The sequence below is a fragment of the Cornus florida genome, unplaced genomic scaffold, assembly GCF_030987335.1.
Source record: "Cornus florida cultivar Cherokee Brave unplaced genomic scaffold, ASM3098733v1 CherokeeBrave_3.0.0_Hap2_Chr04, whole genome shotgun sequence".
Taxonomy (NCBI): Eukaryota; Viridiplantae; Streptophyta; class Magnoliopsida; order Cornales; family Cornaceae; genus Cornus; species Cornus florida.
The window spans coordinates 11311164-11383252 of NW_026775574.1; the positions used below are offsets into that span (position 1 = coordinate 11311164).

At 35.2% G+C, this 72089-nt stretch overlaps 1 protein-coding gene and 1 pseudogene across 1 annotated transcript; both read left to right on the forward strand.

The window, feature by feature from the left end:
- Positions 1 to 9513: 9513 nt before the first annotated feature.
- Positions 9514 to 9612, forward strand: LOC132305824 (small nucleolar RNA R71; annotated as a pseudogene).
- Positions 9613 to 24803: 15191 nt separating this feature from the next.
- On the forward strand, positions 24804 to 28377 carry LOC132304710 (uncharacterized). Its single transcript, XM_059802442.1, has 5 exons — positions 24804 to 25051; positions 25127 to 25433; positions 25863 to 26357; positions 27869 to 27967; positions 28126 to 28377. The coding sequence occupies exons 1-5, from the start codon at positions 24804 to 24806 to the stop codon at positions 28375 to 28377; spliced, it is 1401 nt and encodes a 466-aa protein (XP_059658425.1).
- Positions 28378 to 72089: the final 43712 nt, after the last annotated feature.

Genomic DNA, 72089 nt, shown 5'->3' on the forward strand with positions numbered 1-72089 from the left:
TTCTAACAGGGTAAGGATTTGTAGGGGTGCACCTTACATCTCTTATTTATTTTTTTGCCGATGATTCTATTTTATTTTGTTAGGCTTCTGCCATAGAGATTGGTTCTCTAAAGTGAATTCTTCATGCTTATAAGGTGGCATCAAGACAAAAGGTGAATTTTGAAAAATCCATCATTTTCTTCTCCAAGAATGCTTCTATACATTTAAGGCGTGCCTTGAGTCAAATGTTGGGATTGTCAGAAGAAGGGTTTCAGATAAAATGTTTGGGGATTTCAGTGATAAGTGGTCGATCCAAATATGATATGTTCAAGTTTTTTGCTTCAACGATTGAATGATCGTTTAATATCTTGGTGGCAACATACCCTTTCGGATGGACGGAAAGAAGTCTTTGACGGTGGCCGTTCCTATATGCCAAAATAATGTAGTGAATGTGCGGTACAAGAAAAGCCTTTTGGGTCAAGTTTAAATTTATAAAAATCACTACTACCACTACTACTAATGTAGCAAGGGTGAATAGGGATCATCCCAAGGGATTAGAGGGCTACTAGTAATGGAAACAATGCTTAGGGTTAGTAGGTTAAGTGATCAAAGGTAGATTGTTTGGTTAATTATACTAAAATTAAGATTAAATAAGCTCAATATAAAACAAGTAATTAAAGGATAGAGAAAACAACAGAGAGAGGTCTTAGGACTTAGAGATCACCACAAACCATCACCTTTCTATACACTCAATTCATAATTAATGAGGGGGAAAACATATGTTGCAACAATAGTGAGTGTGTGTGGTTGTTTCAATAAGCATGGATGACTAATTAAGCATATATTGTCTAAACAACATAATGAATAGCACAATATATCAAACTAAGCCATTAATCCTTCTTTAAGCTCACAATCCAAACACATCACATAATTAGAGAAATATATTACTTGCATTCATAAGTATGGAACATCAAACAACAAGCATGGATTGTCCTCCCATTTAACAACTAAGGTAACTACACTACATTTAAGCTAATGACTTGAAAATTAAACTAATTAAACTAAGGGAGAGGCATAATTCATCAAGAAATGAGTATGAACCATCAAATAAACCACAAGAGCATTCTATTAAGCACTGTGTCTTGACAATCTCTAGATTTATAGCATCAACACACATAAACATGCATCAACAACACAAGAGATAGAGATAAACATGTGAACATCTATTCTAGCATACATAGACATATGGATAGAAATAAATGATCAATTGGAAGAATTAAACCATACAAATCATTGAATAAACAAGATCTATGTATATAAAGATGTTAAAACATGTATTACAACACAAATCCCCTCAAAAGTACATAAATCAAGGTAAAGAAAGCTTGCTTAGGGCTAACTCTAGCCCCAAGAGGATGTCTAGCCACTCATGGATGGTGCCTTAAGGGCTATCTCCATGGTAGAAATGCTCTTCTTCTTAAAGTAGATGGAAGACCTCCCAAGAATGTGTCTCTAGCCTCCTCTTATATTTTTTTCCTCTCTAAGAAAAATCAAATATTATATCTATCAACTCCTAAAAGCATATGTGTAAAAGTGGCTCATAATCCTTATATAGGTAGCTCAAATGTCACACCCAATGGTCTAGGCTCGTACACAAGGGCTCCTCCAATGATTGCACAATGAGACAACTTTTAATGAGCTGGAAATTGATTTAATTCGCACTTGAGAGTGTTCGATCGATCGAACCTATGCTGAGATCGATCGAACTTGGCTGAGATCTATCAAACTTTGGCTAGATCGATCCTCCCATGGCAGCACCTTTTTGGATAAGGACAGATCTGAGATATTTTGGGGAAAGAGACAAAAGTAGTAGGTGGGGTAGTACAACATGATAAGATGGAATCTTTTCGATCGATCTGAGAATTGTTGGATCGATCGGACTTTGTGGGATCTTTGGATAAGGACAAAAGAGCTTGGATCCATCTTGGAGAGTCTAGATCGATGAACTTTCGATCGATCGAAGTATTCTTGAGATCGATCGAATATGCTAATTTCCACACTTTGCTTCATTCTGCTTCCACTTTACTCCTTTCTTCCATCCAGCTTGAGTTAGCTTCTTTTAAGCTCTTATTTGGTTGAATTAGCTTATTTTGGGGATAAACACCTAAAAAGGACAATGACACGAAATTAGTCTAAAACAGGATAGTAAGATAGATAAAGGTCCTAGAATACCTAAGTTTAAAGGGTTTAAAAGCGCACTTTTCAGCGTTCATCACACCCCTAAACTTAAATATTACTAGTCTCTAGCAATGAACTACAAAGTAAAGGAATAAAATGAATAACTATGCAAGTATGAACTAGAAAGTAATAAATGGATAACGCCACTTTCGTAAGGAACACGATTGTATTTAGCATATGCAACAAGCCTTTTAAACCCCTAGGTTACCCCTAGTGGACGAGTGAAGTCTCGTGATGGTTTTCAAAAATGATACCCACAATCATTAAGCTCATTCTCACCAAAGAGGTACTAATATTGCAAACAAGTATTAGGAGAAAACTACCTCAAGTATGTTACTATCTTAGCCAACTAAAGAAATGATCACATCCTTACCCTCAAACTAGCATACAAATCTAGTACTGATTATCAAGACAAAGAGTGGACCTTTTATTAAAGTTTTATTGATCTAGGTGTGCTTATTCTTTTCACTTGATTTTTATTTATTATTTTTTATGTGACTACCCTAAGGATCAAAGATGGAAGCATAGTGTAATGTGTTGATCTAATAAGCTTTTTAGTGATCCATGAGGTTGAACGTTAGGTCAATGACTCCCAAACCGGACGACTTTAGGGCATTAGGCATTCAAGCACCCCTAAGGACTTACAAGCTCAAATCAACTAGGCTACAAATCAAAACAACCTCCATTTAATCATTTCCCACTTCTCACCTTTTGGGAGAAGTTCTCACTTTTTTTTATTGCTTTTGCAACCTTTTTTTTTTTTTTTTTTTTTTTTTTTAGCAAGTTCAATTATTAACCTAGAGTTTCGGCCCTCCACCTTTAGGCATGAGAAGTTCAGTGCTTGATGAGGTTAGAATCCCGGCTACTCAATGAAAAGGGTTTGTTATCCACTTTTATCAAGATGAAAGCTTTCAATGCTCTACTAGCCCAATTAGAATATAACCAATTCAATAATCAACAAAGCATATACCCCACAAATGAATTCTAGTATGCATCTGTGATAGTGTAGAATTATAGAGTGAATCTCAAAACAATTACAAAATTAGGATGATGTGGACCACAAATGCAAGCATGATATCAATTTTTCAAAAAATTTACTCCTAAATGGCATCCACAAGGCATACAAGGAGTATTGGACTCTTACGTCAAGCAATTTTTAAATTTTAAGCAGTACAGTCCTCAAAAGATCAGAATCATAGTTAGTTATGGACCAATCATAAACAATTCCTCAAATACATAAGTCATGTTTAAAATTTTGAATTGAAAGCAAATACTGCAATTAACATCATTACCCCCAAACTTAAATGGCACAATGTCCTCAATGTGCAAAGAGAACAAAGGAAAGAGTATACCAGTGTAGTTATGGCGAATAATGATCGGGACACAAGTATCCAAACTGGGTGGTATAACCCCCCCTCCCCCAAACTTAGAATTAACTGTGGTCCTGAAAAGATGGCACTTGGATAAAACTCATTAGATAACAAAAGGGATAATAATAGTGCGCAGTGGACATACAAGTGTAAATGGGATAAGAATTGAAATAAAGAAAGAGGAAAAAGGGTGGTCCTGAAAATTTGGGCAGTACTCTCTCTCACTGAAGTCATTGGGATGCACCTGATGGAGTTAATCACAGACAGATATATTAATACTAAAATATGACATCCAAAATATAGCATATATAGAAGGATAAAAATAATGTACATCACAATGTCTAGGCCAACAGACTGGCTGCAAAAATATCACAACAGTAGCAATGTATCACAGATATATGAAATGAAGGTATAGAGATAGAGAGATCAGGAATATCATGCTGAGGAGGTAGGACGGGCAGGGCGAGCTCCGCGGATATCTCGGGATAAATCTCACAGCGTAGTCATGACATCTATACGCAGGGAAGAAATATTAACTCCGATAGAGACAGTGTCTGTGCGGATGGAGACTACGGCATCCTCTAAAGCTTGGTGTCTGTGTTGGAGCCTCAGGTAACACTGGATTAGGAAAATGATGTGCATTCTGAGCCTGCTCCGGGAAATATAATGGTGACCCCGCTGGAGAGTGATGCTGTAGATCCTCTGTAGGAAATTGCTTCAAGTCTATATTTAGATGTATGGTAGCCGGATCGATTACTGGGTCATCTGTTGCTGCTGGTACGTCTGCCTCTGCTGCTGTTATCTCCTCAGCCTCCTCAGCTATTATCATAGCGTCCTCCAGAAGACTCTTGATAAGAGTATTGTAGCTTTTATTCCAATCCTTTTTGCCAAAGTGGCAAGCTCCTGTCTCTGGGCGCTCATCTGAACGGAATGGATAGCGCTGATCTCGCAAAATCTGAGTAATAAGGTGGCCAAAAGAAAGGTACTTAGCCCACTTAGGCTTGGCCTTGCTGATGTAGTCAGTGTATAGCTTCATCATGACGCTCCAATATAAACCGGAATAAAAATCTAGTACCCTGTGTAGAAAGCATACAGGGTAGTCAAATAGTCGCCTCGCCTTTGAATCTTGTGGCTGGCCATAAACACATTTCGGTATAAGACCGAATCGAAGAACCACAGATTATCGGGCAAATAGGTCTGAGTAGCAAATGTCTCGCCCTTATTATAATGGCCTGTAAGTGCCACAGCCATGTCTGCATAAGAAGGCCTCCTCTCTAGAATGGGATAATCGAGCTCAAGATCAGGAGGGCAAACATGTGGGCATCGACAAGATCTGGGCAGAGCCTCCACTATAATACTGATAGGATGGCCATCAACGGTAGTGCGCAGCTCCGCCAGATTACTTGGGGCAGGCTGGAGGTTCTGGAAGAACATCCGAATAAGCCTCGGGTAAACTGGGTATGTGACAGGGACTAGAATGGCTGAAATGCCCATGTGGTCGATGTCCTCGTAGGCTGCCTGGGTCAGAATGTACCGGGAGAAGAAAGAGATGTCGAAAACTGACTCATGCGCCACTGTAAGGTGTGAGTATCTCGGAAGAGGTCTATCTAAGGCCTAGCCTGGCTGTGCATGAAGCGGAGATGGAGAAGGCGATGGTGTATGCTCAGCCTCATCATGGGATAATGAAGATGATGCAGAAGCAGAAGAGTGTAGTCTGTTGTCTGATAAGGACTGGGCTGGAGCTGGTGATTCAGGCTACTCCTGAATATGAGGGGGCTCTCCTAGCTCCTCTATCCTCTGCCTTACTCGGCGTGTATAAAGTTTACGGGCAACAGTCTTTACCCTAACCATGGCCTGCAAAACAGAAAGAAAAACACTTGCAATATAAGTTAGTACCAGTATAAAGAAGTGAAGCACAGTATAGAGAAATATTTATGTCAAATAAGATAGACAACACAGAACATGAATCTACGCAAGTGATGATGGAGCTAAATAAATAGTGACATTAAGTGAAGCATGCTAAACAATATAAGTATGGAATGTATCCAATGTGGAAAACACATGCATTGGGTATGTATGAGATAGCATGGAATCACAAAAGAGAGTGTGTGAAGTGTGGGATGCAAATCTGTGAAGTTCGATCGATCATAAAAATATGAGATCGATCTCTATAAGATCGATTTGAGATATGTTCGATTGATTTTTGAATGATCAATCGAAGAAAACTTTGATCGATTGAACTGCTACGGGAAATTTGAAAAGTCACAGATCTGTGACGTATATGGCACGGGGGCACCTAAGTAAGCTTATGGGGCCCTCTCACACAACAACAACACAATATGGTTCACTTGTCAACTCAAAATCACATTCGGAAACAAATATATACACAAATCTATATACATATATGTATATATGTATATACATACTTTTAATTTCAAAAATGGAAGGAATTCAAGCGTGGCAACTCAGATCTAGCAAGGAAACATCAAAAATATGTAGATTGAAACTCAAAACCCAAAATTATAACTCAACTTACCAAAATGGACGAGAAAAGTGGTGGTTGAGAGAGAGACAAGTAGATATGAGATGAGGGAGAGAGATTTGAGGCTCGGGAATGCCGCCGGAGGTCTCACAAAGAGGTGGGAGAGGTTGGGATTTGCAACGGTGAGGGAGATGAGGGGCTTAGATTGATCTTGAAACTGATCTAATTACCCTAGGGTTTTATTTTTAAAAACTGTTCCCGACAAGTTCGATCGATCAGGAAAAGTTTCTGATCGATCGAAGATAGATCGATCAGAAAAATGTTGAGATCGATCTTCCCTCACTAAACGACAAATTTTATTTTATTTTATTTTATTTTTTATTATTTTATTATTTTTATTTTTATTTTTGGAAATTAAAAATTAAAATTAAAATTAAAAGTATTTTTGAATTTTTGGAAATAAAACAAAAGAAAATTATTTTTTGGATTTTTAAAAATTTTAAAATGAAAATAAAATAAAATAAAACAAGTAATTGAAAATAAAAGTGAAAAATAAAATGAAAATCTTTTTGGAATTTTTTAAGACAAAATAAAATAAACCAAAAATATTTTTGTATTTTTGAAAAATTTGAAAACTCTTTTTTTTTGTTTTTTTTTTTTTTTTTTTTCCTTTTTAATTTTGAATATGAATTTAAAATGCAGTCAAAACAAAAGTCAACGAAGGATACACATCGATTAAGCTGAGATCGATCGAGAAAATGGTTCGATTAATCAAACAGGTGAAAACCTACAGATAAGTTCGAACGATGCACAGAGAGGCCTTTTTTTCATGGATCTCAAAAATTTTCTAAGTATGAAGTGAAGATCGATCCAAGGATAATTTCGATTGATCTTGGGGTACTTAGATTGATCGAAATAAATTTTTGAATGATACATAGAGGGCTGATTTATGCAGGAAATTTCAGATCGATGGAACAAAGCAATGATTGGATGCAGGGATGGGTGTTCAATTGATCGAACTTTTTTTGAGATTGATCGAACAGGGACAAAATGCCTATTTTTAGAATAAAAGTGCATGCATACTCAATCAAAATCCTAGCTATGTGTATGAATTCCAAAACATATCTAGACGACGTAAGAAATGAAAGATAAAATAGAAATGAGGGAGGAATAAGGTTGTAAACCCTACGAAACATTTACTAGTCTTTAACGTCTCCAGCAAGACATTGGGTTCTTTTAGCCCGGATCAAATATCTTGTAATGCATCCCCTCCTTAATGGGGTAATAGGTATTTTGAATTCCACCCAACAAACGGTTCCCTAAAGAACTTGTTGGATTAGGTTCAAAGGAGATTGTTGGTCCTTTGTCAATGTGATCTTTGGGCTTCCATGCCCTCTTAAAGCAAGATTTTGAAATATTATTCTTTAGTTTCAAGGTTAAAGATGAACTTTTTGAAGTTTTGGTTTCAAGCAAAGACTCCATTCTTTCACATTCATTGTCTAGACATTTTTCTACAACATTTACTTCTTCATGCTTGTCAAATGAATTTGGGGTCAGATTGAAGATATTCAACTTCACTTTCATATGCCCAAATAAGATTTTTATTACCCCCATCCTACAATTGATGTTGGCATTTGAAGTTGCCAAAAAAGGACGACCAAGGATAACGAGAATTTGGCTCTTAGGATTTGGAACCGGTTCCGTGTCAATGACAACGAAATCGACCGGGAAGAAGAATTTATCAATTTTAATTAAGACATCCTCAATAATACACCTAGGCTTTTTGATGGATCGGTCGGCAAATTGCAAAACCACCGACGTCGGTTTCAAGTCTCCTAAGCCTAGTTTGACATATACCGAGTATGGAAGAAGTTAACACTTGTTCTTAAGTCTAGAAGAGCCTGATTAATGACATGGTCACCAATGATGCAAGAAGTAGTAGGTGAACCGGGGTCCTTGAACTTTGGGAGGGTGTTATGTTGCAAGATTGAGCTCACTTGCTCGGTCAAGACCACTTTCCTAGGTGGTTGGCTCTTGTTCTTCCTCTTTTGGGTGCAAAGATCTTTTAAGAACTTGGCATAAGCCGGAATTTGCTTAATTACATCCAAAAGTGGAAGATTAATCTTCACTTGCCTAAACATTTCAATGATTTCATTGGTCTTGGTCTTTTGTTTTTCAAGATAAATAGATCATTTCAAGGCATCCGGAAATGGAGCTTTTGGTTCAAAAGTTTTTTCAAAATTTTTTTTTTGAAGAATCTTCAACACAAGAATTTTTAAGATCCTTTTTGAAAGCTTTGTTCACTTTATCTTTCAAATCAATTTTTGAATTCACTTTTCAAATCACTTTTTAACACTTTCTCTTTTGAATGATCATGCATATGCAATGAATGAGGAATATGATATGAAACGGGACGAGTGTCAACTTTTGGTTTCACCAGTTCACTCTCTTCATTGGACACACCTACTTGGTTGTCCACAATCTTTCCACTTCTCAAGGTTATCACTGCATTGACATGCTTAATTATGGGACCTTTCGATGAGGAATGAGTCTCCACAACACATTGTTGCTTTGGTGAGGTATTTAACGGCATTTTCCCTTTCTCTCTAGCATTTAAGGTACTAGTTATTTGCCCGACTTGGGTTTCTAGCTTAGTAATGGATTGAGAATGGGAATGAAGCAATTGAGTGTTCGCCTCTAGAGTGCCTAGAGCGGTTAAAACTTTTTCTTCAATGGCGGGACTCCTAAAGTTTCCTTGAGAATATGATGATTGGTTAGGGAAATGAGAATTAGAGAATTGGTTTCCATATGATTGAAATGATGATGATCTAAAACCTTGGGAACCTTGGCCTTGCATTGGTGGCGGAACATACTTCCGTTTGAAAACCACCTTAGGGAGGGTTTGAGCATTCCCCTTGGCTTTTCTAAGAAAATTTTGGATGGTTCCTCCAACTTGAATTATAATGAGTGCCATAAGGATTATTCCCTTGATTAACAAATGTAGCATTGACTTGCTCATAGGGCTCACTTTGCACATGTCCATGGGGACAATTGGAAGTAGAATGCAAGACACTTGAACAAGTCATACAAAATTCATTAGATGCACGATGATGAATATGAGTAGGGGAGGAAGATACTTGATTCGCCGAATTTTGGTTGATCAAAAATTGATCAAACCTTTGAGATAAGGATTTCATCTCGGCGGCTTTGTCATTGGAGTTGTCAACTTGATATAAGCCGACATTCTTCCTTCCACCTAGGTTTCTACCATTTTTAGAAGATAAGGACCTATGCATGGAATTTTTACTCATACTTTCATATAATTGCCACACATCATTTTCATGCTTATCAAGATAAGAAGTACCACCCATAGATGCATCAACTATACCCTTGTGATTATCCGGTAAACTTTCAAAGAAATATTGAACTAATTGCCACTTGGGTATGTCATGATGAAGGCACTTCCTAAGCAAATCATTAAATCTTTCCCATACCTCATGAAACATTTCCCCATCCCCTTGAGAAAATTCTCTAATTGAAGTTCTCATGGCATTAGTCTTAGAATCCGGATAGTACTTTTTCAAGAACTCTTGTTGCATTTCTGCCCAAGAGGTTATCGAAAAAGGCCTAAGATTGTTGAACCAATATTTTGCCTTGTCTTTAAAGGTGAAAGGAAAAAGTTTAAGTCTTAAAACCTCTTCTGGCATGTCCATATATTTCACGGTGGAACACATTTCAAGAAACTCATCCAAATGCTTATAAGGTTCTTCACTAAGAAGTCCATGATAGTTTGGAAGCATTTGAATAGTTTGCGGTTTAATTTCATAGTGATGTGCTCTAAATGGAGGCAATTGAATGCAAGTGGATGCATTGTATTCATTAGGCACATAATGGTCTCTTAATGCAATGGGAGGATTTACAACCGGTGGTGCTACTTGAACACCTTGATTAGCTTGAACCATAGGAGGTATTGGAACAAATATTGATTGAGGCATTCCCAATGGAATTTGGCCTTGTTGTTGTGGTGGAATAAATGGTCTAGGCATGCCTAATGGTACTTGGATGTTTTCATGATGCACATTAGGGTGGAGGATGCCTTGTTGGTCTATGTGACCAAGGTCCTCCATATGGTCGTCATTCAAATTCTCAATTGGTGAAATGGAGTGATAAGAACTACCTCTTCCCCTAGGATTACGAACAACCGATTCAAGATGAAAATTAAGAAGGACAAGAATAGGATTTAACGACCTACGACCATGCATACACTAGCAAAACAAATAACAAGAAATAAGCAAGTAACAAGCACTTCACCCCCACAACAAATCAATTAACAAATCTCCACATACAATGATCCCATGCTTGAACAATATGCAAAGAAAAGTAAATAGCCTCCACACGGGCTGACGATTTAACTAGAGATTGAGTTAGAAAGATCTCACAAAGGGTCCTTAAGTAACTTCAATTTAACTTTCAACTTTCTAGCCTTGCTTTACTTTGTAATTTTTTTTAGATTTTTAGTCCTTTTTGTGCTTAGCTTAGCACTTTGCTTTGAATTCACCTTTGCTCAACTTCCTTCACTCAATTCACCTAGCCAAGTAAGAACAAACACAATAAGTAACCAAAAATAAAAATAAAGTAAAGACACGATCAAAAGAGTACTAATTCCTAAATGTTACTCAAACACAGTGTTGCCAATTCAATCCCTGGCAACGGTGCCAAAATTTGATGGTGGCCGTTCCTATACGCTAAAATAATGTAGTGAATGTACAGTTCAAGAAAAGCCTTTTGGGTCAAGTTTAAATTTATAAAAATCACTACTACCACTACTTCTAACGTAGCAAGGGTGAATAGGGATCGTCCCAAGGGATTAGAGGGCTACTAGTAATGGAAACAATGCTTAGGGTTAGTAGGTCGAGTGATCAAAGGTAGATTGTTTGGTTGATTTTACTACAATTAAGATTAAACAAGCTCAATATAAAACAAGTAATTAAAGGATAGAGAAAACAAGAGAGAGAGGTCTTGGGACTTAGAGATCACCACTAAGCATCATCTTTCTATACACTCAATTCACAATTAATGAGGAGAAAAACATATGTTGCAACAATAGTGAGTGTGTGTAGTTCTTTCAATAAGCATGGATGACTAATTAAGTAAATATTGTCTAAATAACACAATGAATAACACAATATATCAAACTAAGCCATTAATCATTCTTTAAGCTCACAATCCAAACACATCACATAATTAGATAAATATATTACTTGCATTCATAAGTATGGAACATCAAATAACAAGCATGGATTGTCCTCCCATTTAACAATTAAGGTAACTACACTATATTTAAGCTAATGACATGAAAATTAAACTAATTAAACTAAGGGAGAGGCACAATTCATCAAGAAATGAGTATGAACCATCAAATAAACCACAAGAGCATTCTATTAAGCACTGTGCCTTGACAATCTCTAGATCTATAGCATCAACATACATAGATATGCATCAACAACACAAGAGATAGAGATAAACACATGAACATCTATTCTAGAATACATAGACATATGGATAGAAATAAATGATCAATTGGAAGAATTAAACCACACAAATCACTGAATAAACAAGATCTATGTATATAAAGATGTCAAAACATGTATTACAACACAAATCCCCTCAAAAATACATAAATCAAGGTAAAGAAAGCATGCTTAGGGCTAACTCTAGCCCCAAGAAGATGTCTAGCCACTCATGGATGGTGCCTCAAGGGCTATCTCCATGGTAGAAATGCTTTTCTTCTTGAAGTAGATGGAAGACCTCCCAAGAATGTGTCTCTAGCCTCCTCTTCTCTTTTCTTCATCTCTAAGAAAAATCAAATATTGTATCTATCAAATCCTAAAAGCATATGTGTAAAAGTGGCTCATAATCCTTATATAGGTAGCTCAAATGTCACACCCAATGGTCTAGGCTTGTACACAAGGGCTCCTCCAATGATTGCACAATGAGACAACTTTTAATGAGTTGGAAATTGATTTAATTCGCACTTGAGAGGGTTCGATCGATCGAACCTATGCTGAGATCGATCTAACTTGGCTGAGATCTATCAAACTTTGGCTGGATCGATCCTCCCATGGCGGTGCCTTTTTAGATAAGGACAGATCTGAGATATTATGGGGAAAAAGACAAAAGTGGTAGGTGGGGTGGTACAACAGGATAAGATGAAATTTTTTCAATCGATCTGAGAATTATTGGATCGATCAAACTTTATGGGATCTTTGGATAAGGACAAAAGAGCTTAGATCCATCTTAGGGAGTCTAGATCGATGAACTTTCGATCGATCGAAGTATTCTTGAGATCGATCAAACATGCTGATTTCCACAGTTTGCTTCATTCTGCTTTCACTTTACTCCTTTCTTCCATCCAGCTTGAGTTAGCTTCTTTTAAGCTCTTATTTTGCTAAATTAGCTTATTTTGAGGATAAACACCTAAAAAGGACAAGAACACGAAATTAGTCTAAAACAGGAAAGTAAGATAGATAAAGGTCCTAGAATACCTAAGCTTAAGGGGTTTAAATGCGCACTTTTCAGCACTTATCAGTCTTGATAAAGGTTGTGCCGAATGGTCTACCCATATATATTATGTCTGGTTTTCGGTTACCCTGGTCATTGTGTCTTAATTTAATGAAGCAGGTGTGGGCATTCTGGTGGAGGAAATTTTTGTGGCTCAAATCAATTCATTGGGCTTCATGGGATCTATTGTGCCAGAGTAAGAAAGATAGTGGGTTGGGTTTTCATGATCTCAAGGTATCTAACTTGGCTTTGCTGGCTAAACATGCTAGGAATTTCCAAGTTTATGGTGTGGCTTATCAGTTGTTCAAAGCGAAATATTTTCCATTCGGTTCTTTTCTAGATGCGCATCTGGAATCAAATAGTGCAGTATTTGGTCATCCCAGGACTTACTGAGGCGCTGGGTGGTGGAGGATGGTGTATCTATTCATATTTGGAAGGATAAATGGATTCTTGGTCTTTCCTTGCCTTTAGGACCACGGGAGTTTGACTCTCGCTTTGCTTGGGTCACTAATTTAATAGATGGTAGTAAAAAAGAGTGGCGTATGGATGTGTTGTGGCAACTGTTTACTACATCTAAAATCCATCGTATCTCCAAAATTTCTTTAAGTCATGGGCCAAGGATGGATTTTCTAATTTGGGAAGGTGATCCCTTAGGTAAGTTCAGTGTTAAGTCAGCATATACCTTAGCTGTATCTCTCTATCATTCTAAGAATATGCGAGACTTGAGGGGGGAGGGTTGTCAAACGGCTATTGGTCAGTTTTGGAGCAAGTTGTGGTGGTTTCCTTTGCCTTTCAAAATTAAACATTTTATTTGGAAATGCTGTTATAGTGCAATCCCCACGGGATATGCTCTTGTTTGTTGCGGATGTTTAAAAGGATCCGATTTGCCAGCATTGTGGGTTGGAAATTAAGGATGTTACTCACCTTTTTTCCGTTGTTCTCACTTAATGTAGGTATAGAAATTATCCCCTCTTCTTCGCTGGGATTTTCTCCCAAATCCACCTTAATCTTTTATCGAGTGGTGGGATAGAATTTTTGGTGCATCAGCGCCTTCACAGGAAAATAAACTTTTTATGGTGGGTTTGGCTTCATTTTGTGTGTGGATGATTTGAAAGGCTAGGAATAAAAAGGTGTTTGAGAAGGAAGTGTGGGATCATTTATTGGTGGTTAATCTAGCTACGAGTTGATTTTGGGAATTTGTGAATGTGCAGAAGAAATGCTAGCAACTTCTTCACCACTCGCAGCGGACAGAATCCCTTTCTAGTTGGACTCGTCCCTTGCATGGAGTTATTAAATGCAATGTTGATGCTAGCTTTTCAAAGTAATCTTAGTTGGGAGGTGGAGGTGCAGTGTTTCGGAACTCTTTTGACTCCGTTCTTCAAGCGGTGGTTTTTAAGCCTTTATCCTCCTCGTTGGTCCTAGTGGCAGAAACATTTTGCTTTAACCGTGCTGTTTATTGGGCTCGAGTTTTTAATTTTCCGGTTGTTTGCTTTGAATTGGATGCTAAATTGGTGGTGGATGCCATAGAAGGGGTTAGATATGGCGATGTTGTGAATGCTTTTATGATTTCTGAAATCCGTAATGAGCTTCGCGCTTTCTCTGGGTTTTTGATTTCGCATGTTCGACAGACAGGTGATTTGGCGCATGCTATTGCCAGGCTCTCGCGGAATGATATGGACACGGACTTGGTGCTTTGGTCGCTGCCTCCGCCTATCTTTAGCCCTCTGGAGTTGGATGTGGCTGCTAGTGTTAGTGTTTGTTAGCTGTGTTGTCTTTGGCTTTTTGTGTGGTTGTTGCCAGGAAATAAAAAATCTACCATATAGTCGAAACAATAAAAATGATGAGCAGCAATAAAAGAAAACATGATTAAAACGGATCATCAAACTTTCAGTATTTTACTATTCAACTCATTTATTATTGAGAATGATGATAAATGAAAGAGGGGGCTAAACAAGACTCACTAGATTGAATCCATTTAAGTGAGTCTCATATATGGGTTTCATTAATGTTCACAAGTGGTAATTGATTGGGCCCCAACTAATTGCACTTTGGCTCCTATGTATCATTACTCCAAAGTTAATATTTTATGTTTTTGTTTTTATTTTTTTTTATTGGCAAGTTCACACACATTATTTACACGTTCAGTTTGTTCTTCGGAGATTCGAACTTTCACCATCCATTTTCAAAATTAGAGGAGATATCATTACGCCACAAGACCCTTAGTCTCCAAAATTAATTGTTAAGGTGGTACATTTGAATACATTATATATCTAGTTTTTAAATTAATAATGATATAAAAATTAGGTTTTTGTTGCTATTTCCATTAATCGAGTTTAACAACTAGACTTCGTAAGTAAAGGATAAATATCTCTCTCTTCTTTAAGTATTTTACTCAGTAGCTGGTCGGATCAGTGGTACAAAACTTCGATCCACATTCATATCATGTTATTTTTCTCATATCATGTTATTTTTAAATTAGTCTGTTAATTTAACAACAGCTTATTCAGTAGGAGGATAATCATTTTTCATATCGGGTAATACTGTACAATTCTATTTTGTAAACCCCTTTGAATTACTATTGTTGAATTAATGAAACCACCTGTCAGACCCAATGGAATGATTGTGATTCAGTTAATTGTTCAAACAAATTTTTTTATTTTATTAATAATATATGTTATATTTTTTTAATATGTTTAAATAAGTAATTTAACAAACGATAGAAAATGTCCTATATATTGAAGAAACCTCATAGGCAAGTATAATTTGCCTCTTACTTTTTATATATTTGGAGTTCTTTTAGGACTTTGATACAAGATATGGCCCTCGTAAGATGTAAATATTATTCAATTTGAGTTAATTTTAATTCTTACATATTAAGAAAAAAAACCAAACAAACAAACAAATATTTACTATTCCCAAACTAGGTTTGCTGCATTATCATAGTAATTTCCAAAGACAAAGATCACCCTTTTGGCATGGTCAAAACAAGAATAAAGAAAAGCGTCACATAGAGGGAGAAAAAATGATAGAAAATGGAAATCAAACTTACACATAAACATAGATATAATATCATCAATTTAGTAATTGTTTCCAAAAAGAACAGTTGGACCATGAGGGAAAGGAACAATATGGGAAAACAGCCTTCTCCAAATTCTTATGATTCATTGCTTAATTATATTTCATTCATCAGGCTACATAATACCATATATATATATATTCCATTCAAAATCATGGCAAAACTTTTTGGTCTTCCTGCTGTCCGATTACTGGCTCAGCTACGAGCTCCGCAGATGGTGGGGCTGGACACGCACGAATACACCAACCCCCAAAGCATGAACATTTGCACCCCTCCATATTGGCACAATTACTTTGACAGTCACCGTTATTTTGGCAACGCGGTTGATCTAGATGCTGGGCTGCAATTTTTTTATTTTTGGCTTTTTGGGTTAGTAAAATGAATATATTAAATCTTCAAAACATAACAAACATATTCTAGCAAAGAATTCAAGGCCAACAAAAAACATTTTTGAGAATTTAAAATAAATAAATAAACTGTACAAAATATTAGGAACATGTTCTATAAAAGAGTCTAAAACAAACCTGAGACAACAGAAACAAAATATTAAAAAATTGTACAAACATCTGTCTTATCAATTTTGTGGACTTTGCTAGAAGTAATAAAATATTAAATGATGAGACTTACCAGATGATACGACCACAAGCATCATCACGAAAGCCAACTTGAAGAGAGCTTTATCCATGTCTTCTAGGGTTTAAATGGGTGCTGAGGAGCTAGGTTGATGATGACTAAGTTGATTGCTTGAACTTAGAGGGTTACTACAGCTCATATTTATAGGTGATCAAGACGGCCTAAGAAATCAGTCAAAATTCATCAAAATCATTTTTTTTTTCCGCCCCTTTTTGGGAAGTCAAATATTTTTCATGCACTCAAATTGTTAGGATTTGTGCAATTACATGAATTGTGTGCAAAATCTATGGTCATGATCATATACTTTATGATCCAGTTCAATTCATACTTTACAATTAAAATAATTGGACCACACATTAATTTTAATTAAATTAGACATCTGACACCATCAAATTATTCCTTCACTAGTAGAATCGGATTAATTATTAGTGTTGCGTCTTTAATATACCTACATCCAAACGGGCTACTAATCCCTTCTTTTTTTCACCCGTCAACTTGACATTCATTCATTGGCTTCCATAAAGGTCAGACAATTATTAGGCACTCTAGTGATTTTTTAATCTTTACAGTTAAGACAGGTCAACCCACCCTAAATGACAACGTCAGAGAAGGTAAAATGAGTGAAATAGTTTTGCATTTATTTAGCCAAATGTCACAAACCATATATATATTTTAGGAAATTTACAGATAAGTTACTTTTTATTTTGTTGGACCACTAAATTCTACGGATGAATATATATTTTATTTTTTATTTTTTATTTTTTTTTAGGACTCACACACATTATCTCCATTGAGGTTTGAATTCCTGACCTCCTTTTAAAAAGTAAAAGTCTTGTACCGTTAGATTACAAGCCTGTTGATATTTCTTTTTCAAATTATCGTCTTCTCTTCATAAGTTTAAATATTTTTTATATTATCAAGTTGGAAGATTTTACTTATTAAAAAAAAAAAAAGTTGATAAACTTTAGAAAACTTAGAAGATAGCATTTATTTTATTTAAATTTTTAAATGAGATACCTAATTTAAAAAAAAAAAAAAATTATTGAGTATTGGTATGTAATCCATGTTTTGGATATGGGCATTCATAATGCATTTATACTCGCACACCTTCTTTCATTGTAATTTTAATTAATATTTAAATCTTTCTTATGCTTAGTTTGATGTTTTGAAATGGAATGGAATGAAACTTCATTCCAACCATTCTTTGTTTTGTATGCCACTTAAAATAGGAATGATCATTCCATTAAAAAGAAAATCTATTTCACACAACTAAACATATGTTATAACAATTCCATTTCCAAGTAAATTTTTTTACAAAATAAATTTCCTAAAAAACATTATGTTCTAAGTTCAAAAACCACTGTCGCCGTTGCCGCCACCACCATTGTTTTCCATCACAATCATTGCCACTTTTCACCACTGTCACCTCCATTGTCTCCCACCACCGTCATTGCCCTTGCCGCCATTATTGTTGCCTTTAAACACAGCACCGCCACCGCCTCCACCACCTTAAGAATAATAAGAATCATAATAATAATAATAATAATAGTAAAATAACAAAAATAAATTGCTTAGTTGTAATATATGTGAATCACTTTTAGCCCTTGCAAATTAACAATAAGAAGAATAATAATAATAGCAATAAGAATAATAATAATAACTAATAATAATAATAATAACAATAATAGACAAAAAATAAATTGCTAAATTAGTTGCTTGACGAATCCATGTACCTATAAATAATTTTTGCAAGCTCATAAATTATTGATAAATAAATAATAATAATAATAACAATAATAGCTAGTAATAATAATAATAATAATAATATTATACTATTATTATTTAAAATAATAACAAAAAAAATTGGTTGATTAGTTGCGTGATGGATTTATATACCTTACAAACAGTTCATGGAAGCTCATAAATTATAAAAAAAGTAAATAGTTTAAATAAAAATAATAATAATAATAATAATAGTGGTAGTGGTAGTACTAAAAATAATAACAATTTGAAATAATAATAATAAAAATAAGAGAAATGATAGGTCCTCCGACCGTAATTGTCGACTATTCTTCATAATATAACGTGATTGAATCCCGTTAGAACTCTTAAAAAAATTCCCGTAAACATCTCTTTTTTTTCGACTCATTCCCAACCACGTTATATTTGCTGGAATAGTCAGCAATTGAAATTGGAAAATCTATCACTTCTCTAAAAATCAATTTTATAGTTCAGAGTTTGATTTGTAATATGAGATAGTTCAGGGGGTTATTTTTCAATTTCTTGATACTACTTTTTTGCACTTTCGTTGGGGTATAATAGTCATTCAAAAGGGTAATTTGGGCATTACTTGAAAATACACCATCGCGTAAGTGAACAAACGTTGAAAAATGTGGTCCGGTGATCAGAAGAGTCCTTTTTGCAATGTTGATATAGATAATGATTCGATTTGCAACTTCAGATAATTCGATATTTTTCTCTTTTGGTGATAGTTTAGAAATTTTTTTACATTTTTATCGACATTATATCTAATTTTAAATTAGTAATGATATAAAAACAGGGTTTTTGTTGCAATTAATGGTAATCGAGTTTAACAACTACGCTTTGTAAGTAAAGGATAAATATAGACTCTCTCTCTCATATTTAAGTATTTTACTCAATAGCTGGTCGGATAAGTGGTACAAAACTTCGATCCACATTCATATCGTGTTATTATTAACCGAGTCTGTTAATTTAATCAACAACTTATTCAGCAGGAGGATAACCATTTTAATTTCATATCGGATAAACTGTACAAATTTATTTTGTTTGAATTACTATCGTTGAATTAATGAAAACCACCTGTGAGACCCAATGGAATTATTGTGATTCAGTTCATTGTTCAAACAACATTTATTTATATGTTATATTTTTTAAATATATTTAAGTAAGTGTAATTTAACAAACGAGAACAAATGTTAGTGTATATTAACGAAACTCATAGGCCAGAATAATTTGCCCCTTAGTTTTTATTGATTTGGAGTTCTTTTTGGACTTTGATTCAAGATTTGGCCGTAAGTTGTAAATATTATTCAATTTGAGTTAATTTTAATTCTTACATAGAAAAAAAAAAAGAAGCAAACATTTACTATTCCCAAAATAGGCTTGCTGCATTATCATAGTAATTTCCGAACACAAAGATCACCACCCTTTTGGCATAGAGTCAAACCAAGAATAAAGAAAAGCATCACATAGAGGGGGAAAAAATCATTGAAAATGGAAATCAAACTTGCACATAAATATAGATATAACATGGGAAAACAGCCTTCTCCAAATTCTCATGATTCATTGCTTAATTATATTTCATTCATCAGGCTACATAATACCATATATATATATATATATATATATATATATAATATATTCCATTCAGAATCATGGAAATTCTTTTTGGTCTTCCTGCTGTCCGATTACTGGTTCAGCTACGAGCTCCGCTGATGGTGGGGCTGGACACGCACGAATACACCAACCCCCAAAGCATGAACATTTGCACCCTTCCATATTGGCACAATTACTTTGACAGTCACCGTCATTTTGGCAACGCGGTTGATCTAGATGCTGGGCTGCAATTTTTTTATTTTTATCTTTTTGGGCAAGTAAAATCAATATATTAACTCTTCAAAATATAACAAACATATTCTAGCAAAGAATTCAAAGCCAACAAAAACCATTTTTGAGAATTTAAAAAAAAAAAAAAAAAAAAAACTGTACAAAATATGTTTATTTGATCATTTCTGAAAATTCAATAAATAAATAAATAAAATAAAATAAAAAATAAAAAAAAACCATTTTCATATAACTATAATATGTTTAGAGGACTACATTCTGCAGATATTAACCATACCACCATTCAAAAGTGACCATAGAAGTAAGAAATTAATATCAATTGATGAGGCTTACCAAATGAAATGACCACAAGCGTCATCAGGAAAGCCAACTTGAAGAGAGTTTTATCCATGTCTTCTGGGTTTTAGGTGGGTGATGATGGCTATGTTGATTTCTTGTACTTCAACGAGAGCTCATATTTATAGGTGACCAAAAGGTCTAAGAAATCCGTCAAATTTTCAAAATCTATGTGCTTTTTTTTTTTGGTATGTAAAATCAAAGTGTCTTTTATAACTATTACGATTTATCTTCATGCTTTGATTACTACAAAATCTATGTGCTTTTTTTTTTTTTTGGTATGTAAAATCAAAGTGTCATTTATTACTATTACGATTATCTTCATGATTTGATTACTAAGAATTGTTAGGATTTGAGTGCTTATTAAATGATTTGTGTGAAATAGGATAAATTATTAAATGGTTATTGACCTATTTTGTCGTCAAATTTAAACTTTTGAAGACATCCCACCCCGCTTGGTGTAGTGGTAGACCCCACATTACTCTCCATCGTAGTCTCAAATCAATTGTCCCCAAGTGTTGTATTCCTCTTTATAAAAAATTGCATTGGAGAAATTATTAAATGACTCTGACCACACACTTTGTGGATTAGTTCAGTTAATACTCCACAATTAATAAAAGTGGACCAAAAAGAGTCTAGTAATATATTAAAAAGAAGGGATAATTACACTGACCTCCCCTGAAATTTCGTTATCATAAACTCGTATCTCCTCTTGTTTGTCAAATAACACTGACTTCCCTCAAAATTTATATACTGATAACACGGACCTTCCCTGCCGTTAAACAACTAACAATTTATACTTATTTCCATCCGAAAAAATCAACACAAAGACAATTTTACCCTTCAATACCTGAAATGACATTTTTAACCTCAATAATCATTGTAAATTTATAATATTATCCTTGACTAATAAACTCAAAAGGACAATGGTGCCCTCGTATCAACAAACCCATAACACCCAATGGGTCTAAACTGTAGCCACGGAATTTACCAGTGAGACCAACGGCGGCTATTTTACTGGCGAGAAATGAGAACAAGAAAAGATGGGTCTGCAGTTGGCGAGCAAGGATGAAAAGAGAGACAACAGTGAATTCTATAGCTTCTGTGGTTGTTAGCCATGTACATATATGTCATCCTATATTTCTCTGTTGATACATACATACATACATATATATATATATATGTATGTATGTCTCTCTCTCTCTCTCTCTCTCTCTTTCTCTTTCTTTCCTCTGTTTTAATTCCCTCTCTGTCTCTGTGATGCGAGTTCTATATTAAGCTTGCTTGGTTTGAACTCAAGCTCATGAAGTGGTACACTTGGCCTTGTTTTTCTACTACAGCAGTGCATAACAAAGCACTAACTAACAAACGTTCATAAAAATATAATAATTCACTCAATGAAAGCAAGGAAGGAATACATTGAGATCAGCGAGCTGCCCCCTCTCTATATATATACACATTATATATGTGTGTTTCTATATATGAATATGTTTATTGATATATATTATAGGTGTATATGCATATGAAGAGATCAGAAAGAAATTTAGAATAAGGGAGGTGGTGGTAGATTGTGTCACGCGCACGGAGGGAAACACCAGCTAGCAATCTATACCATGATTTGATATCTATTTATTATGTTCTGTATTTGCAATTTGCTTATATGGTTTAGGTATGTGTTATATATATATATATATAGATGGGTATTTTGGTCTTTGAAATTTTGAAATAAAATAAAATATATATAATAAGGACAAAAATGTAATTACACAATAATAATTAACACCATCCAATCTAAAGTTCTGATAGGGGAGGTTCGTATAATTTGACAAACAAGAGGGGAGGTCTCTGTATATTGACGAGACCCCAGAGGAGGTTAGTGTAATTTACTCTAAAAAGAAATCAGAAAATTAATTTTGATTGAAGTGGACCGGACATAGTGGAGGGGCATCTAATAACTCTCCATTAATGTAACTCCATTAATAGAATAAGATCTTTTATTATTATTATTATTATTATAGTAGTAAATGTTTATAAATTTTATATATATATATATATTAAAAGAATCCTTTTAAGCTATGGGACCCATAAAAATGTTTTAACCATTATAAAGGCCATAAGGCCATTACACAGACTCATTGTTTCTCTCTCTCGGCAGTTTCTATTCTCTCTCTCTGTAACATTTGTTTTTCTTTTTCTTTTCACCATTCAAAACTTGATCCCTCATTTATCTTTGAGAATTTGGTAAAACCTTGTGAAGCAAAGTTGAAGAGCTCGTTGAAACCATCAATTTGAAAGGAGCCAATCACCATTTGGCCAAGCCTAGGGATTTCGAATTTAGGACTCAAATTGGGGCTTTTTCTCTCATTTGAGGTAGGGGATTTATAAGGCATAAATTCTTTAATTTTTGTGAATTACTTCTCAACTATTTTTGAATATCATATTTAATTTGTGGCAATTTTATAAAATACAAGTTTTTAATGTTGTAAGTGATATGTATGTGTTGGATTTTGTTGATTTTATGTGAAGAAGCATGTCTAAGTAATTGATTCTATGTTTTATATGCTTAATGTGCCGAATACTTGTTATTAGAAAGCATGATATGATTTTTATTAGAATTTATTTATTTATGTTTTTTTTTTTTTTTTGTTAGGCATGCTATGTGATTAAGGTTTGAATATAATACATGAGAATGTATAATTGACACGGCATCAAAAGACATGATTTTTCCTCATTTCACGGCATTGTAATACATGGAGCATTCTTGCATCCATCGGGAAGAGAAAAGGGAAAAAAATGTTTTCAAAACAAAGGAAATAATTTTTTTGGGGATAGTATTTCTAAAAGTGTTTGCGAAAACCAGACGCCTAGGAGGCGCCTAGTGGTCCGTGATGTTAGTGTAGTCTAAAAGGGAGTGTGGTTGAGCTAACTGGGCTGGATGCGATGCCTTGGAGGTGCCTTGTGGTCATGGATAGTTAGTCAATCCCCTTTTCATGACGCCTTGGAGGTGCCTTGGGACGGATTACACTAACGATTTGGTTGTTGAAACGGAATTATTTCAGAAATGGGGAGTGGCATTTGCATAACATTGCACTTTATGGCATTGTAGTAATTTGTGATCGGTTGACATTTGCAATATACTTGTTGTTGTGGTTAAGAATATGTGTTTTCCTATGGTATGATCCCGTTCATTTTTACTTCTTCCTTATGTGGATTCATGGGGTCATAAGAAGTGTGTCTTAGACACTTCCTACTAAGCTTATGCTCACCCCATTATTTTTAACATTTTTCAGGACACGGAAAAGAAGTGGCAGACGATGATCTACCACAGATTTAAATGAGCTTGGAGACCCATTTTATTTTGCTATCTTTTGTATTAGAACTTTAATATTTTGTAAATGTAATCTTAACTAGTTTGTAAAACTTTAGTTTAATTGGTGCAAAGTTGTAAGCTATGGACTTTTAAATTCTAACTACATTTTATGGACTGTAACTTGCTGTAACTAAGGTGTGTTTCTTGTTTGGATGAAATGGTGAAAGGGGATTTTTATACGTATGCAATCATTTTGGGAATGTGATATAATAAATGTATTGTGCGTTGGGATAGGATAGGTTATTTTTAAGGCCCAGTGAGGCTATTGCATTTTTTTTATATATATTTCAACAAGTTGTAGAGGGACTTTTTCTGCGGAGGTCATGCCGAAATTTTATATATTTTATTATTATTATTTTGCTATCTTTTTGGGTCGTTACAAATTTGGTATCAGAGCAATGGTTCGAATACCATTAGGATGATAAGTAGAGGCCTACCTAGGATTGCATGGGGAGTTGAGTTATTTGTTTACTTGCTTAATTATTTACGTGATTGCATGCTTATATGCTTATGTATTAAGGTGTTTAATTATTTGAAAGGTATGCTTAATTGTTTAATTGCTTATATGACTACATGTTAAGTGTTTTGTGTTGTTGTATATTATTAGCATGATCATATTTATCATTAATTGGGTATTCTGAGAGTATGGAAGGTGTTTATGCGTTTCCATTCTTATCAAGTCATTCATGTGAGGACTCCGTTCTCGTGCGTATTTTAGTGTCATCGTTTTTGATCCGTTCTCTCATTTTTTTTAGGGTCATGACACCACGAAGGGATCCCGGGGAAAGTTCAAGCTCTAATCCCATAGAAAGGGACCAGGAGCAAGTTGAAGAAGATATTTTGTTGTGTGTTTTGGTCCCACCAAGAGGGGGACAAATGAGGGGGACTGTTGACCCACCTTTTCAGATAAATAAGGAACAGTTGAGGTTGGCTATTCAGGCAGCTCTTCTAATGCATTTCGACCGGCAGGAGCATCATCGTCACAGGTTATGCCACCACTGGCACTACCACCACCACTTCCAAAAATAAGTGAGACAGATGATACTCTTTATCATATTGTTAAGTTTGTGAAGTTGATACCGACCTTGTTTGAGGGCGGTCCAGATCCGCTTGTTGCAGATAGTTTCATAGATAGGGTGGAGAAGCATGTTAATGGCAACGGACAAGTTGAAGATCACATTGGCGACTTACAATTTTGTTGGTGATGTTGAGATATGGTGGAATACCATTTCCCACACCCACAATTTAGACACAATGACCTATGCTAAATTCAAAAAGCTGTATTACGAGAAGTATTTTTCGGCACCTAAGCGGAGAGAGCTAAAGAAGGAGTTCGATTGGTTGAAGCAAGGAAACATGACAGTTACAAAGTACGAGAACAAGTTTATGTCGCTTTTGAGGTTTATACCGGGGATTACTAATGATGAGGAATGAAAGATAGAGAAATTTGTTGATAGCCTTGATCTTACCATTAGGCCAATTGTAGCTGCTTCAGAACTGACAGGGTATGCAAAAGCAGTGCAAAAAGCCTTAGTGGTTGATGCTGAGAGCAAAGATAGCAAGGCTATCAGGGAGTCCTACAAGTACAACAGGGGTATGAGTGCTTTCTCTAAGGGACAATCAAGTAAAAAGCAAAAACATGAGCAGTCAGGGTTCAGGGGACAGCAGTCTGCCAGATCCATACCCACAGTTTCAGTGTCCATTGAGTCTTCTAGACCGAATGTTACTTGTTTCAGATATGGGCACCTGGGACATTACAAGTCCCAATGCACTCAGGCTCAGGTAGCTCAAGTGATTTGTTTCAAGTGTGGGCAGTCAGGGCATCACAAGTCTCAGTGTACTCAGATTTAGGTGGCATCTGGTGGATGTTTCGGGTATGGCCAGCAGGGTCATAGGGTGAAAGATTGTCCATAGTGGGGTAGTGGTTTGGGCAGAGGTGGAGGTTCACAGTAGAGGCAAATGCAGTCTGCAACAGTTTAGTCAGGGTTTCGACCGCTACCACCACCTCAGCCGCTTCAGCTAGCCATGTCAACCTAGAGTTCTCGACCGGGTAGGAGAGCTTCTTCGAGTGCACCAACTCAGCAGTCTGGTTATCAAGCAGGCGGTTATCAGGGGTAGAGGACCCAGGGTTGCGTGTTTGCACTCACTCCAGCCGAGTCACCATCCAGTCCTTCAGTGGTCAGGGGTATGTTTCTTGGGTCTCATTCTTAGGCTCATGTATTGTTTGATTCTGGTGCTTCCTATTCATTTATTGCTTCATCATTTGCAAGGGTATTGGGGTTGGAGGTCAGTCAGGTAGACAGACCACTTTGTGTTGACACGCCTCTTCGTAGAGTTTGTCGGGGTTCCATTACCAATGTTGGACGGGTACTGGAGTTCAATCTCATCCTTCTCAAGATGACAGGATTTGACGTCATTCTTGGGATGGATTGGTTATTGTCCTTTAGAGTTGTTATTAATTGCTTTAGGGGTAGAGTTTCAATGTGTACCCCAGATGGGGATTGCTTCTGTTTTGTAAGGGATCGGTGTGATTCTCTCACTCTTTCATTTTATAATGTTAGAGGCCCAAATCGACAAGGGTTCTTCTTGGCTAACCTTTTTGCCGATGAAGATATAGAGTTTTGTGGGGTTAATTATCCTGTGGTTGTACGAGACTTTCTAGATGTGTTTCCTGAAGACTTGACTGAGTTGCCTCCACACCGAGAGGTGAAATTTGCTATTGATTTGATGCCTGGTATCGCGCCAATCTCTATGGCACCGTATTGTATGGCACTGATTGAATTAGAAGAATTGAAGAAGCAACTTGATGATTTAAAAGTGAAGGGCTTCATCTAACCGAGTGTGTCACCGTGGGGTGCATCGGTCTTGTTTGCTAAGAAGAAGGATGGTTCTTTGAGGTTGTGCATTGATTACCGGAAGTTGAATCATGCTACCATCAAGAACAAGTATCATTTGCCAATGATAGATGATTTATTTGATCAGTTGAGAGGAGCCAGTTGTTTTTCAAAGATTGACTTGAGGTCAGGTTATTATCAGTTGCGGGCTAGAGAGAAGGATATTCCAAAGACCGCTTTCCGTACGCGATATGGACATTATGAGTTTCTTGTTATGCCTTTTGGTTTAACTAATGTGCCAGCAGCATTCATGGATCTAATGAATCGTATTTTCTACGATTACTTGGATTAGTTTGTGGTAGTTTTCGTGGATGACATTCTTGTGTATTCACGGACTCGAGAGGAGTACGAGATCCATTTAAGTATAGTGTTGCAAATTCTACAGGAGCACCATTTGTACGCCAAGTATGAAAAGTGTGAGTTCTGGCTATAAGAGGTGAAGTTTTTGGGACATGTTGTCTTGAAAGGTGAGGTTTCAGTTGATCTTTCAAAGATAGAGGCAGTTCTGAATTGGGAGCAACCCAAGTATGTCTTTGAGATTTGAAGTTTCCTTGGCCTAGCGGGCTATTGTCGGAGATTTGTGAAGGATTTTTCTCGTTTAGCAGCTCCTATGACTAGATTGACAGGGAAAGGGATCAAGTTTGTATGGAATGAGGCCTGTGAGTCATCCTTTCAAGAGTTGAAAAAAAGGTTGACTATGGCTCTAGTGTTGGTGATACCTGAGCGTGGCTTGGGTTATGTGATTTATTGTGACGCCTCATGTGATGGTTTGAGTTGTGTACTTATGCAGGATGGTAGAGTAATGGCTTATGGGTCTCGAGTTGAAGACTTATGAGCTTAACTACCCTACTCATGACTTGGAGTTAGCGGCAGTCGTGTTTGTTTTGAAGTGTTGGAGACACTATTTGTATGGTGAGAGATTGGAAGTGTTCTCAGACCACAAGAGTCTCAAGTACCTTTTCTCCCAAAGGGACTTGAACAACAGACAGAGGCGATAGGTTGAGTTCTTAGAAGACTACAACTTTGATTTGCAGTACCAACCTGGTAAGGCAAATGTATTAGCTGATGCTTTAAGTCTGAAATCTCGTGGGACTTTGGCTAGTTTAGCCATTCGGAAGTGGAAGATGCTTAAAGATTTGGTTAAAATAGGATTGTATTGCTTTGATGATGATGGCAGTAAGTCAGCATTCTTGTTTTGTCTCATGGCTTAGCCCACTCTTGTTAGACAGGTGATTGAGTCACAGAGATAGGATTTAGATTTGGATGCCATTTAAACTTTGATCTCTAGTGGCGAGACCGTGAAAGATTGGACTTTACGTGCAGATGGAGGTTTATAGTTCAGGGGTTCATTGGTTATTCCCACAGTTTGTCATTAGAACGTTTTACGAGAATTTCACACTTCTCGGTTTGCAGTTCATCCAGGTGGTACCAAAATGCATCACAATCTGAGACGTCAGTATTGGTGGAATGGAATGAAGAAGGACGTTGCACAGTTTGTGGCTAAGTGCCTTACCTGTCAGCAGGTGAAGACCGAGCACCAGAGACCAGCTGATTTATTGCAGCCATTACCGGTAACGCAGTGGAAATGGGAGGAGATTGCAATGGATTTTGTGACGGGTCTTCCTAGGTCACGGAGGGAAAATGAAACTATATGGGTCATTATTGATAGATTGACCAAGAACATTCACTTCTTACCTATTAAAGTAACAGATGACGCAGAGGCACTTGGTGTACTTTATGTAAAAGAGATTGTAAGATTGCATGAAGTTCCAGTGGCTATTGTTTCAAATAGGGATGCCAAGTTCACCTCGAAGTTCTGGGAAAGACTTTAAGTAGCGTTTGGCTTAATGTTACACCTTAGTACGGCATTCCATCCATAAATGAATGGCCAGTCAGTCAGAGCATACCATCCAGATCTTGGAGGATATGCTTTAGGCCTGTGTACTTGACTTGGGTGGTAGTTGGGAGGATCACCTTCCACTTATTAAGTTTGCCTACAACAACAGTTATCAGGCGAGTATTCAGATGGCTCTATTTGAGGCATTGTACGGCAGACCTTGTAGGTCTTTTGTCTATTGGACTGAGGTAGGCAAAACAACCGCCTTTGGACCCGACATAGTACTCGAGACTACTGAGAAGATTAAGCTGATCAGACAGAGGTTGCTCATAGCTCAGAGCTGACAGAAGAGTTATACGGATAGGCAGAGACAGCCGCTATCCTTTGAGGTGGGAGACCACGTCTTCCTATGGGTTTCTCCACGAAAGGGTTTGATGAGGTTCGAAAAGAGTGGCAAACTATCGCCAAGATTTATTGGACCTTCTGAGATCTTGGACCGGGTAGGAGAGGTTGCCTACAGACTTGCTTTGCCACTATAGATGGAAAGAGTTCATAATGTCTTTCATGTATCGATGCTATGAAAGTATGAGTCGGATCCATCTCACATTTTGAGTTGGGTTGATGTGACATTGATGAGGATGTTTCCTATGAGGAGGAACTAGTTCAGATCCTTAACACATAGCAGAAGGTATTGAGGAAAAAGACGATACCGTTGGTAAAAGTTCTTTGGAGGCATCACGGAGTTGAGGAGGCTACTTGGGAGTTCGAACAGGTTCGCTCCAAATATCCAGAATTGTTTTCTCCCTCAGGTATGGTTTAATTTCGAGGGCAAAATCTTTTAAAGTTGGGGAGAATCTAATGTTTATAAATTATATATATATATATATATATATATATATATATATATATATATATATATATATATATATATATATATTAAAAGAATTCTTTTAAGCTATAGGACCCATAAAAATATTTTAACCATTATAAAGGCAATAAGGCCATTACACAGACTCATTGTTTCTCTCTCTCGGCAATTTCTATTCTCTCTCTCTGTAACATTTTGTTTTTCTTTTTCTTTTCACCATTCAAAGCTTGATCCCTCCTTTATCTTTGAGAATTTGGTAGAACCTTATGAAGCAAAGTTGGAGAGCTTGTCGAGACCGTTGATTTGATAGGAGCCAATCACCATTTGGCCAAGCCTAGGAATTTTGAATTTAGGGCTCAAATTGGGGTTTTTTCTCTCATTTGAGGTAGGAGATTTTTAAGGCATAAATTCTTTGATTTTTGTGAATTACTTCTCAATTCTTTTTGAATATCATGTTTAATTTATGAAAATTTTATGGAATATAAGTTTTCAATGTTGTAAGTGATATGTATGTGTTGGATTTTGTTGATTTTATATGAAGAAGCATGCCTAAGTAATTGATTCCATGTTTTATATGCCTAATGTGCTGAATACTTATTATTTGAAAGCATGATATGATTTTTATTAGAATTTATTTATTTATTTATTTATTTTTATTTTTATTTTTATTTATTTATTTATTTTTTTTTTTTTGTTAAGCATGCTATGTGATTAAGGTTTGAATATGATACATAAGAATGTATAATTGATACGGCATCAAAATGCATGATTTTTCCTCATTTCACGGCATTGTAATACATATAGCATTCTTGCATCCATCGGGAAGAGAAAAGGGAAAAAAATGTTTTCAAAACAAAGGAAATAATTTTTTTTTTGGGAAAGTATTTCTAAAAGTGTTTACGAAAACCGGACGCCTAGGAGGCGCCTAGTCGTTCGTGATGTTAGTGTAGTCTAGAAGAGAGTGTGGTTGAGCTAACTAGGCCAGATGCGACGCCTTGGAGGTGCCTTGTGGTCGTGGATAATTAGTCAATCCCTTTTTCGTGACGCCTTAGAGGTGCCTTGGGTCGGATTACACTAACGGTTTGGTTATTGAAATAAAATTATTTTAGAAATGGGGAGTGGCATTTGCATAACATTGCGCTTTACAGCATTGTAGTAAATATGTGATCGGTTGACATTTGCAATATACTTGTTGTTGTGGTTGAGAATATGTGTTTCCCTATAGTATGATTCCGTTCCTTTTTACCTCTTCCTTATGTGGATTCACGGGGTCATAAGAAGTGTGTCTTAGATACTTCCTACTGAGCTTATGCTCACCCCATTGTTTTTAACATTTTCAGGACACAAAAAAGAGGTGGCGGATGACGATCCACCACAGGTTTAGACTAGCTTGGAGACCCATTTTATTTTGCTATCTTTTGTATTAGAACTTTAATATTTTGTAAATGTAATCTTAAATATTTTATGAAACTTTAGTTTAATTGGTACAATGTTGTAAGGTATGGACTTTTAAATTCTAGCTACATTTTATGGACTATGACTTGATGAAACTAAGGTGTGTTTCTTGTTTGGATCAAATGGTTGAAGGGGATTTTTGATACGTATGCAATCATTTTGGGAATGTGATATAATAAATGTGTTGTGCGTTGAGACATAATAGGTTATTTTTAAGGCCCAATCTATTGCATTTTTTTTTTTTTTGTATTTCAATAGGTTGTAGAGAGACTTTTTCTGCGGAGGTCATGCCGAAACTATATATATTTTATTATTATTATTTTGGTATCTTTTTGGGTCGTTACAGCACGTAAATCCAAATTGATACTATTCCATTTTAACCCATCAGTTCAACATTCATTATGTAACTATTTAATTTTTTGTCCTTACAATAAAGAAATTTTTTTTTCTTGACAAGAAACTTACCCAGTTTTGCTCCCGTGGGACTTGAATTTTCAGCCTTCAATTTGAAAAGGGTTCCTCACTGGGATGTGGACAAGATTTGATTTCAGGAGGCGGAAAGTAATACCTATATGTATATAATAAATAAAAAAATCTAGCTCAGGGGTGATTTAGAAAGAAAAATAAATTTAGAGGTGCACAAATAATATTTTATAAATTTTATACCTATATTTATAATATATATATATATATATATATATATATATATATATATATATATATAGTGGGCCAGACTAGGCTCGGGAAGGCAGGTGGCCCTCTTGGGTTGTGGCCGCAAAAAATACCCACCAACTAAAAACGCATACACATCACTATGCAAAGATGTAAGCCCAAGGGAGTGGATTAGAAGCTGAGAACCCAACTACAAGGCCCAGCCCAAACATTTAAGGGATAACCCATACACTAAATAGGCCCAAAAGTTAAAGTCCACATGGCCCAAAGCCAAGACTTATCCACCTCGACTAAAGATTCTGCGTGATAAGGAAATACCAACATATTAGAGTGATTTGTATTATTATTAGATGAAAGTCCAAAAAGGACGCCATTTAGGGTTATTGTAAACATTATATAAACGGGTAAAAGACCTAAATAAAGACAAGCAATTCTACGCCTCTGCTCTTCTTCTTTTCTCTTTGAATATTTCCTAAGAATTATACATTTTTCTTCGTCTTTATTAAGTGTGGAAGGCAGTGATTCTTTGATCGGGTGTTGGTGCTCGATCTAAGGTTTAATGCACCTACACATTGGCGCCGTTCGTGGGAATTGATTTTCTTTTTGAAAGAATATACTTTATACACTATACAGTTTGGATGCCAGCAAAAATAGTACGGGCCTTTCCAAAAAGCACGTGGCATCCCAGGTGATTTATAGTGTCGTTCCCAAAACTATGATAGAAAGTTGCATTAACACCACCACCCAAAACCTAGCAATTTTTTGTTAGATATTTGACTCAATGAATAAGCTCATGTGACACTCTGTCGCCGATCAAACCTCCTATTATAGAAGCCTTATCATTGTATTATCACAACAAAGGATTGAAAACATGATTCAAGCCAACGTATGTTGACCGGGGTAAAACATGATCTTCAGAAAGATAATTGTTATTTTTTAATAAATTCCTTTATGATTGATTCCCAAATCCTATTAGTTATTGATTATGTACACATTATTGCGTAAAAAGAATGGCTAATAAATGTCTAACAAATCGTATAATTTACATTTGATGTTGAGGAAGGGTAAGCAAAGTTAACTATGGACAAAATTGTTCAACCGATATTAAGAGCGTGTGGCAATAAGCCTAAGGAGTGGCACGTGCCCCCAATCAGTAAACGAGTGGCATGTGCCACCAATCAGCAGCCAATAAGCCCCACAAGCAGCCAATTTTCACATATAGGTTGGCTTGGCCCACACCCAAAAGCACGGAAATATGAAAAACAATATGGTAATAAACGAACATAGATTACAGAAAGAAATAAAAAGAATAATTAATGTGCTGAAAGAAATTCTATTGATGAAATAAAACCATCTTTACAAAATAAATTCCATAAATTTAAATCTCTAAAGTACAATTCAGAAATTTGTAAGTCAAGGACCTTTAAATCATAAACTACTAATCCATCAGTTCATACATTATTAAACTAACATCTAACTATAAAAGTCAACACTACTTAGAAGTAGATGAGATGAGTAGATGAAAGACAAGCCTCTAAGCTATAGATCCTCAACCTCGAGACTATAACTTCTAATAACCTGTAAAATAAAGCATAGGTTAGACCCATAAGTAAGCTTTCTGTACCAAGCCTCTAAAAACCGATAAATAAAACATCTCTAAAGATACGATATTAATAAAACAAAATTAAAGTTCTATTGGGAAAAACATTGATATATATATATATATAAGGTCTGGAGAGAATTCTCAATTTATCAAACTCTCAATGGAGGGTGAAAAAAGGGTAATCATTCAAATAAAGATGGACTATATGTTGGTGTGCGTGTGTGTGTGTGTTTTTATTTTATTTTATTTTATTTTATTTTAATATTTATAGTCAAATGTTAGTCCAATGCAAATTGAGTTTGGATAGTGTTAATTTCAGGATTTTCATTAGATACAAGGTAAATACTTAGTTGTGCATCTTTTTGTAATCTTTGAGTTTTTGATGATTTAATTATTTTTTTTAATTTTTTTGCAATACCAGGATTGAGAAATCAAATTTGATGCTGATCGAATATGTTGCAACGAAGGGACCCTCAATTGATGGCCAAAAAAGGATAATCATTCAACTTAAAGAGAGATGGACCATGTGTTTGTTTACTTCTTCTTCTTCTTTGTTTCTTTCTTCTTCTTTATTTTATTTTATTTTATTTTTTTGTCAATTTGTATTACCATTATAATGAGAATTTCAAAATTGTTAAATGTTTGTCCAATGCAAATTAAGTTTAGATTGTGTTAATTTCAGGATCTTCATTAGATAGCAATACAATACAAGGTAAGTACTTAGTTATTCCTCCTTTTGTAATCTTTGAGTTTTGATCATTTAATTATTATTTTTTTGCAACACTAGTATTGAGAACTCGTAATTGATCAAATTGGATGTTGATTGAACTATGTTGCAACGGAGAGACCCTCAATTGATGGCGAAAAAAAAAAAAAAAGCATTCAATACCAAGCGATGCACCACGTGTTTTTTTATTTTCTTTTTTCTCATGTAAACAAAAATGACTTTATACAATGGAGATTTGAAATTAAAAGAAAATTAGTTTTTAAACATAAACAAAGAGATCGGTGTGTAAACAGAACTGGAAACAAAGAGATTGGTGTTTAAGCATATTATTTGTAAATTGACTATCTTCATCTCTCTACAACATATTATATATATGTGTGTGTGTGTGAGAGAGAGAGAGAGAGAAATTGATTTACAATCTTCAATTTTTGTGCAAATAGGTGATAGTTTAAAAGATTTTTGTACAATTTGCTCTAAAATTTAAATTAATAAAATTTATTTTATTAAGTAACTAAAACTTTCAAAAAATACATATAAAAACAATAGATTACATACCAATTCTATAATAAATTTATCAACACAAAAGTTTACTTCCCTTTAGCAACGGCATAATTTTTATTCGAAAGTAAAATTTATTGATCTGGGAAAAAAAAATAGAACTAATAAGAGTTGTGTTACCCAAGAATTGACTCTAGAGGGGGGGTGAATAGAGTCAATGGCCAATTTTCGCAAATTATAGAAGTACAATTTCTAATCAACAGTATAACCAATTATGTAATAAACAAGATATGAAAGTAATCAATTTAGCATAACTGTAAAAAAGATAAGGGAAGAGAAATTGCAAACAATAACACGACGATTTTTGCGAGGTTCGGAAACTCCTACTCCTCGGCCCAAGATCCCTCTTGAGACTTCCCAAATTCTTAGAGCTTCTCCTTAATGGTGGAGAGCAAACCTTCAATTGAAGCAAGACCTTACTTCTTTTTCTTGCTAGGAGAACACCCTTCTCCTAGGCTTCCTTTTGGGTCACACCTTTACAGTATCCTTGCTAAAAGACCACCTCTCCTAGTTTGACATAGGCCACACCAGCCCTTACAATTTCTTTGCTAAGAGAAACTCTTCCTCCTAGGCTTACAGCAGATTTGTAGATAGAATTTGTAGTACAAAAATCCTCTCAAGAACTGATACAAATCAAACCTCACAATAGAGTATATATGAAATCAAGTGAAACTCAAACTCTAAGTATGAAATGTATGAGAGATGATGAGGAAAATACAGAACAAAAGCTCTGATGAAATACTAGAACAAAATTTCAGCAAAGGCTCACTAAATGCTCTCTGAAGTTCACTCTGATTCAACTATGGAAGCTTTTATATGAGATAAAGATCGATGTCTGAACAGAGGTTCTATGAGTGAGTATAACCAGAACAAAAGCTCTGTATAATGGTAGAGCCAAAAGCTCTCTTTGATGCACTTGAATGAATGTTCTTGAATGCTCTCTCAAGTAGTATAATAGAGCAAAAACTCTTTGAAGATTAAAACAAGAGCAACAACCCTTTTAATCTTTACTGGAATCTCTCAAGATAGAATAAGAGTGAAATGAGAGAGATGAGGGGAAGATTGACAACAAAAGCTCTCTTTGCAATGTAATATGATGTCTCTTAAAATCGTGTATACTTTGCAGACAAGCCCTCTGTATATATAAAGAAATTCATAGCTCAATATAACTGTTAGAAGTGGTTAGAGGAAATAAATGAAGAAAAATTGCCGTTGTAATTCAAAACCCTCAAAGGAGCCGGCTCTTTGCAAAAGTGGAGGCGGCTCAATTTCAAATGGAGGTGGCTCAATTAAAAAAGTGGAGCAGGCTCTTTTTCTAAAATGAAGACGGCTCAATATAAAAATGGAGCCTTCTCTAGTTTCGTAGAGCCTTCTCTACTTTCCTGAGCTTTCTCTAAAAAAGTGGAGCAGGCTCTTTTTCTAAAATGGAGACGGCTCAATAGAAAAATGGAGCCTTCTCTAGTTTTGTAGAGCCTTCTTTACTTTCCTGAGCCTTCTCTAGTCTTTCATTGAGCCTTCTTTATTCTTTGAGTCTTCTCTAATTTTTCATTGAGCCTTCTCTATTTTTTTAGAGAGCTGGCTCTATTTCTTATAGAGGCTGCTCTTGCTTCATGAAGGCAGCTGCTAAATTGGACAGAAAAAAGTGCATGACTTCAAATTGACATAACTCAGTCCATGAAACTCCAAATGAGGTGAAATTTGAGTCTAAATTTATTGTCTTGAAGTCAGCTATCTAAAACCACTGGCCTTACTCAAAAATTCCAACCATAGAAAAAGTTATGGCTATTTAAGTGCAACCTGGTCAGAATTTTCGCAGAGCAGAATAAGGTATTTTGTGAAGCTCATATCTCAGTCATTTTTAATCCAATTTAGGTGAAATTTGAGTCTAAACTCAAGGGCTCGAAGTCAGATTTCCAATGACACTGACCTTGTGTAAAAATTCCAACTACACAAATAGTTATAGCAGTTTTAGTGCAAGCTGGTCTGAAATTTTCTAGTCTGAAAATAGCTTCTTTTGAGATATCCATCTTTCTAGCACCTAGGACTTTGATGAATGATTCAATTAAGTTCAAGGCCTATTTCTAAGAGTCTAGGGACATATGAAGATGATAAATTTCAAGTGCATTATGTCCTAGAGTCATTTACCAAATTTTGGCAACAAAGGCTTTAAAGATGAAAAATTAATTCAATGCCTTTTCCTTTTCTTTTTAAAGACCAAAATAAATATAATGATTCATGTGCATGGTCCTAGAATTTCTAGCTTAAAAAATGAGTTCTTTCAAAGCTTATCAAGGTTGAACTAACTCTTTCTTAGCAAAGATTTCATATGACAATATATATAAAAATGAAGTTCCTAGTCTATTGCTAATGGTCATAGGAGCATATGAATGATATATGATATGCATGGTCCTATAATTTTGAGCTTTAAAAAATATTCAAATATACTTTGACATTGAATTTTAAACTCTCACCATCCTATCTACCCTTTTCTTCATTTTTTGACCATGATCGTTTAGGCTTGATGAAGACTTGCTTTCTTTCTTTGAAATGCTTTGTGTGATCTTTGAAGTTCGAGTTTTTCTTTGATTTCTTGCAACTTTGATGCTTCCTTAAATCCATTGCTTGAATGTTTGGAATGCTTTGGAATGCTTGGAATGGATCTTCTAGCTCATCATTGAGGATTAAATGTTGATCAACTATATATCACTCAATGAAAACATTAGTACTTAAACATCATTAATGGTTTGTAATCATCAAAACACAAGATTGACCTTTAGATAAAATCCTTAGACCAACAAGTTGGTTTTAATTTGTTCCATATTTATTTATTTATTTTACATGTTTTTGTTATAAAAACAAAACAAGAGGTGGACACTCCAACATATTGAGAAAAGTGCGTTGGAAAGAAAGCTCTTCTAAAACATATAATTTATATTTTTTTTGGATGGGGATAAAGATCTTCTAGAATATATAGTTATTTTTTTGGGTTACATTGTTAGGAATAATAACACAATTTCCATATATATAGATTTGTACATGTCTATATTAATTATTTGGTTAATAAAATTATAGTTTTATATATTTATTTTGAATTTACAAGTTCATTTATATTCATTTTTTTTTTCTCGGAATTATATCCATTGTGAAATTTGCGAATCAAATTAGTTTATGAATTGTCTTTAAACATATTTTATTTAATTTAGTTTTACTTTTGTTAAAAATATGCTTGGTGAAACCAAAATTCATTCTCTTTGAGTTTTTCACATCTTAATTATAAAATATTTGTATTGAATAAAGTCAAATTTCCTCTCCGGGAAAAAATAAATAAATAAATAAATTTCTCTTAGTGTCAAAAATGTTTACTAAGTATCTTATTCATTTCATTACGTTTAATTATTTTTATTTGTGCAGTATGTTGTTAGTTATTATTTTTCTTAATAAAAATATAATTTTTCCCAAAGATTTTTATCATTCAATTTAAAAATTTTAATCATCAATAAGTAAGTGAATCAATAAGTGTGTCATTATATTTAGCACACCAAGAGATTTCCTTATAATACCAAGGGGCACAAATTATGTTCATTTGGTCCCAAACATTATTTAAAAACACAAATATTAGTATATTTTAGACTTTCACTTCATTGCAACAATTTTACCATTACAAGCTGCTATTTTTGTGGGAACCAACACAAATATTAATATGTTGTCGACTTTCAATTCATTGCAACAATTTTACCATTTTTCATTGGAACCAACACTTCATTTTATTTGCTTAACAGTGTTAAAGGTCTAGTTCACTTAATCGTCATTCCTAACATTAACTATTATGATTTTTTTTAATTATTAATTAATATGGTGTAACTTATTTTTTTTTATTTTTTTGTATTTTGTTAGGTTAGATGTAAGAAAGACATAAAAATATGTATAAATTTTTTTAATTTAGTGACAAATTATTCTTTATCTACTTACGTGCATTGCACAGACACTTTGACTTGTACATTAAAATAAATATACAATATAAAGGTCCATTTAATATCTTCCCTAAATTCCAGAACTTTTAAGTAAGGATTTAATCACATCCATACCTAAATTCAACCATCAAGTACATTCCCTTTTAAGAGAAACTCCTTTAAATTCTAATTTCCCTTTTTAAACAGTTAATTATCTATTATATAATAAATAACAATTCAAGAAATACTTTCCTTTAATCCAAATCCCAATATCCTCTGATATAAGATTTTATTTATAAAAATCATTTAGCAATAAATTCATACTTTAACAATTCATCCATGCCTCCACAAATATTATTTTATTCATACTATAAAATAATATATATCTTTTAAACATTATTTTATTCTAATATAATACATCACCTCCAACTTATAAACACAATACACATAGATGTATATTTAATCATATAACTTTCATAGCAAATTCATTTATCATTTGGCAAATCAACCATTCCTCTACAATATGTTTATTTATACTTTGGCAAATCAACCATGCATCTACAAGTATGTTTATTTATACTCTGGTAAATAAACCATGCCATTACAAGTATGTTCATGCTTTGGTAAATCAACCATGCCTTCTACAAGTTTGTTTATTTATTCATACAAATTAAATGACAATATGTTTATGTCTTGACAACTCATCCATGCCTCCAAAAGTATGTTTTTGTCTATACATTTAAATTAGTAATTCATCCATGCTTTCCATGTATGTAGTTTATTCATACAATTCATAAGGCAATTTATTTATACTTTTGGCAACTCATCCATGTATCCAATTTAACCATATATCCAACTTTACAATTAAAAATGAAATAAATCATACATAAGGATTCCATGCATGTTATAAACATATAAATAATTTAAATAAACAACCTATTATGATTTCATCAACAACACCACATATAAGAGCATGCTACACCTTATAATACAACTTTTTAGCTGATTATTACATGCTTACTAAAATACCATAGATTTAAACATAGTTATTTTTATCTTTTCAAATAATTCATGAATCATGTAAATGTAATACAAATATCATGCAAATAAATCATATACACTATTCCCGAAGCTTAAGGACGTGTTCGGGTTCCTTAGAAATCCATTAGAAATCATTATAAGAAGTTTAAATGCACTCAGCAACCCCTAGCGGTCAAGCGCTAACAACAGCGCTCGAGCACCACGAACAACGCTTGAGCGCTAACAGCAACGCTCGAGTGCTAACAACAGTGCCCGAGTGCCACGAACAGTGCTCGAGTGCTAACCTCGTGTGTTGTACGTTCGCAGCGATCCAACCTCTATAGCTTGCCCGTTTCGTCTCTGATTTGCGTACTAGTAGTCCTACATAATCGTAGGACATCCTAACCCATGATTTCGCATCTAATCGTGCATTAACATCAAGTTATATCATATTTTAAAGGGCTAAAATCTGAAAACCCCCTAATTGTTTACAAAAACTATCTATTAATCCCATCAAGTACGGAAACTATCATAAAACCCCTCAATGTTTTTAAAAGTCTATCATAATGACCCCTCCCGTTAATTTTCCGTAAAAAATTAACAGATTAGATCATATGATTGTCACATGCATAATATTTCATTTAAATATGACCATACTATCCTTTTAACCACTTAATGACTAAACTACCCCTATACTCCATGTTTTCCGGCGTGTTTCAGTAGTGGCCAACGTGACAAACAACTTCAACCAAACTTTAGATATTGCTTCAGTCTGATGCACTCCGTTTCCAGATGAAACAAACACCCAACAGATTGCTTTATTCCGACGATGCCTCAAGCCGTCCTTGGCAAAACCCAGTTTAGTCCAACGATGTTTTAAGCAACCTCGACCTACCCCGATGAAGCCCAGTTTTATCTCGTAAGCCTTAAGGTTCTATGTACTCCGTTTCCGGATAAAACAAAGACCCACTAGATTACTTTATTCCGGCAATGCCTCAAGCCGTCCTTGGCAAAACCCAGTTCAGTCCGGCGATGTCTCAAGCAACCTCGACCCACCCCGACGAAACCTAGTTCTATCCCGTAAGCCTTAAGGTTCTTTCTGCATGAAACCACAACGAGCTCCGGTGAATGACCAAACTAGATCCACTATCGGCAAGCTTTACTAGTGAGCTCTCCTTGGCGAAACCCAACAAATTGCTCAGTCCGGCGACGCTTTAAGCTTCTTTGCTGAAATCCATTAGCCCGGGCGACGTCTCAAGCAACCTTGATCCACCCCGACGAAACCCAGTTCAATCCCAGTAGCCTATTCCGTCCAATAAACCCTAGGGCAATTATCCTCTGTCATGTCGTTGATGTTGCTATTTATTGTCAATTGGCTAGCTTTTTCGTTTGCAGATAATAGAGGATATGTATTATATATATGTGTATATATAATTCCTATATACTAGTAATTACTATATAATTATAATTACAATAATTATATATAAATATAGATAACTATAATTATAATTACTATAATATATAATTACTATAATTATATTTAAATAAATATTAATATACTGTCAAGGGCATTCTTGTCATTTTGCAGGCACTTAATGGTTCTGTGATGGAATGGGGGCAATGTGATAGTTTATGTTATATCAGGGGATTTTTTCATACTCGAGTGGATTAGTAGATAGTTTGGATAAACATGTAATGACCTGGTCATTTTCATTCCTTTTCTTTTTACTTAAATTTTACGGATAAATTTTTTTCCGTTGTCTTTTCCCTTCTGTGTTTGGTTTCCCGTCGCTTAGTATCATATCGAGTGCTCGGAAATGGTTTCTGAGACTTTTTTCTTGGGATTGACAACTTCCTTTAAGAACTGAGTCATTTTCACATTTTTCATTTTTTATCACTATTCACTTTTTCTCTTTTTCCGATTTCCTTTTTCGTTGCATAACCTCACTTTTTGTGCTCGGGTTTGACTCCAGCTTTGCATACATCCATGATATTTAATTTCCATGATATTTACATTTTTACTTTTGTATAAAAGAATGTTAATTGTTTACTTTCCTTGTAAAGGGTATAGATGCATAACATTTTGGTAATTTTTCTTAACTTTTAGGATTTTAGTATAATTATGAAAAGTAATTATTTTGCATCTTAAGGACCATTTTGCAATTTAATTTGAAAGATATTTTCAAAAAGGATCTTTTTGCAATTTTTGAAAAGTGGGACAAGTGTCATAGTCTCATTGGTCCACTTATTGACATTTGTGTGGAAACACTTTCATGCCTTTGATGATAACATGTGGAGGATGGAGATTCACCCACTTGTTGGCCTAGGATTGGTGCACTTGTTGGCTTGGATGGTTGACAAGTGTAGGCTTGAGATTAAGCCTAGGATGGAGCCATGCAAGAGTGACAAGTGGATGCTCTAAATTAAGTCTTGTAATTATCTTTGGGCCACTTTGAGATTATGGTTTTAAAGAAGGATTTTTGTACAATTGACCATAGATGTGTGTGTTGACCATGGTGTAAGAGCACATAGTGAGTGGAGGATTTCTATTTCCTCCACTCACACTTAACCAAATTATTTTCATTCTCTTCCTTACAAGAAAACCCTAACCTCCATGGATAGAGCTTGAAGCCTTAGGCCTTGACCTTAATTTTTGAGGGCCTTCCATTGATTTCCAAGCTTAACCTTGGTAATACTTTTTGTTCCCCTCATCCTCCTCTTCAAAACCCTTGAAGGATCTAGCCTAACTCCTAGTTTTGCTTTGGTATCTAGAGATTCAATTCTCTAGTGAGTTGAAGGTAACAAATTGAAAAATCTATCTTGCGGACCAAAAATTTGAGACGATTTCATTTCGGTGGTAATTGGGATTTTCATTCCAATTGAGGTAGGGGATGATTATAGGTTTATGTGGTATGTGATTTATTATTTTTTATGCTTATGCTATGTTTATGCATGAAATCTAGGATTTAATTTAATTAGTCATTAGTTAAAATTTAATTCACATAGTTGTATATTGTATAGAATTAATTAAGACTTGGTATTTAGTTAGGCCTTAACTTGATATTAGTGATTATCGTGAATTAATCTTTGTTATATATTAAATTAGAAGGATTTGAAAATATTTTGAAATCTATGGATTTAATTATTTTTATTTAATTAAATTTTATTCGACTATTCCATTAAAGTAATTAAACTTTTGAGTTGATATTAGTGATTGTCTTGATATGTTGTTTAACATATATTAAATTTTGGATATTTTGATGAATGTTGAAATCTAGAGAATTTAATTATTTATATTTAATTAAATTTTGTTTTACTACTCATGGCTTAAATTAAAGTATTGATATGACATATGTAATGACCACAATGTGATCTTTGACGTGTATTAATTTGAAGCCATTTGGAATTGAATTCAAATCTAGAGAATTTAATTATTTTTATTTAATTAAATTCTATTTAATTGCTCCATGGATTTAATTGTGTTTATGGAAGTTGTTTCTATGTTTAAATCATGGACTTGGAATTGTTGTATATTCACCTGGTTACATTTTAAGCATTGGATAACATAGTTGTTATATTTATATTGATGAGAATACATTTTCCCTATTGAATATATTATTGTCTTATGTAATGAGTTGCACATTTTGTATTTAACGTCTTTCATACCGTAGTAGTTGTGGACTTAGAGCATGTATTGTATGTGTTTCCAAATTTGGTTGTACGTGGTAGATAGTTGATTATCTTGTATATACATATTGATATATACGTTGTTGCACAACTTGTTAATTTTGGAAACTTAGGGATGTCCTTGTTTGGCTACAGCTAGAACTTGGTTCTAGTACGGGGGATTGTCCCTCTATATAGTCTAGTGTGCACACAGGGAGGCTACCCATGGGCTAGTAACCCTAAAGTAACTATAGTGTCGGTTTGATCCGGCGTGATGTCCGAGTAGCCACTTTGTTTGATTTTGCATTTCATTTCAAGTTGATAACTAGATGATATGGTAACTTATTGTTCTTTGTTTGATTTCCCATTTTAAGTTGCAAGATGTTAACTTTGAGAAATCATGCTTTATGCGCTGTATTGGAAGTTCCAATGTTGGTTAAATTGCATCGATATCATGATTTGTGTTTTGATGTTCAAATGTAGTTTAGGAATGATCATATAGATTCACTTTGAACATACATGTTAGTTGGCATGACCCACTCTTGTTGTTTTCGTATTTTAGATTTCAAGTTGATGACTTTCAGAATCTATATCTTGTTACTTTGTATAACATGTTTCTATGTTGTAGAAATGCATGAATGAGGTGATTTATGCTAGAAACACTCTAAGGTCGCTTAGGATGCTCCCTGAGTCTCATCTTGACATATATGTTAGGTGACATGAGCCCCTTTAACATGTTTCACCTTAAGGTGATTAGTTTGTAAAATGCTAGGTTGATGTATGCTCATTTCCTACGAGTAGCTTTATGTTACTCACCCACGTAGTGGGGACATTTTTCAGGTACAAGGACCATGATTTGGGATGCACACTATGCCATTGAAGTTTCGTAGACTTGAAGTATCATTTTCATGAAAATGTTGGCATGAAATTCTATTTGTAGCCCTATATGTCAAAACTTGCATTATTTGATTCGTATATGTAAAGTGTACATAAGTACACTCTTTTCAATGTATTTAACATGTATAAGATGAGGCCGGAGGCCAATGACATGTATCTCGTTTTCTATGCACTATTGTTTTCAAAGTTTATTATGAAAACATTGGAAAATGTTAAGTCATTGCTTCATAACTTTCGCAGCGGGTGTGGGAATTTCATATCTTTTCAACCCGGACTCAGTACTAGATGATTCTTGAGTCTAATTTTATTCTTTTTTCATTGTCCTTCCAATGGTGTGCACGGTGGCACCTATTTCAGTGAGAAATGACCATTTTGCCCTTGGTTCATTTCTTATAGGGTTAGGCATTCTTGCTTCATTTGCTAGGCTCATTTTAGTTCCGTGGCTTCATGGAGAGTCACTTTGGGGCCTTAAGGATGACGTGCATCTCTTGAGGTCATTTGGCTTCATTCGCTTCCGCATTTCAGATCCGTTATTGGGTCATCTTTTGGTTCATCACAAGACGCACTTGCTTGAAAAAAAAACAGGGTCGTCACAGGTGGTATCAAAGCTCCTAGGTTTGAATACCTTGGACAACGGGGTCTGGGTGCATATCACATTTTTGTTGCTTTGTTTTGCGTGTTTATATGCTTCATGATAACATATTTTGGTTTGATAAAATGTTTATGTGCTTACGTGTTACATGTGGTATGCCGTTTGTTTAATATAATTGTAATTCATTGTAAAGAGCATAAAATATGATTTATGTTAGGTTAGATTTGTATATGCATAACTGTTTTACATATTTGGCATAACACGGGATTGGTCATTGAGGCACGAGTTAAGATTGATGGTGATTGTAGTCACAGTTTCATTATAGTAGAGATCGTTGTTGATCTAGCATTGGTTTTGAGGTTTGTGGAGAGACATTTTTTGTTTAGGCTCTCGTGAGTTGAGTCATTGAGCATAGCTATAGGGCTAGATAAGGTTATAGACATCTTAGGATCCTTGGTTATTTTGGAAGATTCCTCTGTGATTGCAATTTTCGTGGGCGGGTACGTTGTGGGTGGGTGCATGGCACTATCATGCTACCGTACTGGCTAGCTACAAGTGCAGTTCAGATGGAATCGGCGTTGGTTCTGTTCGAATATGTGTAGCCCTTTTGGTCAGTGATTGATAGTTATTTTAGGGACAATTCTTGAGATTGATTTGGTTGTTGATGGTATGGCTATAATTGGCATTTTCTTTGAGTTCTCCTTGCATGATGACGCTTTTGTGGTCGAGTCGACTGATCAATGTTTTGGGTTAGTGAGAGCATTGCATTGTTAATGTCACTCATAGTGTCACCTTTAGATTTGGAGAAGGATTGTTAGAGTCTTACCATTGTGGTGAGGGATCACATTTGTTTTGAGACAAGTTGTTGTCATATTGATTTTTGGAGTCAGATTATAGTTGGGACTTGTTTTCCTTTCTCCTAGACACTCTAGGACACGATGTTCATAGGGTTCATTATTACATCATTTTATCTTCTGTAGTTTTGTTTACTACCATGCTAGTAGTATGATTTATGTTATTGCGATGCATGAGTAGGTGGAGGTATATCCACATTTATCTTCTTGTTGTGTGACATTAGCATGCCTTACATATATGCTTAGAGATGTCATGTTGTTACTATGCTTTAATGACATGCTTTTGTTCTACGTGGAGACGTGCTGCATGTACCCTTGATTTTATCTGTGTGAGTAGATGTATTTTCTTGGTAGTTGCATTTCCTTACTTTATGCACGACTTCCATGTTTAGTTTTCCCTTTTTGTTCCCTTTTCACGTTTGTCGTACTGACATTTGTGGGAGAATAGGGTTCTCCTCTTTTCTTGGTTTGAGTAAGGGGCTTCACAAGGAGTGGGTCTCTTCTCTTCGTTGCGTTGTGCACAGTTTTGGGGTTGGCTGGTCCGTAAGGATCACCATTTTTGTCTTGAGTTCTTGGTGAGGACTTAATGGATTTTGGTCAACTTACTTCCATGTAGGGGGCGAAGTCTTTGACCTTGTTGTCTTTCGTTTCAGAGACTGAGTCGTGTTATTGTCCTTCTTAGGACTGGTGGTTTCTTTTCCTTTGTGTCTTCCCTTGGGGAATTTTGCTAATGTTATTGACAGAGTTGTGGTGCTTAGAGCGAGTTGATTGGTGTGAGATCATTTTATGGGGACTTACGTCCATATCATTGAGGACTTGTTTCAGTTTAGGAGACCTAGATGTGGCTAACTCTTAGGAGAGGTTTTGAAGGATCGCTATTAGATTTGGCTTGCTTATGGAGTTTTCTCATCCTAGTTATGGCTAGGCGTAGTTTTGAGGAATTGTAGTTCTAGTGATTGATTGTGGATTGAAATTAAGGGATTTTGATTTGGCTTGGTGATGCCAAGCACGATTTTGAGAGACTCGTTTTGTGACCTTGGTTGTTAGGATTTTAATCTGTGTGCCACTTGGTGGACTATTATTTGAGGATTTAGCTATCCATGATAGAGATGTGGATCTGATATTTGATTTCGGTGTGGTTTTGTAGTTGATCTGTTTTTGGGAGATATGTAGGACTTTCGATGAAATGTCTTGTAGTGAGGTTCATTTTGGTTTTTAGAGGTGTTGATTTGTTCGTCAGGCTTTGGATTTATGATTGATGTTGTTGATAAGAGTGTTTTGAGGCGTTGGAGTTGGTGGTTTTATTGTATTGAGGATTTAAGGTCTTAAGTATAGCGGTGCCTATGACATTGTTGTCAGAGTTTTGGGATTTGCTACCCCAACTCTCACAAGATGCCTGGTTCCCGAAGTGCTTTTGGTAATGATGATTCATTATATTGATGTCATTGGTATTAAGAGGTTCCATGGGTAGACCTAGTGGGGGTAGGGTATGAACTAGTGCCCTATACCATCATGCTACCGTACAAGTTGTATGTTGTGGGCGAGTGCTAGTTGCCGTCGATGCTACCTTACTGACGAGTAAGTGTAGGCGGGCGCTAGGTACTGTCATTGCTACAGCACATTTGAGTACGTCGTGGGCGGGTTCTGGTCACTATTTGTACTGCCACGTCATCCTTATTTAGTACCTTGATTTGATCTGTGATGATCTTGGAGTCCTTCTGGTGGTTGTTTTTGGATCAGTATGATGGTTCGTCAGGAGGAATGCTTATGGTTGTTGTCTTCTGTTCATTTGTCTGACCTTGGGTTCTATGTGTGGGTTTCGACTTGTCGTATGGCTGTGCGGTCACATTTCTTTTGAGACGTTTTCCTGTCATGAGCACGTGGGTGCGAATGACATTGGTTTGTACGTTGTCTTCCAATTTTGGGATTACTTTTGTAGCATGTTGTGTGGGATACTCGAAGATGTACTTCGTAGTTATCATAGTTTCGCCTTTTTTTCATTGGGGCAGGATTTTGAGGACGAAATCCCTTTAAGGTGGGAAGGTTGTAATGACCCAGTCATTTTCATTCCTTTTCTTTTTGCTCAAATTTTACGGATAAATTTTTTTCCGTTGTCTTTTCTCTTCTAAGTTTGGTTTCCCGTCGCTTTGTATCATATCGAGTGCTCAGAAATGGTTTCTGAGACTCTTTTCTTGGGATTGACAACTTCCTTTGAAGGACTGAGTCATTTTCACATTTTTCATTTTTCATCACTATTTACTTTTTCTCTTTTACCGGTTTCCTTTTTCGTTGCATAACCTCACTTTTTGTACTCAGGTTTGACTTCGGCTTTGCATACATCCATGATATTTAATTTCCATGATATCTACATTTTTACTTTTGTATAAAAGAATGTTAATTATTTACTTTCCTTGTAAAGGGCATAGATGCATAACCCTTTGGTAATTTTTCTTAACTTTTGGGGTTTTAGTGTAATTATGAAAACTAATTATTTTTCATCTTAGGGACCATTTTGTAATTTAATTTGGAAGATATTTTTAAAAGGACCTTTTTACAATTTTTGGAAAGTGTGACAAGTGTCATACTCGCATTGGTCCACTTGTTGACATTTGCGTGGAAACACTTTGATGCCTTGGATGATGACATGTGGAGGGTGGAGATTCACCCACTTGTTGGCCTAGGATTGGTACACTTGTTGGCTTGGATGGTTGACAAGTGTAGGCTTGAGATTAAAACTAGGATGGAGCCTTGGATGAAGTGGATGCTCCAAATTAAGTCTTGCAATTATTTTTAGGCCACTTTGAGATTATGGTTTTAAAGAAGGTTGTGCAATTGAGCATAGATGTGTGTGTTGACCATGGTGCAAGAGTACATAGTGAGTGGAGGATTTCTATTTCCTCCACTCACACTTAACCACATTATTTTAATTCTTTTCCTTACAAGAAAACCCTAGCCACCATGGATAGAGCTTAAAGCCTTAGGCCTTGAGCTTGATTTTTGAGGGCCTTCCATTGATTTCCAAGCTTAACCTTGGTAATATTTTTTGTTCCCCTCATCCTCCTCTTCAAAACCCTTGAAGGATCTAGCATAACTCCTAATTTTGCTTTGGTATCTAGAGATTCAATTCTCTAGTGAGTTGAAGGTAACAAGCTGAAAAATCTGTCTTGCGGACCAAAAATTTGGGGCGATTTCATTTCGGTGGTAATTGGAATTTTCATTCCAATTGAGGTAGGGGATGATTATAGGTTTATGTGGTATGTGATTTATTATTTTTGATACTTATGCTATGTTTATGCATGAAATCTAGGATTTAATTTAATTAGTCATTAGTTAAAATTTAATTCACATAGTTGTATATTGTGTAGAATTAATTAAAGACTTGGTATTTAGTTAGGCCTTGACTTGATATTAGTGATTATCATGAATTAATCTTTGTTATATATTAAATTGGAAGGATTTGAAGATATTTTTAAATCTATGGATTTAATTATTTTTATTTAATTAAATTTTATTCGACTATTCCAATGAAGTAATTCAACTTTTGAGTTGATATTAGTGATTATCTTGATATGTTGTTTAATATATATTAAATTTGGGATATTTTGATGAATGTTGAAACCTAGAGAATTTAATTATTTATATTTAAGTAAATTTTGTTTTACTACTCATGACTTAAATTAAAGTATTAATATGACATATGTAATAACCACAATGTGATCTTTGACATGTATTAATTTGAAGCTATTTGGAATTGAATTCAAATCTAGAGAATTTAATTATTTTTATTTAATTAAATTCTATTTAATTGCTCCATGCATTTAATTAGGTTTAGGAAAGTTGTTTCTATGTTTAAATCATGGACTTGGAATTGTTGTATATTCACTTGGTTACATTTTGAGCATTGGATAACATAGTTGTTATATTTATATTCATGAGAATACGTTTTCGTTATTGAATATATCATTGTCTTATGTAATGAATTGCACATTTTGTATTTGACATCTTTTATGCCATAGTAGTTGTGGACTTAGAGCATGTATTGTATGTGTTTCCAAATTTAGTTGTACATGGTAGATAGTTGATTATCTTGTATATACATGTTGATATATACGTTGTTGCACAACTTGTTGATTTTGGAAACTTGGGGATGTCGTTGTTTGGCTATGGCTAGGACTTGGTTCTACTACGGGGGATTGTCCCTCTATATAGTCTAGTGCGCACATAGGGAGGTTACCCATGGGCTAGTAACCCTAAAGTAACTATGAAGTCGGTTTGATCCAGCGTGATGTCCGAGTATCCACTTTGTTTGATTTCGCATTTTATTTCAAGTTCATAACTAGATGATATGGTAACTTGTTGTTCTTTGTTTGATTTCCCATTTTAAGTTACAAGATGTTAACTTTGAGAAATCATGCTTTCTGCGTTGTATTAGAAGTTTCAATGTTGGTTAAATTGCATCGATATCATGATTTGTGTTTTGATGTTCAAATGTAGTTTATGAATGATCCTATAGATTCATTTTGAACATACACGTTAGGTGGCATGACCCACTCTTGTTGTTTCCGTATTTTAGATTTCAAGTTGATGACTTTGAGTATCTATATCTTGTTATTTTGTATAACATGTTTCTATATTGTAGAAGTGCATGAATGAGGTGATTTTTGCTAGAAACACTCTAAGGTTACTTAGGATGCTCCCTGAGTCTCATCTTGACATAGACGTTAGGTGGCATAAGCCCCTTTAACATGTTTCACCTTAAGGTGATAATTTTGTAAAATGCTAGGTCGATGTATGCTCATTTCCTACGAGTAGCTTTATGTTACTCACCCACGTAGTGGGGACATTTTTCAGGTACAAGTTCCTTGATTTGGGATGCACACTATGCCATTAAAATTTCGTAGACTTGAAGTATCATTTTCATGAAAATGTTGGCATGAAATCCTATTTGTAGCCCTATATGTCAAAGCTTGTATTCTTTGATTCGTATATGTAAAGTGTACATAAGTACACTCTTTTCAATGTATTTAACATGTATAAGATGAGGCCGGAGGCCAATGACATGTATTTCTTTTTCTATGCACTTTTGTTTTCAAAGTTTATTATAAAAATATTACAAAATGTTAAGTCATTGCTTCATAACTTTCGCAGCGAGTATGGGAATTTCATATCTTTTCTGCCCGGACTTCTTACTAGATGATTCTTGAGTCTAATTTTATTCATTTTTCGTTGTCCTTCCAATGGTGTGCACGGTGGCAAATATTTCAGTGAGAAATGACCATTTTGCCCATGGTTCATTTCTTTTAGGGTTTGGCATTCTTCCTTCATTTGCTAAGCTTATTTGAGTTCCGTGGCTTCATGGAGATTCACTTTAGGGCCTTAGGGATGACGTGCATCTCTTGAGGTCATTTGGCTTCATTCGCTTCCGCATTTCAGATCCGTTATTGGGTCAACTTTTGGTTCATCACAAGACGCACTGGCTTGAAAAAAAAACAGGGTCGTCACAGGTGGTATCAGAGCTCCTAGGTTTGAATACCTTGGCCGACGGGGTCTAGGTACATATCATTTTTTTGTTGCTATGTTTTGCATGTTTATATTGTTCATGATAACGTATTTTGGTTTGATAAAATGTTTATGTGCTTACGTGTTACATGTGGTATGCCGTTTGTTTAGTATGATTGTAATTCATTGTAAAGAGCATGACATATGATGTATGCTAGGTTAGATTTGTATATGCATAACTGTTTTGCATATTAGGAATGACACGGGATTGGTCATTGAGGCACGAGTTAAGATTGATGGTGATTATAGTCACACTTTCATTATAGTTGAGGTCGTTGTTGATCTAGCATTGGTTTTGAGGTAGGTGGAGAGACACTTTTTGTTTAGGCTCTCGTGAGTTGAGTCATTGAGCATAGCTATAGGGCTAGATTTCTTGGTTTTGGGTTATGGTAAGGTTATGGACCTCTTTGGATCCTTAATTATTGTGGAAGGTTCCTCTGAGATTGCAATTTTCGTGGGCGGGTACGTTGTGGGCGGGTGTCATGCTACTGTACTAGCAAGCTACGAGTGCAGTTCAGATGGAATCAGCATTGGTTTTTGTTCCAATTGGCGTAGCCCTTTTGGTCAGTGATTGATGATCATTTTAGGGACAGTTCTTGAGATTGATTTGGTAGTTGATGGTATGGCTATAATTGGCATTTTCTTTGAGTTCTCCTTGCATGATGACGCTTTTGTGGTCGAGTCGATTGATCAATGTTTTGGGTTAGTGAGAGCATTGCATTGTTAGTGTCACTCATAGTGTCACCTTTAGATTTGGAGAAGGATTGTTAGAGTCTTACCATTGTGGTGAGGGATCACGTTTGTTTTGAGACAAGTTGTTATCACATTGATTTTTGGAGTCAGATTATAGTTGGGACTTGTTTTCCTTTTTCCTAGACACTCTAGGACATGATGTTCATAGGGTTCATTATTGCATCATTTTATCTTTTGTAGTTTCGTTTACTACCATGTTAGTAGTATGATTTATGTTATTGCGATGCATGAGTAGGTGGAGGTATATCCACATTTATCTTCTTGTTGTGTGACATTATCATGCCTTACATATATGCTTAGAGATGTCATGCTGTTACTTTACTTTAATGACATGCTTTTATGCTACGTGGAGACGTGCTGCATGTACCCTTGATTTTATCTATGTGAGTAGATGTATTTTCTTGGTAGTTGCGTTTCCTTACTTTGTGCACAACTTCCATGTTCAGTTTTCCCTTTTTGTTCCCTTTTCACGTTTGTCGTATTGACATTTGTGGGAGAATAGGGTTTCTCCTCTTCTTTGCGTTGTGCACAGTTTTGGGGTTAGCTGGTCCGTGAGGATCACCATTTTTGTCTTGAGTTCTTGGTGAGGACTTGATGGATTTTGGTCGACTTACTTTCATGTAGGGGGCGAAATCTTTGACCTTGTTGTCTTTTGTTTCAGAGACTGAGTCGTGTTATTGTCCTTCTTAGGACTGGTGGTTCCTTTTCCTTCGTGTCTTCTCTTGGGGAGTTTTGCCAATGTTGTTGATGGAGTTGTGGTACTCAGAGCGAGTTGATTGGTGTGAGATCATTTTATGGGGACTTACGTCCATATCATTGAGGATTTGTTTGATTCATGAGGTGAGCTCAAGGCTCTTTTGATAATGTCCTTTGAAGACTTGTTTCAGTTTAGGAGACCTAGATGTGGCTGACTCTTAGGAGATGTTTTGAAGGTCGCTGTTGGATTTAGCTTGTTTATGGAGTTTTCTCGTCCTAGTTATGGCTAGGCGTAGTTTTGAGGAATTGTAGTTCTAATGATTGATTGTGGATTGAAATTAAGGGATTTTGATTTGGCTTGGTGATGCCAAGCATGGTTTTGAGAGACTTGTTTTATGACCTTGGTTGTTAGGATTTTAATGTGTGTGCCACTTGGTGGACTATTATTTTGAGGATTTAGCTATCCATGATAGGGATGTGGATTTGATATTTGATTTCGGTGTGGTTTTGTTGTTGATCTGTTTTTGGGAGATATATAGGACTTTTGATGAAATGTCTTGTAGTGAGGTTCATTTTGATTTTTAGAGGTGTTGATTTGTTCGTCAGGCTTTGGATTCGTGATTGATGTTGTTAATAAGAGTGTTTTGAGGCGTTGGAGTTGTTGGTTTTATTGTATTGAGGATTTAAGGCCTTAAGTGTAGCGGTGCCTATGACATTGTTATCAGAGTTTTGGGATTTGCTACCCCAACTCTCACAAGATGCCTGGTTCCCGTAGTGCTTTTGGTAATGATGATTCACGATATTAAAGTCATTGGTATTAAGAAGTTCCATGGGTAGACCTAGTGCGGGTAGGGTATGAACTAGTGCCTTATACCGTCCTGTTACCGTACAAGTTGTGTATTGTGGGCGAGTGCTAGTTGCCGTCGATGCTACCTTACTGACGAGTAAGTGTGGGCGGGCGCTAGGTATTGTCATTGCTACAGCACATTTGAGTACGTCGTGGGTGGGTTCTGGTCACTATTTGTACTGCCACGTCGTCTTTGTTCAGTACCTTAATTTGATCTGTGATGATCTTGGAGTCCTTCTGGTGGTTGTTTTTGGATCAGTATGATGGTCCGTCAGGAGGAATGGTTATGGTTGTTGCCTTTCGTTCATTTGTCTGACCTTGGGTTCTATGTGTGGGTTTTGACTTGCCGTATGGCCGTGTGGTCACATTTCTTTTGAGACGTTTTCCTGTCGTGAGCACGTGGGTGCGAATGACATTGGTTTGTACGTTGTCTTCCAGTTTTGGGATTACTTTCGTTGCATGTTTTGTGGGATACTCGAAGATGTACTTTGTAATTATCCTAGTTTCGCCTTTTTTTCAGTGGGGCAGGATTTCGGGGACGAAATCCCTTTAAGGTGGTAAGGTTGTAATGACCCGGTCATTTTTATTCCTTTTCTTTTTGCTCAAATTTTACGGATAAATTTTTTTCCATTGTCCTTTCTCTTCTATGTTTGGTTTCCCGTCGCTTTGTATCATATCGAGTGCTCGGAAATGGTTTCTGAGACTCTTTTCTTGGGATTGACAACTTCCTTTAAGGACTGAGTCATTTTCACATTTTTCATTTTTCATTACTATTTACTTTTTCTCTTTTTCCGGTTTCCTTTTTCGTTGCATAACCTCACTTTTTGTACTCGGGTTTGACTCCGGCTTTGCATACATCCATGATATTTAATTTCCATGATATCTGCATTTTCACTTTTGTATAAAATAATGTTAATTGTTTACTTTCCTTGTAAAGGGCATAGATGCATAACATTTCAGTAATTTTTCTTAACTTTTGGGGTTTTAGTGTAATTATGAAAAGTAATTATTTTTCAACTTAGGGACCATTTTGTAATTTAATTTGGAAGATATTTTCAAAAAGGACCTTTTTGCAATTTTTAGAAAGTGTGACAAGTGTCGCACTCTCATTGGTCCACTTGTTGACATTTGCGTGTAAACATTTCAATGCCTTGGATGATGACATGTGGAGGGTGGAGATTCACCCACTTGTTGGCCTAGGATTGGTACATTTGTTGGCTTGGATGGTTGACAAGTGTACGCTTGAGATTAAAACTAGGATGGTGCCTTGGATGAGTGACAAGTGGATGCTCCAAATTAAGTCTTGCAATTATTTTTGCGCCACTTTGAGATTATGGTTTTAAAGAAGGATTTTTGTGCAATTGAGCATAGATGTGTGTGTTGACCATGGTGTAAGAGCACATAGTGAGTGGAGGATTTCTATTTCCTCTACTCATACTTCACCACATTATTTTCATTCTCTTCCTTACAAGAAAACCCTAGCCACCATGGGTAGAGCTTGAAGCCTTAGGTCTTGACCTTGATTTTTGAAGGCCTTCCATTGATTTCCAAGCTTAACCTTTGTAATACTTTTTGTTCCCCTCATCCTCCTCTTCAAAACCCTTGAAGGATCTAGCCTAACTCCTAGTTTTGCTTTGGTATCTAGAGATTCAATTCTCTAGTGAGTTGAAGGTAACAAGCAGAAAAATCTGTCTTGCGAACCAAAAATTTGGGGCGATTTCATTTCGGTGGTAATTGGGATTTTCATTCCAATTAAGGTAGGGGATGATTATAGGTTTATGTGGTGTGTGATTTATTTTTTTTGATGCTTATGCTACGTTTATGCATAAAATCTAGGATTTAATTTAATTAGTCATTAGTTAAAATTTAATTCACATAGTTGTATATTGTGTAGAATTAATTAAGGACTTGGTATTTAGTTAGGCCTTGATTGATATTAGTGATTATCATGAATTAATCTTTGTTATATATTAAATTGGAAGGATTTGAAGATATTTTGAAATCTATGGATTTAATTATTTTTATTTAATTAAATTTTATTCGACCATTCCAATGAAGTAATTAAACTTTTGAGTTGATATTAGTGATTGTCTTGATATGTTGTTTAACATATATTAAATTTGAGATATTTTGATGAATGTTGAAATCTAGAGAATTTAATTATTTATATTTAATTAAATTTTGTTTTACTACTCATGACTTAAATTAAAGTATTAATATGACATACGTAATGACCACAATGTGATCTTTGACGTGTACTAATTTGAAGCCATTTGGAATTGAATTCGAATATAGAGAATTTAATTATTTTTATTTAATTAAATTCTTTTTAATTGCTCCATGGATTTAATTGTGTTTAGGAAAGTTGTTTCTATGTTTAAATCATGAACTTGGAATTGTTGTATATTCACTTGGTTACATTTTGAGCATTGGATAACATAGTTGTTATATTTATATTCATGAGAATACGTTTTCCCTATTGAATATATCATTGTCTTATGTAATGAGTTGCAAATTTTGTATTTCACATTTTTCATGCCATAGTAGTTGTGGACTTACAGCATGTATTGTATGTGTTTCCAAATTTGGTTGTACGTGGTAGATAGTTGATTATCTTGTATATACATGTTGATATATACGTTGTTGCAAAACTTGTTGATTTTAGAAACTTGGGGATGTCGTTGTTTGGCTACGGCTAGGACTTGGTTCTAGTACGGGGGATTATTCCTCTATATAGTCTAGTGCGCACACAGGGGGGTTACCCATGGGCTAGTAACCCTAAAGTAACTATGGTGTCGGTTTGATCCGGCGTGATGTCCGAGTTTCCACTTTGTTTGATTTCGCATTTCAATTCAAGTTGATAAGTAGATGATATGGTAACTTATTATTCTTTGTTTGATTTCCCATTTTAAGTTACAAGATGTTAACTTTGAGAAATCATGCTTTATGCGTTGTATTGGAAGTTCCAAGGTTGGTTAAATTGCATCGATATCATGATTTGTGTTTTGATGTTCAAATGTAGTTTAGGAATGATCCTGTAGATTCATTTTGAACATACACGTTAGGAGGCATGACCCACTCTTGTTGTTTTCGTATTTTAGATTTCAAGTTGATGACTTTGAGTATCTATATCTTGCTACTTTGTATAGCATGTTTCTATGTTGTAGAAATGCATGAATGAGGTGATTTATGCTAGAAACACTCTAAGGTCGCTTAGGATGCTCCCTGAGTCTCATCTTGACATAGACGTTAGGTGGCATAAGCCCCTTTAACATGTTTCACCTTAAGGTGATAATTTTGTAAAATGCTAGGTCGATGTATGCTCATTTCCTACGAGTAGCTTTATGTTACTCACCCACGTAGTGGGGACATTTTTCAGGTACAAGGACCTTGATTTGGGATGCACACTATGCCATTGAATTTTCATAGACTTGAAGTATCATTTTCATGAAAATGTTGGCATGACATCCTATTTGTAACCCTTTATGTCAAAACTTGTATTCTTTGATTCGTATATGTAAGGTATACATAAGTACACCCTTTTCAATGTATTTAACATGTATAAGATGAGGCCGGAGGCCAATGACATGTATCTCGTTTTCTATGCACTTTTGTTTTCAAAGTTTATTATTAAAATATTGGAAAATGTGTTGTCATTGCTTCTTAACTTTCGCAGCGGGTGTGGGAATTTCATATCTTTTCTGCCCGGACTCTGTATTAGACGATTCTTGAGTCTAATTTTATTCATTTTTCGTTGTCCTTCCAATGGTGTGCACGGTGGCACATATTTTAGTGAGAAATGACCATTTTACCCTTGGTTCATTTCTTTTAGGGTTAGACATTCTTGCTTCATTTGCTAGGCTCATTTGAGTTCCGTGGCTTCATGGAGAGTCACTTTGGGGCCTTAGGGATGACGTACATCTCTTGAGGTCATTTGGCTTCATTCGCTTCCACATTTCAGATCTGTTGTTGGGTCATCTTTTAGTTCATCACAAGACACACTGGCTTGAAAAAAAAATAGGGTCGTCACAGGTGGTATCAGAGCTCCTAGGTTTGAATACCTTGGACGACGGGGTCTGGGTACATATCTAGTTTTTGTTGCTTTGTTTTACGTGTTTATATGCTTCATGAAAACATATTTTGGTTTGATAAAATGTTTATGTGCTTACGTGTTACATGTGGTATACCGTTTATTTAGTATGATTGTAATTCATTGTAAGGAGCATGACATATGATTTATGCTAGGTTAGATTTGTATATGCATAACTGTTTTGCATATTAGGCATGACACGGGATTGGTCATTCAGGCACGAGTTAAGATTGATGGTGATTATAGTCACAGTTTCATTATAGTTAAGGTCGTTGTTGATCTAGCATTGGTTTTGAGGTAGGTGGAGAGACACTTTTTGTTTAGGCTCTCGTGTGTTGAGTCATTGAGCATAGCTATAGGGCTAGATTTGTTGGTTTTGGGCTATGATAAGGTTATGGACCTCTTAGGATCCTTGGTTATTGTGGAAGGTTCCTCTGAGATTACAATTTTCGTGGGCGGGTACGTTGTGGGCGGGTGCATGGCACTGTCATGCTACCATACTGGCTAGCTACGAGTGCAGTTTAGATGGAATCGGCATTGGTTTTTGTTCCAATAGGCGTAGCCCTTTTGATTAGTGATTGATAGTCATTTTAGGGACAATTCTTGAGATTGATTTGGTTGTTGATGGTATGGCTATAGTTGGAATTTTCTTTGAGTTCTCATTGTATGATGACACTTTTGTGGTTGAGTCGATTGATCAATGTTTTGGGTTAGTGAGAGCATTGCACTGTTAGTGTCACTCATAGTGTCACCTTTAGTTTTGGAGATGGATCGTTAGAGTCTTACCATTGTGGTGAGGGATCACATTTGTATTGAGACAAGTTGTTGTCACATTGATTTTTGGAGTCAGATTATAGTTGGGACTTGTTTTCCTTTTTCCTAGACACTCTAGGATACGATGTTCATAGGGTTCATTATTGCATCATTTTATCTTCTGTAGTTTCGTTTCCTACCATGTTAGTAGTATGATTTACGTTATTGCTATGCTTGAGTAGGTGGAGGAATATCCACATTTATCTTCTTGTTATGTCACATTAGCATGCCTTACATATATGCTTAGAGATGTCATGCTGTTACTGTGCTTTAACGACATGCTTTTGTGCTACGTGGAGACGTGCTGCATGTACCCTTAATTTTATCTATGTGAGTAGATGTATTTTCTTAGTAGTTGCGTTTCCTTACTTTGTGCACAACTTCCGTGTTCAGTTTTCCCTTTTTGTTCCCTTTTCACGTTTGTCGTATTGGCATTTGTAGGAGAATAGGGTTTCACCTCTTCGTTGCATTGTGCACAGTTTTGGGGTTAACTGGTCCGTGAGAATCATCATTTTTGTCTTGAGTTTTTGGTGAGGACTTGATGATGGATTTTGGTCGACTTACTTCCATATAGGGGGCGAAGTCTTTGATCTTGTTGTCTTTTGTTTCAGAGACTGAGTCGTATTATTGTCCTTCTTAGGACTGAGGGCCTTCCATTGATTTCCAAGCTTAACCTTGGTAATACTTTTTGTTCCCCTCATCCTCCTCTTCAAAACCCTTGAAGGATCTAGCCTAACTCCTAGTTTTGCTTTGGTATTTAGATATTCAATTCTCTAGTGAGTTGAAGGTAACAAGCTGAAAAATCTGTCTTGCGGACCAAAAATTTGGGGCGATTTCATTTCGGTGGTAATTGGGATTTTCATTCCATTTAAGGTAGGGGATGATTATAGGTTTATGTGGTATGTGATTTATTATTTTTGATGCTTATGCTATGTTTATGCATGAAATCTTGGATTTAATTTAATTAGTCATTAGTTAAAATTTAATTCACATAGTTGTATATTGTGTAGAATTAATTAAGGACTTGGTATTTAGTTAGGCCTTGACTTGATATTAGTGATTATCATGAATTAATCTTTGTTATATATTAAATTAGAAGGATTTGAAGATATTTTGAAATCTATGGATTTAATTATTTTTATTTAATTAAATTTTATTTGACTATTCCAATGAAGTAATTCTACTTTTGAGTTGATATTAGTGATTATCTTGATATGTTGTTTAACATATATTAAATTTGGGATATTTTGATGAATGTTGAAATCTAGAGAATTTAATTATTTATATTTAATTAAATTTTGTTTTATTACTCATGACTTAAATTAAGGTATTGATATGACATATGTAATGACCACAATGTGATCTTTGACGTGTATTAATTTGAAGCCATTTGGAATTGAATTCAAATTTAGAGAATTTAATTATTTTTATTTAATTAAATTCTATTTAATTGCTCCATGGATTTAATTGTGTTTAGGGAAGTTGTTTCTATGTTTAAATCATGGACTTGGAATTGTTGTATATTCACTTGGTTACATTTTGAACATTGGATTACATAGTTGTTATATTTATATTCATGAGAATACGTTTTCCCTATTGAATATATCATTGTCTTATGTAATGAGTTGCACATTTTGTATTTGACATCTTTCATGCCATAGTAGTTGTGGACTTAGAGCATTTATTGTATGTGTTTCCAAATTTGGTTGTACGTGGTAGATAGTTGATTATCTTGTATATACTTGTTGATATATACGTTGTTGCACAACTTATTGATTTTGGAAACTTGGGGATGTCGTTGTTTGGCTACGGCTAGGACTTGGTTCTAGTACGAGGGATTGTCCTTCTATATAGTCTAGTGCGCACATTGGGAGGTTACCCATGGACTAGTAACCTTAAAGTAACTATGGTGTCGGTTTGATCCAGCGTGATGTCCGAGTATCCACTTTGTTTGATTTCGCATTTCATTTCAAGTTGATAACTAGATGATATGGTAACTTGTTGTTCTTTGTTTGATTTCCCATTTTAAGTTGCAAGATGTTAACTTTGAGAAATCATGTTTTATGCGTTGTATTAGAAGTTCCAATATTGGTTAAATTGCATTGATATCATGATTTGTGTTTTGATGTTCAAATGTAGTTTAGGAATGATCCTATAGATTCATTTTGAACATACACGTTAGGTGGCATGACCCACTCTTGTTGTTTTCGTATTTTAGATTTCAAGTTGATGACTTTGAGAATCTATATCTTGTTACTTTATATAACCCGTTTTTATGTGGTAGAAATGCATGAATGAGGTGATTTATGTTAGAAACACTCTAAGGTCACTTAGGGTGCTCCCTGAGTCTAATCTTGACATAGACGTTCGGTGACATGATCCCCTTTAACATGTTTCACCTTAAGGTGATAATTTTGTAAAATGCTAGGTCGATGTATGCTCGTTTCCTACGAGTAGCTTTATGTTAGTCACCCACGTAGTGGGGACATTTTTCAGGTACAAGGACCTTGATTTGGGATGCACACTATGCCATTGAAGTATTGTAGACTTGAAGTATCATTTTCATGAAAATGTTGGCATGAAATCCTATTTGTAGCCCTATATGTCAAAACTTGTATTCTTTGATTCGTATATGTAAAGTGTACATAAGTACACTCTTTTCAATGTATTTAACATATATAAGATGAGACTGGAGGCCAATGACATGTATCTCGTTTTTTATGCACTTTTGTTTTCAAAGTTTATTATGAAAAGTGTAGACATTACTTCATAAGTTTCGCATCGGGTGTGGGAATTTCATATCTTTTCTGCCCGGACTCAGTACCAGACGATTCTTGAGTCTAATTTTATTCATTTTTCGTTGTCTTTCCAATGGTGTGCACGGTGGCACATATTTCGGTGAGAAATGACCATTTTGCCCTTGGTTTATTTCTTTTAGGGTTTGGCATTCTTGCTTCATTTGTTAGGCTCATTTGAGTTCCGTGGCTTCATGGAGAGTCACTTTGGGGCCTTAGGGATGACGTACATCTCTTGACGTCATTTGGCTTCATTCGCTTGCGCATTTCAGATCCATTATCGGGTCATCTTTTGGTTCATCACAAGACGCACTGGCTTGAAAAAAAAAAACAGGGTCATCACAAAACAACAGGGGGGTTTTTAGATTTTAGCCCTATTTTAAATCAATGTAAACATTCTCTAGAAATCATGGAAATAAATATATACATATACATCTAACCGGTTTAGTTCCATGCATTTAAACCTATGTCTAGGTGAATTAGCATGCCAAATTATTCTACAAATCTTGATACCCAAGGTGTTAAACTTATGGGTTCTAAGAGGACAGTTAAAAAAGAACTTGCGTGAAAAGTTCAAAATGAAACCGACGTCACAAACTTCCCAATTTAGATATGTTCTGTAACTCCGAATCCTCGCCATCGTCCTCCATTGGTTCGGCCTCCCCTCTGGTTCGGCCTCCATTCTTCCTTCTCTTCCTCTTTCCTTCTTTTTCTTCCTCTTGAATCTCTCTTTTCTCTTGGCATCTCTCTCTCTTTCTCGACAATTCTCTCTCTCTCCTCCCTCTAATACACGTAATATATATATAATTATATAACCCTCACAAAATAAATAAATATACATATATAATAGCAGCAACCCAATCCATGTAACATTCTAACTATATTAATACACATAGTACATATAAATATATTTATATATATTATGTAATAAATATTTATACATATGTAAATCCTTCTTAACTGATCCTTACACATATATAAGCACATGATCCTATCCATATATACTTACTAAACATATAAATTTTATAAAATAAATATATATAATAATTAGTCCATATAATGCTACTATATATATTAATTCCATACATATAATAACTCCCAACTTTAATCCTTATAAGATATTGATTTTACTTGTCATATGTATAAATATACTTTTGTAAATTAAATATCTCTATATAAATATATAGTTGGATAATTTATAGAATATATATATATAATTATACCTCCTGTTGACGCTAAAATCGGTTAGCTAGAGCCGATTCTAAATTGATGTAATATAGGCGTGCCAGAACTAACAATGTGGTTCAAGTGTAAATTGTCAACTGTAGTCGCTTTGAGAACATTGACTTTCAGGCCATGCGAGAAAAAAAAAAAAAAAAAAAAAAAAAAAAAAAAAAAAAAAAAAAACTCCTCTTTTGAGTTTAGGATTGCCTTACTTAAAAGGACTTTTTTCAATGAATAAATATAATAACAATTTCAGAGAATAGAAAGGGGAGAGAAATAGATATAGAAAAAAATAGAAAGAGAGAGATTGAGAGAAAGAAAGATAGAACAAGATATATAGAGATAGAGATAGAGAGAAATAGAAATAGCATGGATGCTATTCTGGGAAAAAGTTTGAGAAAGCAACAATAATAATAAATGTTTTTGAGGGTGCTGGACCTCAATCATAGCATGCGTCCTTGTTTATTTATAGAATAAATCGTAAACAAATCCTATACATAAGTCTTCTAATTGCAATAAAACTCTATAATATAACTGAATATAAATTCAAACTAAACAATCCTAGATAAACGCTAATTCTTAACTAAAATCAAATAAAAGATAATTATTACACATAAATCTTATCCATCATCTTAAAGTTCAAAAATATTCTATCCGATCAGTGGTGCCCTTGCATATTGCCTGTAACTTTAATCTATGTAAAATCTGCCACGTCATTTCTCCCTCAGCAGTAGTCCAAGTCCATTATTCAGCCCAAATTGATTGCTAATCCAAACCATCTTCAGCCCAAATGTAATCCAAGCCCATTACCAGAATGGGTGTCAACAATGCCCCCTAAGTTTTGGTAGCCATTTGGAACTAGGCTTCTAAAATTTGAACTATCACCCATTATACCATAATATCGCATACACCATATAAATTCCAAATTCCATCATCATTTCAGTTTCCAAAACTGACGATTCCAATACCCTATCTAATCAGTCATTATTTCTGCCGTAACCTCTTCGTTTTTCGATGATACCTGCTTTAATTGCGGCCATACATCAAACTCTCCTTGTATCACAACTCTATATTGTATAGCTCTCCCTGCAACCTTCGTCTTCTTCATCAAATCAACAACTCTTTTTCCCTTTTCATCATGTCTTCAAAAACACAGAAACAACATGTCGGGCTTACCTTAGAAACCCTCATACCAAAATCCACCTCTCATACGCAAATGACGAAAAAGGCAATCAAAACCTTAAAGGCTTCTGAAATCGATACTTTGATTATTATTGATCTGTCAAATGATGCTAAAGGCCTTGGCCCAACATTCATCATTGTCCTCTTTTTACCCCAGGGAGAGGAGAATCTTCCTTTTTCTAAATCGATTTACCAAACTGCAGAAGGCGAATGACCATCACTGTCAATTAGAAATTGGCATCCTCTCATGCTTCAATGGAATGAGTGGGTGGATTGTGAATCTGCAGCTAAAGGTGATCCGTGGAAGTGCATGGGCATTTTTGACATCATCCAACTCAGTAAGCTTTTTTGACTCTAGATAGGCTATTATTTTTTGCCTCTTTACATTTTTGGTCGCTTACGACTAACTCACTACACTTAAACTGTGGAATGATGTCCCCTACTCTTCGGGATGTGTGTTTTTTGGCAAGTCTGAAACCTAGGGGAGATGATATTAATTATCTCCTTCAGGACTCAGAAACAACTTTTAACTTTCCCGAACAAGAGGGATCAAAGCCTCATGTTCAATCACAAGGCCCTTTCTTGAAAGAAATGCTTGGTAATTTTTGTACAGTGAACAAGAACACATAGGATTTCTGTTGTTATGGCTATGTAGACATTTATTATATGCTCCTGCTATTCAAATTACCAAAGATCTTACCCAATAAGCAATAACGTTGTCTAAAGGTAAGTCAATGGCTTTGGCTCCATTCCTCTTGGCATCGTTGTATTGAGGCTTTACAAGTTTTGGTTATATGCATACTTCCTTGAATTATCACCCACCATTTAATTTGCAATGAATAATCATTTGATATCGTTTGGTTATGCCAGAGCTAAACCCAAAGACCAATCTTTCTTGGACTGTTTCCATTTATTCTACTATCAATGTAATAACCGAACCCATTCTCAATTTCTTCCATTTGCTAACTGCCTATTGGCCCCCTCTTGGCTATTTCCTCCTACTACCAGGTCTTCAACTGAGTAAGTAGAGGCTTAGAAAATTCATGGGGCCATTTTTTAATTGCAAGGGACATTTCTTGTAACACTGTCATACCCTACATTGCCAAAAGTCAAACAGGGGTGGAGTTTTACTACCCTTCACAATTGGCAAGACAATTTGGTTTGACTCAATTGATTCCTATGGCACCTCATTTTTCATACAACAAGAACTATCATAAAAGAGTAAAACTTTCAGATAGTGATCACATCAGAGATGTGGCCAACAAATTCCACCAATCCTTTCATGATTTTCAATATAAAGAATTTTCCTTAGAGCCTTACACTAACCCAAACTTTGAAGAATAATGGTCAATATGCATTAGTTTTACTAGGACCAAAGATTCTACCCAATTTGTTCACACTCTTCTTGGGTCATATAAGTTCATATCCTTGTCTTTTCAAGGTGGAGAAACCATCCCACCTATTGTGCTTAAAACACCTCCTAGACCAGAGAGCAAACCAATGAAATTAACAAGTCAACCACCTTCTACAGCCCCTGCAACTAGGACCAGGTCTCGCTCCCGGCAAAGTAAGTTACCTCCTTCTTGATGTTTAATACAAAGAAATTGTATGTACATTTCCTTATATGATATTGATACTAAAATTGATTGCCCCAATTATAGGTGTTCCCTCACTATTCCAGAAATGGCAACTCAAGCCGACACAAAAAATATTCCTGTGGATCCTTATATTCCATTTCAGAGTATACGTATACGTCCAATATCAACTCCCAAAGTAAGTTGCCCAATTTTGTTTTAAGTGATGTTTATCTCAAGCTAACTTTCTAATAACTCTTTTGCATAGGTATGAAAGAAAATAAAGAATATCAAAACAACTAGAAAGAAACCTGGAAAGAAGTAAAGGGCCAAAAGAAACTTTATTTTGGTTTATGAGAAAACAGATGAAGAGGGAACAGTGACCAAGAAAATGCAAGGCTCTACTGTGACTGCCAAGGTATATCTGTTTACAAATTAATTTGTAATACACCTTTGGTTTGAAAATTGAACTAAACAATTTTGTATGCAGGAAAATACTCCCCAAGTAGAGCAACAACTAAGTCAGGAAAATGGTGATAAAGAAGAAATAATTCAACTGTTGGTAGAGCAACACCACTTCCCTCCTGAAAGGACCATATCTCCAGCTTTATCCCAACACCTGGCAGCTGATGCCCCTATTGCCAAACAAATGGGAGACACTGATGAAGTAAGTGGTTTAAATATACATAGTACTTGTATATTTGTGATAATTGAAACTGATTCAAAAACATTTCAGGTACAGAAAGATTCGACTTCTCTTATTGTGCCTACAAGTGCCAACCCAAGTTCCCCATTGTGATACCCCCGGATTTCCAGATGCGGGTTGGCCAGGCCCACGCCTGAACACCCGAGGATATCAAAAACAAATGGCAATAATCCATGTAACTGACAAAACATAGTTTAATAGTTCAGCAATGAATAACCAAAACAATAATACATGTAATTGCAGAACAGCTTTTATTATTTCAGCAATTAGAATCCTAAGTAAGCGTCGATCAAGTCTAATAAATAAATGACCCTATTATGCATCCAAATGAAGATTTATAATCATGCCACAGTCCGTTAAATTATTAAAATATAATAAAACAATTTAAGCCCTTTCTATTCGTTAACAACATGTAAGATTGTTTACACTTTCCTATTGTTAAATCCAATAGTATAAAAACATTAATTCTGTAGTGTGGATTCTAATACAACATAATATAATGTTTAGAGTCCATGCTACAGTTCATTAAATTGTTAAAATAGAATTAAACAATTTAATCCCTTTTGATCCGTTAACAACATGCAAAGTTGTCTACTTTCCTACTGTTCATTTCATTAGCATAACGATGTAAATTATGCAATATGAGACTTTAGAATTCCATAAAATTTCATTTAGAATCCTTCGTACACTTCCCAAAACAATCCAGAATACCAAACTCGTCCAAATAGTGCCCAGAAAATTCCAGATTACATGTATATAAGAGAGCCTACTCTCAAAACTTGAGAGCAGGCTCTGTCCAAGCATGGAGCCGGCTCCATGCACCTTGGAGCCAGCTGTAGAAGGGTGGGAGCGGGCTCTCTAACCCCTAGAGCCGGCTTTACACTTGAGGGAGCCGGCTCACTCTTCCATGGAGCCTGCTCTCTCCCTCTCTAAGAGCCCTGTACCGTTTTCCTTCATCTGCTTCGTCTCCGCCCACTTCCAACCCTTCTGTTCCTTATTATTATTGAACTTAAGAATCTAAATTACACCCAATATCATCTTAGTCCATTATTTAAAACAGTTTACATTAAAAACAATAATGAAAACAGTTACCAATTCATTAGTCTGTAAGATCAAACGGTGAAACCCAAACTTGCAAGAACAATTCCAGAGTAAATTAAACACATACAAACGAGCAATTTAACATATACCAAGCATGCAAGATTCAATTAATATCCGATTAAACTCCTAGAGATCATCTAGGTATGCACAGAACACGGGTCAAGGGGAGAGAGACAGAATAGAACTTGCCTATGTGGTTTTGAATTAAAACCTCATCGCCGTCTTCTTAAGTTTTTTGATGACGTCCGTTCATTGTGCTCAACCTTCCCTCCTCCTAGGTCCGTCCTTTAATCCACAGCTGAAACCCTAACAGAAATCTCTCTGTTTTTCTCACAATCTCTCTCTGGTTCTCTCTACATCTCTGGTACGTGAATAGGGTTTTTCTACGTGAATAGGGTTTTTCTAACCCTTATGCAGACTTATAACAGTATATTTATTGGCATAAATAACAACCTAGGTCCAATGTTAATCACAGACGGAAAGCCTAATAAACTCCTAGTCGGCCAACATGTGAGTCCTAAAAAGAATAAAACCCTAAGTTCACATTATAATTAATTACTCTTATTTAATCCAATTAATTCATTTAAATAAACTAATAAACCATTTAAACAATTAAAACTAATTTAATCCAATTAAAGAAAATAAAAATACAATTATATTAACAATAACACTTTAATCCAATTAAAGAAAAATACAATACAATTAAATTAACAATGAAACAAACAATTCAATTAAAACAAACAGTTAATCAATTAATTAAAATAAACAGGCAACCAAACACATAAACAAATAAAAATGCAATAAAATAAAACTTAAAATGTCGAGACTATCCTTTTTAAAATTAAGGGTATTAAATTTTTTTCCCCTAACAAAAGGAGTTCCGTCCTCGGAATTCACGAAATTCTAAATTATTTATTTTTAAAATTCATTTCCATTCTTATGTGGACTCAGCCTTTATGTATAGGCTCCACCGAATTCCAATGCATCCCACAATAAAAAAAGGTTCCTATATTTAAGGTTCCATAGGATACTCGCACAAAATTCCTATACATCCAGTGCTAACAAATTTAGTAACGCTAATCTATATGCAATACCAAAAGCCTAAAATGAATTTAACGTAGCAATTTTAATTATGCTTTAGCAACTCAATCATGTCAGTATGAATATATTTATTTATATATTGGTAACTCAACCATGCCTCCTTAAGTATATTTATTTATACTTTGGCAAATTAACCATGCCTACTTAAGTATATTTAGTTATACTTTGGCAAATCAACCATGCCGCCTTAAGTATATTTAGTTATACTTTGGCAAATCAACCATGCCGACAATTCAACCATGTCTTTGGCAAATTAACCATGCCGCCTTAAGTATATTTAGTTATACTTTGGCAAATCAACCATGCCCTCACAAGTATATTTATTTATACTTTGGCAAATCAACCATGCCTATAATTCAACCATGTATCGATTTTAAACTTAACGATGAACTAAATCACACATAGTCATAGCATGCATATCATACGCATAACATTAATTTAAAACCAACGTATCCAGATATACCAATTAAACATGTCCCTACATCATCCAGTTCACTTGACCAGACATTTGATGTCTTGATGTTCCTTATAATCGTCTGAGTGCAATGAAACGAAGTGACGAATTTTATATCGCATTCACTCCAACAACACTAATCGAAACTAATAATCCTCCACCAGTACCTTAAGCTTTATCTGAGTAAGGTAACACCTCTACTAAGATCAGCCCCAATATTTGAAGTTAACTTCCTTAATTTCCTTAAGCTTTATCTGAGTAAGGTAACACCTCTACTAAGATCAGCCCCAATATTTGAAGTTAACTTCCTTAATTTCCTTGGTAATAGCAAGTGTCATTATTACACAAACTAAGACTTCAACTGTTAATGCAACAACTAACCGAAAGATTTGAATATCCTATCGGTTATTGAGAGCGTCCATTTCCATATTCCCTTCCACCAAACATAACTTAATGCAAAGTGTTAATCACCACTTTGATGTATCTAAGTCATTTCGTAATCCACTCTATTCATATGAATTGATGTCCTAACAGTTCGAAATAAACAAAAATTTAGCTGATTTAATTTAAAAATCAACCAGTATCCTAACTAGAATCCTGACCCTTTTGTAAAGTCAGCAATCCCTTAACTAAATCCGTGAAAATGCTCTATCATTTCCACTTCAGTTATAGAAAATAATTGCAAGGATCTAGTGATCTCCGTTAGTTCATCTCGATTATTTAATAAATATTAGAATTATAGACAAAATCACTTTGTCCCTCCTCCTGCCTATCCTCCAAAAATCTGATCCATATCATGAGTGCATCATATTTCCACCCGGATGAAGAAAGAACTAAGTGTTGTGAACCTCAGTCCTTGCATCCTCCTTCCAATTTGCCTACTGAAAGTACCATTAGTCTGGTACCATCAGCTTCCGTCTACATCCATTGTATAATTTGGAGCATCGTCAAAAGCTAACTCCACAACTTAAGTCCATGCACCATTGATCCGTGATAGATTTATAGATATGGCAAGTCAACCGGTAATTCCATTCATCAAAAGTCAACTAGCTATGACTTTTGCACACACACCGTGCACCTCTTCCATATATAGGCATTCGGTCTCACCTACCTGTCCTTAACACACCCTACTTTCTTTAACATAAGTAAGTGTCTATTAGACTTCCTGTTTAACATAAAAAAACTATGGAATCTTTCCATCCTCCAAGTAGTCATCAATTTCCTAGCAACAATTATTTGTTGCAAACTGTGACCTAAAAAAAAAAATTTCCATATTAGTTGTGCAAATGAAGAGACTTTGCTTCATCCTCGATATGCAACCCTGGCAACTTCGCCTAATGACACACTCATGAGTAGTGTCCTGGTTAACAATAGATTGATGAAGATTTAGTTAGTCTACTTGTAATACCCATAGTTTTCAAAAGGATAAGATGGGAATTTAATTTTGATTTTTAATGCTTTTTATTTAATTATGTGACTTATGTGTTTTAGTTTCTTTATTGATTAAGTGTGTATTTGTTTTAACTTAATTGTTTAATTGAAATTTTTTTAATTTAATTGTTGGTTTATTTAAATATTTGATTATTGATGATTTAATTGACATGTATTTTAGGGTTTTATATTTAGTAGCTTTTATAATTTGTATGTGCCGTAGGGTTTTATTGTTTTAGGTAATTGTGGTCACCGGCTTATATTTTATTTGAGGTTTAGAATTAGGGTTTAGTGGAAGCTTATATATATACTGTATAATCCAACTTAGGGTTTAGCCATATATATATATATGCTTGGTTATGTCTGCTAGGGTGGAGAACCCTAGTCACGTACTGTTAGGCAAAGAGATACAGAGAAGAGTTTGGGAGGTTAAGAGAGAGGAATTTAAGAGGAGCAGAGAGGTTCAAGGTATAAGGAAAAGGAGTTGCTCGTAGGTGAAACCAAGAGGCAACAGAGGAGGAGAACAGTGAGTAGATGGGGAGAACAGTCTTGGGATTCGCCGGAATTTAGAGACGATGTTGAAAGGTTTCAAACCGAAACCGAAACCTAAAGGCAAGTTTCATTCTATTTCTATCTCCTTCCAGTAAACTTATGTTCTGTGCATTCTAAAAAGACTCCAGGAATCTAATTAAACTTTTAAAATGGACTTTTATGCATGTTAGATTAGGCAGTAATCTGTTTTACGTTCTTGCAACTTAAACTGTTGTTTTTGGCATAAACTGTTCGGTTGTGATTTAAGTTTCTTATTAATTAATTCACACTGGAATATGAGGCATTTCTAGGACTATAAAAACTTAAATTGAACCCTAAGAATGTTAAAAATATTTGGGATTGGACAGTGAACTTCGCCAGAAGTGCAGACAACAACCGGACGAAACAGAGACGAAGAAGGAAGGTAGACAGGGCTCTCAAGGGGGAGAACTGGCTCCCTAATGGATGGAGCCGACTCCCATGAAGAGAGAGCCGGCTCTCCATGAGGGAGATCTGGCTCTGGAAGTTATAAAGCCGGCTCCCATGGTGGGGGAGCCGGCTCCCTTGAACAAAAACCCCTATGGGGTGTTTTCGGCTATTTTTGTGATTTCAGAGGCTAAAAGTAATTTCTGAATTTAAATTGGGGGGTTTTCAAAAGATGTTTTGAACCTGTTTGAGACCCAGGGATGTTGGTTAAGGCAGTGGTAAAAGACATCATGAATTATAAAATATTAATGTGCATGCTGTCAAGAAGGAATGAAGACTGATTTGCTAGTTGTCTTAGCAAATTAAATGAACTGATATAAAAGTGAATGTTAGGATTTTATATTAATGATATATATATAGCATATTTTAGTTTTAGGAATGTTGGTTATGCTATGTTTATGGACGTCATGTAATTTTAACTAGTAGGTTGCATGTTGACAAGAGTTGCTTGAATTTTAGTTGCTAGTTTTGTATTAGCGAACTAAATGGACTAGTATGGGAATACTTTTGGGGTTTCATAAAAGGTACTCCATGTAGATTTCTGAGTGTTGTTATATCAGACACAGGATTTATTGTGAGGATTAAAGGGACGACATGTAGTTTAAGTATTAATTGACATGTCGTCAAGGATTAGACAGGTTTTTAGTTGCTAGGTTTATTTTAGCCAACGAACTGGACTAATATGGTGGGATTTTTGGCATTCTAGTATAATGTGCTCAGTTATAATTCTGTATATCATTATATTGTGCTATGGATGTTAATTGATGAACTGTTATAATTTATGTTCGATCAATTGTATAGATGTGGATAATTTAAATTGTTTATCATTACTTTAACAATTTAAAAGGAGGATTTATAATTATAATCATATACTGGATGCATGATAGGATCTTATTAATATCTGTTTCTATTATGTTCGTTTCTGGATATACTTGATGTTTATTTGAGTGTGCATCATTTATGGATCATGCGCATAATATGCACCGGTATGGGACAGTGGCATATCGGAGATGGATTAGATCAAAAAGCTAAGTCCTACCTCTTCATACATACGGAATGGATTAACTAAAATAGTTAAATGCTACATGGTTTCTTGTCCTGTCAACTAAAACAGTTGAACGACATATTGAATGGTTGTTTATATTTCTGTATTAGGAATGATAGGGATTTAATTAAAACATTTAAATCCTAATTATATGTCGTGTCTGAACGACGAATAGTTGACTGACACAACATTGTATTTGGATAGAATTTATATATATATACTTATGGTACTGTGATATGAGCTTGAATGTCAGGATCATGGTTAGGGTGCGTATATCGCAAAGGTTGAGTAACTAGATATAGTTGATGTTCCCTGACCGGAGATGTAAATGGCCACTGCAAAATATGGTTTACATGTTTCCTTCTATGCAGGCTGAACTACACTATAGGCTAATGAGCATCCTATAGTGTGTATCTATATATGTATGGACTATTTTAGATATTGCCGAGCTATCTAG

Bases quoted from the DNA above. Each gene is read 5' to 3' on its own strand.
- LOC132304710 (XM_059802442.1), top strand. From the start codon at position 24,804: ATGGCAACGGACAAGTTGAAGATCACATTGGCGACTTACAATTTTGTT. The intron at 25,434-25,862 runs GTAGCTCAAGTG...TCTCATTCTTAG, and splicing joins CCCAATGCACTCAGGCTCAG to GCTCATGTATTGTTTGATTC. The intron at 26,358-27,868 runs GTGAAATTTGCT...CTTTACGTGCAG, and splicing joins AGTTGCCTCCACACCGAGAG to ATGGAGGTTTATAGTTCAGG.